This window comes from Phragmites australis, chromosome 14 (assembly GCF_958298935.1).
Source record: "Phragmites australis chromosome 14, lpPhrAust1.1, whole genome shotgun sequence".
In the NCBI taxonomy this organism is placed as follows: Eukaryota; Viridiplantae; Streptophyta; class Magnoliopsida; order Poales; family Poaceae; genus Phragmites; species Phragmites australis.
In genome coordinates, this window is record NC_084934.1 from 24087060 (window position 1) to 24157156 (window position 70097).

Below are 70097 nucleotides of genomic sequence, written 5' to 3' on the forward strand. Positions count from 1 at the left end.
CCAGAAACGTCAAACGTCCCGCCGAGCCACTGGTATCCGAGGGAAGCTTTTGTCCGGCCTTCCGCCTCGCGCCCTGTCTCGCTCGCCGTCGCCCCCCATCGAATGATCACAAGCTTTACCAATCAATCGACCCCCGTCCGCGCCACGCCGGCCTCGCACCACACGCACGCACCCTGCCGTCGGTCGCACGGTCTCACCCCTGCAATTTCTTTAAAACACCTCCCCTTTTCAGCCCGCCCCTGTCCGGGATGGAGATGGAGACAACCGGTCGCCTTGTCGCGGCCCCCGTCCTTTGATTCCCCCTGCCTGGCCGCGCCAGCAACTAGCAGCAACCCGACGAACAGACGGCCGCCCTGGCGCCCTCCTCAGTCTCACTCACTCGCAGCCACCGGACCCGCGAAAGCCAACGGCGCACGGCGGGTGAGACCCGTGCGCTCCCCAGTCACCAGCGTTATCAATAGCCAGCCGTCCCCTGTCTTGCCTGCCACGGATGGGATGACCGAGTGACTCGGCCTTGCCCGAAACGAGTTATTGGCCGACGCGATGCTTCAGGGCGTCATGTCGCGCCCGCCCGCCAACGACGCGGCGGCGGCTGCAGCTGCGGCAGCGATGAAGGCCAAGAGGGCGCCCGCGCCCGTGTCCCCTGGGGAGGAGGACGAAGGGGACGGGCGAGCGCGGGGGAAGCGGCAGCAGCTGCATGGCTCCGGCGCGGTGCAGGGGCTGGTGGCTGCCGTGGAGGGCGAGGGGGCTGAGGGGCGGGGGCTGCGGCTGCTGAGCCTGCTGCTGCGGTGCGCGGAGGCGGTGGCCATGGACCAGCTGACGGAGGCGCGGGAGCTGCTGCCGGAGATCGCCGAGCTGGCGTCGCCGTTCGGGTCGTCGCCGGAGCGCGTCGCGGCCTACTTCGGGGACGCGCTGTGCGCGCGCGTGCTGAGCTCGTACCTGGGCGCCTACTCGCCGCTCGCGTTCCGCCCGCTGGCGGCGGTGCAGAGCCGCCGCATCTCGGGGGCGTTCCAGGCGTACAACGCGCTGTCGCCGCTCGTCAAATTCTCGCACTTCACGGCTAACCAGGCCATCCTGCAGGCGCTCGACGGCGAGGACCGGCTCCACGTGATCGACCTCGACATCATGCAGGGGATGCAGTGGCCGGGGCTCTTCCACATCCTCGCCTCCCGCCCCCGCAAGCCGCGCTCGCTCCGGATCACTGGGCTCGGCGCGTCGCTCGACGTCCTCGAGGCCACCGGCCGTCGCCTCGCCGACTTCGCCGCGCCTCTCGGGCTGCCCTTCGAATTCCACCCCATCGAGGGGAAGATCGGGCACGTCGCCGACGCCGCGGCCCTCCTCGGCCCGCACCACCACCACGACCACGGGGACGAGGCCACCGTCGTGCACTGGATGCACCATTGCCTCTACGACGTGACGGGGTCGGACGCCGGCACGGTGCGGCTGCTCAAGAGCCTGCGGCCGAAGCTGATCACCATCGTGGAGCAGGACCTCCGCCACAGCGGCGACTTCCTGGGCCGGTTCGTCGAGGCGCTGCACTACTATTCGGCGCTGTTCGACGCGCTGGGCGACGGCGCCGGTGCAGCCGAGGAGTCGGCCGAACGGCACGCGGTGGAGCGTCAGCTCCTGGGCGCGGAGATACGGAACATCGTGGCCGTCGGGGGGCCCAAGCGGACGGGGGAGGTGCGGGTGGAGCGGTGGGGCGACGAGCTGCGTCGCGCCGGGTTCCGGCCGGTGTCCCTGGCCGGGAGCCCCGCCACGCAGGCAAGGTTGCTCCTTGGCATGTACCCGTGGAAGGGCTACACGCTGGTGGAGGAGGACTGGTGCCTCAAGCTCGGCTGGAAGGACCTCTCCCTGCTCACCGCGTCGGCATGGGAGCCCACGGACGACGCTGCCGCCTTCTGCCGCCGCGAAAGCCAGGAAACGTAATTACAAGACAAGATTTTGCAGCAGCTCGCGATCGGGGAGTTCATGCCAGCTTCTAAACTTGCTGCTCCTTCGTGGCCATCTTTTCTTCTTGCTATCCTCCCTGATCGTCTTCTTCTTGTGAGTACCATCTTGGCACGTAAATTATGTTTGTAGTATAACCATATAGGATTCAGCATCCGTTCCCTCTTCAGGCTCCATTGTTCAAAGCAACATTCAGTTTTAGAGATCTGAGGGAATGCCCACATGCAGCTGCAGGCTGACGATCAGAGATTTGGAGCTAGTGATGGAGTTCGGAGAGGGAGTGATAATAGAAGTGCTTGCACGGCCTGTTTCTGTCAATTTACTGGTTCGTGTCTACATCATCACCTTCTACAGTCACACGCGTCCAGGCCGCCGAACTGCAAAATAGACAGCTTGCCCGTCGACCGTCTGTCTGCAATAAACTGAACGAGTCTGTCTACATCAGTCGTCCCGTTATACGATAACACTCTTTTAAGAGCGTGTACAATTGGGGGGGGGGGGGGGGGGTTGATTTGAGGAGAGGCTTACGGAAGAAATTAGGTATTTTTTCCTCAACTGCATTGGTACAAAATATGCTTACTTAAATATTGTTATTTATATTAGTGTCAACATTTGAAATTACAATTTTTATATAAGTATTTAATATTCTTTTTCCTTAAACACCTAGTATTGTTCATGCCCTGAAGATGACAAGTTACTGATATGAAAGTGACTGCTTGCACGTACGCATGCTCGACTGTTTTCTGGTCTGTGCATTTCACGGATGAATAGGCTGGACTTGGTACATTTGGTTGGAGGATAAAATTAAATGGATATATCCAACCATATTTTGCTGGACGAGGCGATTTAATTTCTGATTTGGTAGTATAGATAAAGTGATCTAATTTCTTGTTTGGTTGAATGGATAGAACTTGGATGGGTTAGCAAAAATTTTGTGGGATTTGCTTATCATATATTTAATTTTTCATCAAAATATAATCATACGAGATCTTGTTTTGTTGATTTAATTACAATGTTACAATTGGATCGTAAATTAGATAAATGGCTTGTGAGATGATATCATTTAAAATATGTTAAAAAATATATATATTTACTCTAACCAACCAGAATATACTACATCAGTATGGATAAAACTCATCAATGATCTAAAAAGAATATTCCTTTTAGATAATCTACATCCAACTTGCCCTTCAAACAAACACATGCAAATGGCGACGGGCGTCGACTGTCATGACATGTCTTGCACAGGTGCGGATCTCAAAGGCAGGAGCAAGACTGGAGAGAAACAGACCAATGGGCGCAACCGAAGGCCCAATTGGCTATACCTGGCGGCCTTATGGTCCAAGTGATGTGGTAGCATGACCGTTAAATAGAACATGAGATAGTGAGAAGAGGTGTGTAAGTTGTAAACACTTAAACGAACTCCTCTCAATCTCAATTCCTCTTCTCGACCTTCGTTTTACTTCGTCTCTCCCTACCTATGATTTCCCTTGTCCCTACCAAAATTCCTCACACAACAGAGCGTACATGAAACCAATGACCAGAGAGGGAGCTTACAGACGTTGCTAGTACCTTATACGATTCTACAACTATTTTTCCCTGATCTCGTTTGGCGTGCCTTGGATTGGCATGGATAGAGGCCCGATCTAGGCCACCAGTGGAACCACGCCCATGTGTGGGGGAAACCCATGTGGTGGGTTGAAATCGTATTTGGTTGGGTTGTGGATTGGAGCAACCCACTCCTGCTCTATGTCGATCCAAGGGAAAATAAAAAATCTCCTACCAAAGCTGGGAATGGGCCATCCTCACATGCACCGAGGTCTTGTGTGCTCCAAGCCCTGGGCCCTAGCTGTGCGTCGCCTGATGTTTGCCTCCATGATCTGGCGGCATCATTCTTGGCTCCGACGTCTAGGCATGCTCGACCACTCGTGCCTCTCGTCGCTCTGATCTGACTGCTCGTCCACATGCTGCATGCACTACTCCTCTCCAACCAGCAACTAGCCTCCTGATCTGATGGCTCATAGCTCAACTTCGGCAGCTGCTGCTCGACCACGCGTGCCCCTCGTTCACCTGGCTGTTGCTTCTTGGCCACTTCGCGCCCCTTGCTAATATGGCGGCTACTCCTCTCCTGCACCGACGGCTGGTACTTGCTGCTCCTCTTCCTCTTCACGTCCTCCTCTTCCCATCTTCACTTGCTCAGTGTTGTATTAGTGGACTGTTGTGCTATCTTGAGTGCATTGCTGCTCGGAGAGCTCGTATGGTGAGGATAGAGAAAGGGATTTATTGTTATTTGTACCTTTTCAGTTTTGTTCATGATTGCTACTACCTCCGTTCTCAAATAGATATCGTTCTAGAATACATGTAGTTAAACTTTAGAAACGTTTATTACTAATATACATACAAACTATTAGGATTTGGTATATAAAAATGATAGTAATGAATTTGTCATGAAAAATACTTTGACATCACCTAATTTTTATCAACTTTTACTAAGAGGTAGTTATCATAAGAAGCACCACATCTCTCACAGCAGAAGATCTTACATGATTTTCTAAACAAATTGCAGTTCAATACCAGAAAACCATGTGGTTCTGAACTTCTAAACTCTAAGCAGGCAAACAAATCAGACAAAAGACAGCATGTAAATTAGTAACACAAAAATTAGGGCATACTTTTATCAAGTATTTGCAGCAGTTTGCTGTTTGACCCCGGTGATGAAGAGTTTGCGGAGCATGAAATTTACAAGATTGAAATGATACTGCACTTTTCTAATTTTCACTAACAAAAACCATGCATCTGTAATTAAAGGAATGCCCACCGGGTTAAGAGAGTACATGGAAATTAAGCAAACTGTAGCATAGAAATGAAGTGGAAGCCACAAGATTAAGATATCAATCAAGAAAGTGGTAGCCCTCAGCTAAGCCATCCACAACCAGAGATACTACGAAGAAGTGTGTCCTTCGTTTCAACAAATCGGTAGGACAACAGATGATGGAATCATCTAGCTACCTGCTAACAACCTATTGATAATTGAACTTTAAAACTACCAGAATTCAGCCAAGAAACGAAGTGAAAACTACATGATTGAGAAATCGATCAAGAAAGTAGCAACCCTCAGACCTCAGGTAAGCAATCCATCTACAACTAGAAAAAAATCCAATATTTGAGGAGCGGAGAGAGAGAGACTTACAAGAGATTGGACTAAGGAAGCATGTGCGCGCCGTCGACACCGCGAGGCAGGCGACACGGGTGATACCCGAGGACAGGGGGAGGCGCCCGCTGGTTCCTGCGGTGGTTCGCATCAACCAACACGCACGCTCCGTAGGCACGGAGCTACCTCCACCGCTGCTCCAATGGCCGGCCTCGTGAGCCTGGTCGCCCGCTTCCGGCCGCTGTCGTCGTCCAAGCGCCGCAGAAGAGGAAGAGGAAGGGCTCCGCCACCCTCCCCTTCCCACTTCCGACCGTCGTTGTCGTCGTCGTCGTCGCCGCAGAAGAAGAAGAGGAAGAGACCCGCTACCTCCCCTTCCTCGCTGCCGCTGCCGCCGTCTCCGCAGAGGAAGAGACAGGCCCGTGGTTGCTGCAGTCGCCAGTCGGTGGCGCGTGCTCGGCCATGGCCGTGTCCCCCCGCGAGTACAGCGCCTGCCTCCACTCCACGACGTCTTTCCAGCGACCTTCTGCCTCTTCGGCCGGATCGAATTCCGACATCAGAAGAAGAGGGGCCGAGAGAGAGGGGAAGAAATGGGGGCAGAGGCGGCGGTGGGTTTCATCTCCGGACAAAAGTGATGGGGAGTGCTCTTCCTAAAATGGAAGGTTCACTGGGTGTTATTGCCAATCGCTATCGCCTTGGGTGTGAGGGGTGGGGGGAATTTGAATTTTTCGGCCGTTGCCAGGAGCAAGTGGCAAATTTGAGCCGTTGAGGAGTGGTTCAATTTAGAATTTGCACTCTTGTAGAGTGCTATTATGGAAAGTTTTGTGCTCGGTGAGTATGAGGACGGTGACCGGTGGTGCCAAGGTGTAATTTAACGGATAAGTGTACGGTAGTTAAAAGTATCATGAGTAGATTGAATCATCGTGCATTAAAATTGTCAAACTTAAAAGTCTTTAAATTATCTTTGAAGATTCACGTAGATAAACGGACTCAAAACCTAAAGTTGGTTTTCAAACTTTGAAGGAGTGTCGCACAAGTGAAATCGATCATTGGCTGTGTGTTTTGGCACTTGTACAATAGTGTATTCCTTTTTTATTTATCTATGTAATGGCTATAGTGGTTTGGTGCACAATTTATACATAGTCTAGAATAAAAATATTCCTTCATCTAAAATAATAGATTTGGATCAAAAGTGCTTTCATAATATTATGGTTATATTGGGCTTTCCGAATATACTATGGTAGAAATTAGTGGTCAATATTATATTTTATATACCATGGCAATATCTCAAACGACAAATATTTGTGATTAGATATAGTACTAATTTTAATGTTTGTAAAGTCAAGTTAAACATAGACTATTAGTTTAGAACAACTAAAGTTATTTTCATCTCATCCCATGCATCTTTATCATACCGTCTAATATATTTAGATGTGTTTGGTTGTCTAAATTTATCCCAGTCTAATTTGTTACATCCGTATAATCTCATAATGAAATGTGTTTGATTGTCTATATCCACTATTTTAATCTGGCTTGATGGATACAGATATACATTTTCAGTCTAGCCTCGAAGTGAAGCTTGAAAAGCTCGATTCGAGCTTCACTCTGCAACCTGCTTTAATAAATACAGACTCCTACATCCACTCATTTAAACAGACTCACTTATCAATATCATAAAATCATCTTAATACAAACAATCAATCACACTCACAGCTATTTACATGCATCATGTCCGAGGAACAAACACACCTGGGCAGGAACTCTGTTTCAGTTGCCAAGCAAAGGTCGGCTCGGCCCATTAACCCCCCCCCCCCCCCCCAGCACGAGCGGTCTCCCACCAGACTTGTTCATCGGCTTAGTTCGCACGCATGGACCAGGCCCAGTTCTGTTCTCCGAATTACAGCGCGCCCTGTCGTCGATCTCCATCAAGAAAAATATTTAGGAGATGAAAGAAAATCTCGATTACACAGGAAATCATATACGAAATTAAAGATAAAATCACATAGTCCGTTGAGTACCTAGAAAAATCCTTAAATGAAACATGAGTTTAAAACGAGAGACCTCAGCGTTCCATAAACTATAAAAATCAAAGAAAAATGTAATTATAGAGAAAAAAGGACGATGGCTTGTGCATATTTTGGTAGTGCTTTGCGTATTAATTAGATTTGTTACAATTTTGTATAACGTACAACTGCAGATTTAACTATAGACATTAGATCGTCTACTAGTTGTAATACACTTTTAATCACAGAAGCTGTTTTTTAGAATCTTTTAATCACAGAAGTTAGAACTGTATATCGAAACGAGCATATACTTGCCACGCACTTTTTTAGAATCTTTTAATCACAGAAGTTAGAACTGTATATTGAAACGAGCATATCCTTGCCACGCAATTGAGCTTTACTACAGTTTTAGCAACACACGTGCTACATTATCAGTGGTGCTGCTTTTTCTATTTTTTAAAACGAATTGACAGGAGAACTGTCTATTATTATTAAAAAGAAGTTTAGGCCGTTTCCATTTTCAGCTCTCCCTCACACACAGATGCTCTCCAATGTACACCGCTCAATGAATATGTCATCAAGAAGCTAGCAACAACTGATGATAAAGTTGCAGCCACAGCTGATCAAAGCCTAATTTACTTGGTCCATAATGCACACATGCAAATTACTTGCACAATTATTTCGCGCAAGGTAAAGGGTGGCGAACTGGCGATCGGTTGATGAAGTATAGCTAGGCGAATGAACAGTGCTGCACGGAATGCATGACAACAAACCCTAAACTGGTTAACTAATTAATTTATTAAGTTGATCAATCGAGCTCTCTGCTCTCCTAGATCAACTGATGATCTACGCTTCCCTCCCTCCATGAATCGATCAGCAATGAAGGTAGCAGTAGCTAGCTACTCTGCTCCCCAGACGACGCCGAGGAAGCCGAGCAGGACGCCCACCCTGACGACCGTGCAAAGGAAGGCCTACACGACGACGACGGTGCCGTGACTCGTGACTGAGGCACCCTCCCGAGATGGTCCAAAAAAATTTATACAGCGGTGCTACATACATCTTATAAAATCATCTAGACAACTGTCATATATCCCTAATGTAAATCTCAAAACGATAGATGAGTTTCATTCAACGCTAATCATATATATATGTAGGAATTTCTTCTAAGACAACTAAATATTAAAGTATATGTGAATTATTAATCTATTTTCATTAACTTAGGTTTTTAGACAAGCTGGTTTGGTACATATAGCTTAATATTGTATTAGGACCAAATATCTCAAGAGTCTTGAAGAACATAATTAAAAAAAAATACATCAGACTTATATGAGTGGATAATTGGCCTGAGCTTGTAGTAGCTGTTAATGACAAGCTTGGTAAAGATAAGTACCAAAAATATGTCTGTAGATAAGTCGTTGCACATTAAGAAGATTTGTAGTGTGGAGGCTTACCATCAAAAACTTGAAGAATCACAATGGTTCCTATGATGAAACCTTTTTTGTCAGTAGAACAGTAAACGCGCACTGATCGAGACCTCAGACGCAGACCTCGCAGCAGATGACTGGGTGGTGACTACCCGGCCAAAGATGGCGCGCCTGCTAATTCCTCTTCTCCGTGCTAGCTGCGTGTGAGAGTCTGCCGATTTCTTGTTTACAACCCTATTTGCAACCAATCGCAGCTAACAACTGACGTGACCGGCCGGCCGGCCACCGGTTCCTATCGCATCGATGTAAACCGAAGCCCTTGTCCGTTTCAATCCATCCTCCTCCCGTGCGTGCATATTTTCTTATATAAACACTAAAAATCTACTTAGGTTATACAGATGTATTACTTATTAGAACTTATGTTAAAATTCATATTAAAAATATATAAAAAATCATAAAATATGATAAAAAAAATATAAACGATGGAGATAGACCATACTTACGTAAGCATCCATAGTTATATTTTCCTTTCCTATATATATACACGACACTAGCATTGCCCGGTCCGTCGCCTGTATCAGATCACTCGTCTAGCCATCCCACGAACTCTACCATTTCATCCTTCGTTCGCTGTGCACGATCGCACGAGCATGAGCTACTACAATCAGCAACAGGCTCCCGTGACCCACGATCGATCTCGAAAACTTCTTTCATGTCCTGTCACTTCTGCTTGATCGCTGACTCTTGGTGTTTTTGCCGCCTTGACAAGCAGCGTACCCACCGCCGGCCGACTACTCGGCGACCGCGCCCTCGCTGCCGCCGGGGCAGGCGCACGTGCTGCAGCCACTGCCGCCGCCGCAGCCGAACTACGTGCAGCAGCGCCGCCGCCGCGGCGCCGCCGGGCTACCCTGGCAACTTCAACGTGGCCATGATAAATCCTCCGCCGCCTCAGGTGGTGGCGCCCAGACGCAGAGCCGCGGCGACAAGCCCTTCTGGAAAGGATGGTAAGCTTGACATCTTCATTTGCACGATCAAGCACCGTTGGCAGATTTGTTCATAGTAGAGCAACAACAAAAATCAATTTCTCTGTGAGTAAACCAGCAAAACTGATAGTACCACCTTTGACAGCCAAATTCTTTGTTTAATTGCATCTGTGCTGTTGAAGAGTCATCGTCGTCTGTTAGAGATGAACGCCATGAGTTCTTTAAACCCGTTTAACAAACCTTTATTGCCATCTTCCTATGGCCCTATTCGGATATGGTCCCTCGTTTATGTGTTTCTTTTGCAGCTGTGCAGCCCTTTGCTGTTGCTGCATCCTGGACATGCGCTACTAATGCCGGCGAAAGCAAAGGAAATTATCGAACCATGTCTACTCTGCATTTGTAACACAGTCCGTTTGTACCTTAAGAATAATTAGGGGCTGTTTGGAAGCCTAGTTTTGAGTCCAAAACCCTCGTATAGCCCGCCAAAGTTACACCTGGTTTGGGCTGAAAAATTGTACAGGTTGGGCTGGAAAATCCTGCTTGGATGACCGGTATAGCCCGCCAAAGTTACACCTGGTTTGGGCTGTTTCAACCATAGTTATTTGGGAATTTTTTATTTTTATATTTCAAAAATCAAAAATTGCAAAACCAAACGTCCATTTGAAAAAGTTCTAAAAATAGGCTACTATCGTGTCTCCCTTCTAATGAGCGACATGTTAGAAAACATTACGAGCCACCCACATTTGCTTCCCTCGCTGCTTACCTTCGCACTTGCCTCCTCCCTTCATCGTCGCTGCTCCTTGCCTCCCGGTTGTATCCTTCCTCACTCAAGACAAAACTAGTTATGCTATTTTCAAAAGTTCAATCAAAACATTAAAGAGATATTGATGGTAAAATTTTAAATATGTTTATTGCACAATCCAAAATGATACTCTTTTGTGATTGGAGGAAGTAGTTTAGTTTTTTCCAGTTTAGGGCTCATGTAGTTTCTGATTTCAGATATGTGCACATAAATTATGTTATTGAAATTTTGCATATTGTTTTTTTTTTGTCTATTTAGGTTTTGAATGAAGTGTCCCAAATCTACTTGAAGCATGCTATTAGGGCCACTGAAAATCCAGCAGAAAATGTTCAAAGTATTATTATCGATGTAGTGAAGTATTTTCATGACATATCCCGAGCTGATGCTGATCCAAATGGGAACTATAGTGTTTCAAGAAATCATGAAGCTGATATGGGTACAAGCAATAATGTTCACGTCAGGGAGCAGTTAGAGTTGATGGAAATGTTAACTTGGCAGACATACAGTGTGGTAATGATGAGAGGCCAGACAATTTCGATACTTGCCCTGATCTTTTTTTTTTTTATGTTAACATGTCTGTTCGAACGGGCGACATGCGTATAGATATGTAAAATTTCAAAACAAACGTACATATTTACAAATTCCGAAAATAAAAAATATATAAACAAATAACCCCTGCTCGATGTGCTGGGGACTTGTCCTTACTCGATACGGCGTTCTTCCTGTCCGGAGCCGTGGCCGCGCAGCCCGGGCGGCGGCGAGGTTATGTCAGGGCTTTGCGGCCGGGCGGCGAGCCCGCGGTTGCTCTGGTTCGTGGCCTGATACTGCTAGTTCTACGGGTTTTTTTTTCTTTTGCAGCTCAATCGTTGTAGAGGAATTCCAAACAGCATTTCACTCCACAGTGTTTTATTGTGCGCAAAAAAATACAACCGGAGAGACCATTTACAGATGAATAAGGGTCTATTTATTTGTACTTCTGTTTTTAGGTTTTTTGAAAAATTATGTTTCTAGTTTTTTTAAAAGTTACTTTTAAATTTTAGTTGTTGTTTTTTATAATAAATTTTTAATTTCTCAACACACCAGTTTTTAAAAAAACTACTCTCAGTTAGCTTCTCAGATTCTAATTTATTTTCTCGAAAGAAAACTTCTAGTTTCTCTGGAAGCTATTTTTCAGTATCCCGTTTGATTAGTCTTCTAACTTTTGACAATAAAAAAAGCTAGAAGTAAAAGCCAAAACAAAAGGCCCTAATATTAAGAAACATTGAGATAGGGCCTTAGTGTGATGACACTTGTCACGTTATCGCACGTACCATCAGTTTTATTATGCTGGCATGAGATTTGTATTTCTGAATCGTGTATGAAGCAAACAAAGATTCATCGTGTTCACTTTTTAGTCTTAGGAAAAGAAACAATTCGACGAAAATAAAAAATAGGGGAAAAGTGTGATAACGACCTTTACTGGTGATATTTCTGGGGGTTTTTCTTTTGAGGGCAATGTTGTTCCAGGGTTCTGAGTTCTGACAACTATACCGGATAGTAAAATTGATAACAAAGATAAACACATCTACAAGGCCTGAGCAACTAAGTTTCAGGATCAGTGAAGTAAACAGGGCTTTCTAGATCATCATTGTTTGCAGAAGCAAATGAATCTTCAGACGCTATCGTTGATGGAGTAGAAGCGCTCTCTTCGGAATCAGAGATCTCATCATGCAGAGCAACATGTTCTTCAGGCTCGGACTCAGATCCAGAAGTCCCTAACATGAGCTTGTGAATTGCAGCCTTGGCAGTGTCAACAAACCACTCATCCTCAGGAAGAGCACTGAAATATTTTTTCAGTGGAAGGAGAAAGGTTAAGAACAGGGCAAACAGATAACCTAAAGTATTACGAGAAGAATTACAAAATTACTAAAAAAATTGTGATTACAGACCTTTGTGGATCAACACCCCTTGCTGAGAAAGCTGCAATTGCTCTGGTTATGATTGCCGACACAAGCTGCTGAACTGGTCTGTGTGGAAATCGTCCACAGACAGCAATCTCCACAATGAAGTGCATATCAAGAATAAGCTGCAAGGAGCAAAATATTGTTAACTTCAGTATTTGCATCAAAGTAACATGAACATTCAAGAAAATGTACCTGCTGCAGTCCCGAAGGCTGGAGTTGGGTGGACTGGTCCTCAAAGACATCCCAGAATTCTTGCTCATTGGAGAGCCACATGATAACCGTTTCAGTTAGCCTTGAGAGCAAGACCTTTTGTATCTTCTCTTTTCCCAGAAGAACATCACCAGCGACACTAGCTAGCTGTTGTAATCTTCCAAACAATGCCTGAAAGAACAAAAACGAATTGGTGAGACAACTTTGTTTAGTAGATCAACTTTCAAATTTGTTGGTATTTTGATAATTGCTTTTGTCTAAACCAAAGTTGCAATGGAAGTATTGTTGCATTTCAAATAATAGAATAAATGACTCGAGTGTGAGAAGAATAGCCATTGGGTAACATAATTCTTCTAACTTTAATCTGATTTACCAAACAGAATGTTAGATTTTTCACACAGGCTTTTCCACAGCAGAACAAGCACTGCACAGCAAATCAACCACAAATTGACACATGCTCAATGATAATGCAAACATCATTGCATGTTCCCTCTTAAGTTACAAACTTTATACCCGTGGGACTCAAATGCAATACTCTGAATAAAGATGTGTAATACATTTAACTGGCATAATTTTTCTTATACTTAACATGTGTATATCACCGGGATGGTCATTCTGAAATGAGGACTGGGACTCACATTCATTGATTTAATAACAGTTACTGGCCAACTAATGAACACACAAATAAACACTATGTGCTTATGATGCATAGTACACCTTCTAATAAAAAATATAAGTTGTTTTACTTTTAGGATCCGCGTTAATCAAACATTTTTAGTTTCTATCATCAATTTATAGATAATTATGCAGAATGAAACATAAGATGAATGTTACTAGATCCATCACGAAAAATACCTTCACGATACATATTTTCATAGAAATTGGTAGTCAAAGCATCATCTTGGAGACCATGTCAATGTCCTAAACTGACTTATATTTTGGGCCAAAGGGAGTATAAACATATGTGATGAAGCATCTATGTCATGAACATACAAACAGTTCTCCAGAGACAAGAAAAAAGTTGCACCTTCAATAAGGATCGTATGCAAACATTTGATATCAAATCATTGAAATACGAATATACAATCACCTGGAAGGGCAGTGAAGGCAAGGGATCAGGATCAAACAAAAGATCATCGCTCTTCCACTCCAAGTACATTCTAGCATCCAATCGTGACTTCCCTTCCAAGTAAATAAATGATAACACATATTGCCGGCAGAAGTGATCCCTCAGTTTGTCCAATGAATGTTGCAGATGACGTTTCCACTCTTTGTATTCAATGGAGTACATGGACCCAGAGCCAAGGCCTTCACTTGATCCACCAGTTCCTTTCTTCTCAGTTTGCAAATCAAAGAACTTGGATACAGCAGCTGGCAATAACTCATCTGCTACAGTATATGTCGTTCCAATTAATGTAAGCTGCTGCGCATCACTTTCAACTTTAAATTCAACAGGCTCTTTTGACTCCACTAGATTATCATCTTCAGAAGGTCCAGGCAAGACTTTGATCAGTGTTTCTACATATCTATCAAAAAGCTGGAGAAATTTATTCAAAATTGTTCCACCAAAGTGAACTATAGTCATTGGGGTAACTTGATCCAAAATATCCTGTAAGGAGGACATGCATATATATCAGCTGCTTCAAATTATCATAGAGCAGGTGAAGTACAGAAATTCGTGAAATAAGTAAACGAACTGTGCAGTATTGCAATCCATTTGTTCCAGTGAAAAAATTATTCCATTGAAAATCCCAAAATTGGCAAACAAGTGCACAACTAGTAAACAGACTACAGTAGCTTGGTGTCTACGGGCGTGTTTGGTGCCTAACCTCGCTGAGCAAGGCAAGGCAAAGACAGCCAAGCTATTAGGTTCTCCATTGCTCGTTATCCTCGTCGCTTCTTGCCCCTTAGCAGCAGAAGAAGAACCGGTCCCCATACAAACGAACAACGGAATCTATCAAAGCAAAGCTAGAACTACTTATCCACAAAAGAAGAAATCAATCCATGTACTGATGCACTCCACTGCCTCCACGATTTGAAGCCGCACCACAGGGTTTGGATGGGCATTTGCTCAGTTTGGCATCGATTAGTGTCCAGGAGCTAGATTCGGGGACAATGGAACTCGATTTCGTGGCAGTGAGCTCGATTTGGTAGTGGGGTGGCCGATTTGAGCTCGATTGGTAGCGAGGAGTTCGATTGGAGCCCAATTGGGCAACCGCGAGCTCATCTGTGGCCAAAGCCGATGCGAATGGGGACGGGCTCGCCGTTGCCTAGAGCAAGTAGTGACATGCTTGTCTTTGTCCAGAGCCCGACTGGCTTGGCGTATAACTGAGCAAGCGAACCTTGCCCATGTGGGAGATCAAAATCGGCTCTCTTGCGTGGGCAAGGAAATCCTTGCCGAGCCAAGCAAGTGTGCCAGGCAAAGCTAGCTTTTTCTGAGCTACCAAACGCATATCCTCACTTGGCAAGGAGAGGCAAGAGTCAGCAAAGGAACCAAGCGCGCCCTACATGAACTCATCGCTGCATTAAGTCAAGCAAATGCATTGCATCTACTTAACTTAGATATGTGTATGCAGGAAATTATTGCTCTTGTGTACGGTTGTCTGTGTCAAGTAACTAGCATATGTGGAGAATGTGCTGACTGCTAGGCGTCAAAAGGTTTGGTCACTGTTTGTATTCTGCAAAGTTTCCACAACAATTTGAAAGTCTGTTAGAAACAGAGTGATTTATAGCAATGCCCAAATGTTCACTGAGGCGCAAATTGTTAAACTCACAGTAAGAATTCATTGGGTGTAATACATCTAAAGAAAACACTGGCAGGACAAATCACATGAATCAAGTTACGCAATCCAACATGATAAGAAGCTGAATTTCCAGACATGTTAAAACAAGAGATTGGATTAAGGCAAGTTCACTTAAAAGAATACCAAAATATAAGAATCAATAAAAGGAGAACTCACATTGACAATGGACATGAACTTCTTTCCGCTGCTTGTAAGCATAATGTTTGGTGCAACTGCACCAGAGAGCGGTGATCCTTCTTGAGGGGTGAGAAGCAGAATATCATCACTCCTTGCTGAATCTATAATCTTTCTTCTCACCCTTCTAAAATTCAGATCAAGAACTTCTTCGATATAAGGGCGCAATAGTACCATAAGTAACTTTGAGAATTTCAGCCCATGTGATTCAAGATAAGAGCAGTGAGTGAGACTAGTTTGGATGCATATGCAGGCAGAGCGAAGGGCAGAAACACTCTCAGGTAAAGGGGAATTTTCTCTAACCAAACGTGCAAAGGTTTCAATTTCATATTCAGCCCATTGGATAATCCGGTTCGTATTCATCGGGCTATCTCCAAATAGTGTAGTAGTTTCTTTTGATGCCTTTGAGATAGCTGAGAAAACAAGTTGTGACAACATTGCAGAGTAAGTCTCTGTGTAGATTGAACAGGTGGGAAGAAATGCCTCGACACTTTTCTGAAGGCGCAAACCGTAAGATTTCAGAAGTACTTGATGGGCTAAAGAACTTTTGCCTATCTTAATTAAACCAGACAGCGATTTCCTCAGTTCTGTAATAGATAAAGATGGCTGTTCAGAATACCTAAGAAGCTGATCCTCAAGAATAGATTTCCTTTTAAACAATGCTGTCTTAATGGCAGAAATCTCTGCATTTGATTCTTTGCCAGATTCATCTGTAATCAAATATTTCTTCTCTTCAGCTTCCAGAGCAAGCAAAGCCTCCTCTATTTTATGCTCTGCAAGTAAAACGTCTATTTTATCAAGAAAAATAACTCTGGGATCCTGGGTATCATCAGACAAGATCTCATCCAGTTCAGTTTGAAAATCCTTTTCTGTCACATCTTCATCCTTGCAAGATTTATGCCAAATGTCCAGCTCACGGCACACACCACTCATTAGATCCTGCACAAGAATACCCTGGGCAGCCACATGCTTTTGTAGCTCAATTAACTCTTGTTCCGCTTCAACAACCTCCTCAGATATTCTGTGTGAATAGCGAAAAGGAGAAAAACATTGAATAAGCAAATGATTTAAACAGCGAAAATGAGTGTGTGGACCGGAAGTATTCAAGTATATTAGTAAAAGAAACATAATATATTCTGAATTGCAATTTGATTCGTTTATTTTCAGAGCAGAAAGAATCAGCCATTAAATTTGTAATTACCTGAGAAAAGCCAAGTATTTTGACTGCATATTCCCACACAGGTTTTCAATAGCATCCTTCAACTCCAGCAGCTCAGAACAAATTTTCCTGATGCCCTGTAAGCACAAACAATCATGTCGTTACCATCAGCACACCAATGAGAACGTTTTGGCAACCACTGGAGTCTTTACCGGTCCCAACAGACAAGGATGCAGGCGACACTAAACCCTTCATTCAATCCCATCAAAATAATGTCAAGTTAGGCCACATTTCACTTGCAATTTTCATTGCAGCAAGGTAAAGTTATGCAATTTTGTTTGGCTGTATTTCTCAATTTTGTTGCAACAAGGTCCAGTGAGAACCTATTGTGTTACAGTAATGAGAACACAGTGTTCAAGAATCACAGATCGGAACAAACAAGGCCAGTTCTTTCCCCCAAAACAAAAGGGGAGGAATTTCTAAGGCTAAATGCTACACAGGTTCATCTCCCTACGCGGCATTACCCCTCGGAACACCATCACATCAGCTCTAGATCCAAAAATTGCAAAAACTCTAGCACAAACAGGCTGGACCGGCAGACAACAGCGGAAGAAGCAAGAGCTAGCCAAACGAAGCGGGGAAGAGGCAGAGGCAACGGAGGGAGAAATCGGTTCTGGCGTGTGGGAAGGAGGAGGAAAGCACAACACCTTCTCTGTCTGGGACTGGTAGGCGGCGCGGATGGAGGACTGCGGGGTGATCCACTCGTGGCCCGGGAAGTTCTCCTCCAGCTCCTCCCCGCTGCTGCTCTCCATCCCCGACCTCCGCGCAATCTTGGAAGCCTCGCGCTCGCCTCGCTCGCTCTCCTGGAGCAAGGAAGAGCTTTTCTTGGCGTGCGGCGAGCGAGTGATGAGGGGAGGAAGGGGCGGCGGTGGAGTGGAAGTGGAGAGAAGCAGTGTGCAGTGCCGTTACGGGCAGCCACCCACCGGCACCGACCGGAGAGTCTAGGGGTTTTTTCTGCCTTGCATCTTTTGCGATAGGTGAGAAAATGAAGGCCGTCGGCGACTCCCCGTGAAATTTAGTAGTCTCCTATTCTTCTTGACATCTACAGTTTTACTGCCTTTTGCCACTGTAGTTCAATCTATGTGTTAAAATATGGGCGATTTTTATTGGTATTTACAAATAACTCTCTGGTTTTTTATTTTTTTAAGGATGGTATTTGTATGATAGTTTTAATTGCATTTTTATAATTTTTTATGATAAACTTACAATAACCTTAGGAGTAGTGATTTCTTTGCAATTATCTTATTTTTTATATGAATTTGGACGTGACAGGCTATAGCAATTTTCTTAGGTTATATATATGAGAAATTTATTTGATTGGTACATCTTTAATTTTGGAGTTACAGTATAATACTTAGAATTCACGTGAAAGGTTTTATTAAAATATGATGATTTAAGATGGAGCATGATTCTCAACAATATCAGCTGTCACCATAAGTGTTGCTGCTCTGTCTTAAGGGAGTAACTTTGTTTCCTTCCGATATCTATTTTGAAACTTCGCCAAAGTGGTTAATCCATAAAATTATCAACTCAATGTAGCTTACTTCCTTCCATCACCATCTTCGCACAATCCTAATATTTCCTGCTTTCGTGGATGCTACATCCTATCTAAGTTGATGGCTCCATGCTTTGCTGTGACGAGCACACTGGCCACCGTTGCCATTTAAAATTTCCATGGATAACAAAAAATTTGGAACTTTCAATCAAAACTTGTTTTCTAATCCATTGATTGAGATTTTGAGTTTCACCTTAAAAAAAATCAAATATTGTCGCTGATTGGTAAAATAGATTATGCAGATACTTCTTTAAAATAGGGACATTTGTCATCAACTATGCATATTGAAGAGTATGACATAAGATTTTATATAGGTTCAGACATCTCTTAAAATAATAGCCATATGTCATATTCTGTCTTGATTATTCTCAGGAAAAGATAATTACAATAAGAATATGTCTAGATTTAATTCTAAGGATCTCGATGAATTTTCTCATGTTGTAAATCCTACATACCTTATCGGATAAGTATAATTGTAGCATAACTCATTTATAGATCTCAATAGTTTGTTTACGCTATTATCCGACTAGACTTACTTCGTATTGCTTGTGTGACTTCTCGCTTCTCCTCCTCTTCTTCTTTCAGCTTTCGCCCTCCGCCTCCTCTGCATGTCCCATCTACTCCTTATATAGTTGGGTCGGGAAGATATTTCGTACTCAAAATTTCTGGTTATAACATTCTCGGATCGTATTACTTCTGAATATCTGGAGAACTCTTTCTTAGTCCAGGGATGGCTATCGTGTAGAGCACGATAAACTACCTATGTCTTATTTATCTCATGGTGATTATAAACACATATCATATGAAACTAATGACACTTGTATGGTAGATATCCCTATATAGGATATGCTGTATTTCTAGTATCCTTAAATAATAATTATCAAATCCTCATCAAATATTCAGCTTGGTTTTTTAATTTGAGCCTTGAAAATATGAATTTCAACTTAAAAACTCCAACATTCTGACTACCCGTTTGGAGAACTCACCCTGAGATTTTGAATTTTTCACACGATTCACAGGCGTGGTATTAGATGACACACAACAACAGTGGAGATAGCATCGTGGAGGCCATAAACTTAAAATCCCTAAATTGTATATGCCAAGTTGAGAAATTCACCTAAGGATCGGTGGATTTTCACGCAATCCGTGGCTACGATATTAGATGATGCGCCGCAAGAGTGGAGCTTGAAACGTTCGGAGCGTGGAGTCAGCTGACTTTAAATTGACATAACTGTTGGATTTAAGGTAGATGGATCAGATTCAAGGGAGCGAGGAGCAATCGGTCGACACTGATCAAGCCTGTACCGTAGCGCTCATCCCCCGGAGCCGAAAGTGTACATGGTCTAAGAATATCCGAAGCTCGATCGGTGACGGAAACGGATCCGGACAACTGCAGAGAGCTACAGTGGAGTGCATTAGGAGCACTCCACAGCCCTTGATTTGGAGGTGGATAGATTGGATCAATCGCTACAGTACCTGCCGCTACAGTACAGATGTGTGCTACAGTGGAATCAAACACTGCAGCTGCAGTAATCCGCAATAAACAGTAATTAATGCAGAGAGCTGTAGCAGCAGACTCATATTACTGTACAAACAGTAATCCTTGCATTAATCATCATTAATACAGAGGATCTGTGTCCATCGGTGACGCACCGAAACAGTGCAGAGAAAGAAAAGCGCGCCGTCGCTGTCTGACGGCCGTGCCGAGCGCCAGGAGACAAGCGGCAACGCTACAAAACAACGCACCAACCAACCGCCCCACTGCCGACCCTTTCCACCCCCAGCTCCCTCCCTTCCGCCGGCCGGCAGCGGCCACTCCCTTCCATTGCCCGCATGGTATGGCCGCCCCTTCCCTCCTCCTATCCTTAACGCTGCCGCTCCTCGCCACCGCCGCGCCGCCCCACGGCCTCACCCAAGGTAGAGTCCTCGTGAGCCGTGAACGAATCTTCTTTTGTCAGTTCTTGATTATTTGCTCGCCCTGAGTGCCGCTGGTTTCGTCCATGGACCGGATTTCGTGGACAAAGCAGGGTGCTTTTGCGTGACTTACTGTTGTTTCCGTCCAAATTTGGTGCTTGTGTTGTGCTTTTTTCTGATGTGGTGGAAAAAAATTTCGGCTGACTTTGACACAGCGGATGTGGCGAAGCAACTGAAGGAGGAGCTCTGGGAGAGGAACCGGGGACATTGGATGCTCAAGTCGTGGAATGGGAACCCGTGTTCTCCGACCTGGGAAGGGTTCACTTGCCGATCGAAGGAAGGCTCCCTTGTCATCTTTAAGCTGTGAGTGCCCGCCAGATTGTGGACGCGTGATTAACAGACATATATAGCTTTGAGAACACACCAACGGCCCTGACTTATTTTTCTCGCTGCTATTTTGGACTTGGTTCTTCATGCACCGTTAATTAAGATCCCTTTTTATGTCATTCCTATAGCACTTGCACCTTCATGTTGTTGAATTGGTGTTTTCCATGAGAAAAAAAAGTGATTGAATTGGGACGAATGTCATGAATGGTATTTGCGCAGGAACTTTTCTTCGAAGAAATTGCAAGGGCCGATTCCTGCCGCGATTGGTGACTTAACGGAGCTAAATGAACTGTATGTTTCACTGTCTGTTTTCCATAGTGAATTCATGCTTTGCTTGGTTTTGGCTTTATGTTGTTACTACTGTGGCTGGTTGCAGTGATCTGCAGGACAATAACTTCACTGGATATATTCCGGCATCTTTGTCTGCTCTCAAACACCTGCTGAAGCTGAGCATATACTGTCTTGCTCCTCTTCCTTCTCCTTATGATACAAAGATGACTGCTTGCATCAAATCCATGAGTAATTCTGGATTTTGCCATCCGATTCAGATCGTTCTGGTTCCATTCAATCTTGTATGCTTCTCACATCATGTGGACAGTTTGAGCGAATTCCTACCTAAAAGATCTGATCGGACACTGTCATTTTATCCAGGTCAGTGAATTGCAACCCATTCCTGAACAATCAGACACCTGATAGTTTATCTACTGGGGTGGATTTCAGGTGAGATCCCTATTACGATGTTCAACTTATCTTGCCATGTGTGGCAGCAACATAATTTAACTACCCTTTCTTTCTGAAAATTAAAAAGCCATGGAGGATGTGCTGCTGAAGAGCACTATAGCTCACCTGCTGAAGAGTACCAAAGCCCACCTGCAGTTGCCAGTCAGAGAATATTTGTTGGTGGTGGTTTTGCCGGAGGATCTTTGGCGTGTACGTTTGCACTTGGATTGTTCTTTGTTTGTTTTAACAAACGTGAACGACGTCCTCCGAAAACAGATTGCTCTTCTACAACAAGTATGTCTCCTGCTGCTACAGTCAGATAGTATATGTCTTGCACCGTGCATGTTTAGATCATGTTGCGGATGTCTTTCTATGTAGTCCACCATGCATAGATAAGTTCCTCTGTGCATGTGGATATGTTTGCGATTGGAAGCCTTTTTTTGGTGGATGAAACACTGGGCCATGTATAACCTCTTAGATGAACATGCACAATTACCAACCATCATATGACAGGGGGAAAAAAGAAAGGCCAGCAATGGTAGTAGACCTTGGAAACCACATAAACGGAATTATCCAATTTTGAGGCTAATAAACAGAAAGTAGTGCAGATGTTGTCAGAGTATCCGCCGGGGGGGGGGGGTCAGCAATGGTAGGTAGGCCATGAAAACCACGTAAACGGAATTATCCAATTTTGATTTCAGTGAGAGGCCAATAAACAGAAAGTGGAGCAAATATTGTCAGAGTATGCATGGCTTAAATACTTGATAAATAAATGAATGCTTGTGTTACGCTGGTCTATGCAGATCCTGTTTTTCAAGAATGCAGGATCCATAAAAATACAAACCCTGCAGTACAACAGTTGCCCCTCAAATCAATCCAGAATGCAACGGGCAACTTCAAAACGTTGATAGGAGAGGGTGGGTTTGGAGCAGTTTACCGAGGTACATTAGCACATGGACAAGAAGTTGCAGTAAAGGTTCGCTCAACATCATCAACACAGGGAGCACGTGAGTTTAACAATGAGGTACAGACCAAGTATACCCATTATAGCATTTTTTTTTCAAAAGAAAACAATGCCAGAATAAAGGAATCTTGTGGGGGAGAGTTCGTTCTTAATCATTGATGTGGTAATTGACCATGTCACAATCTTGTCTGAGCAGATTTCCATTGTCATATCTTGCAAAATATTCCATAATAACCCTATTATACAATTTTGTCAAATTTTACATCAATGCTCAACTGTTCCAGTTAGTTTTAGTTTTATTTTTTCAGTATATATCCATTGAATAATTTTTTCAAGCAACATTCCTCTAATCACTGATCATCCAATTGACACAGTTAAGGCTTCTTTCTACTGCGTGGCATGAGAATTTGGTCCCACTTATTGGTTATTGCTGTGAAAAGGATCAACAGATATTGGTCTATCCGTTCATGTCCAATGGCTCACTACAGGATCGCCTCTACGGTACCAAGCTTCATGAACCTTATTTACTTTTCAGTTGTAAGCCTCTTGTATAATCATTGTTTTTTGTTTTGTAGGTGAGGCATCAAAAAGGAAAGTTCTTGATTGGCCCACCAGACTATCTGTTTGCATTGGTGCTGCTAGAGGTAAGCAACAAGTTTTTCTTTTAATAACCAGTCCACTTGTTTTTTTCTCTATAGCGGGATTGAACTAAATAATTTTTTTGTGCAATTCAGGGACATGTCATGTTGCTTTATGCTCACTTTTGCTCTGTAAATATTTGAACAGCGTAAATGCTCCCTTTTATTTGTACAGTTACATAATTCATTGCTTGTTCAGGGCTGGTATATCTGCACAATTTTGCTGGGCGATGTATCATACACAGAGATGTTAAATCAAGCAACATACTTCTGGATCACAGTATGTGTGGCAAGGTAGCCGACTTTGGGTTTTCTAAGTATGCACCTCAAGAAGATGACAGTAATGCATCGATGGAAGTGAGAGGAACTGCTGGATATTTGGACCCAGAGTAAGTTTTCGCATCGCTTTCACTTTGGTAACAATGTTAGAAGATCGAAAGATTGTAAGTTCGTAGTGGCGATTATTTAAATAGATAGGACAACATGTTGTTTGAAAAACAAAGTCGAGAAAATTTTATGGGTTCTAAATGTTTCCATTAACTTGAACATAGCATTTTGGGAGTAAGTTGTCCCAATGACGAACTTTCTGTTAGAGATATGGTCATTATTTCCTGCCATATATAGTGCTGATAGTCTGCCTAGTATAGTGCCTTTTTAGTTGTCTTGTATGCTCCTGATTATCTACCTTTTGTGGCACTCTGTACATGTATATATTCGGGTCTAGAGCCCTCATGATGAATACAAGTGCTATTCATAACACTTTCCACCCATTAGTGTAAGTAGACCATGTTCACTTGGATATTTCTATTGTCATACCGGCATCATTATTGCAATATAGCAGTATGCAATTTTTAATAAATAAATGCATTTAAACTAATCAGAAAATTAGACTGAAAAGTCAACTCTAGAAAGTTAAATGCAGATTAATGTGTAAGTGAAGAGTTGTTGCATCCTTAGTTCTAGTTGTATATTTCCTAAACAGTTTATAAAATGTTATCTAACCGATTCCCCCCCCCCCCCGCCCCTTTAGAATCAACCACCATTCCACAGATTATATTATATGCTAGTTGCACAATATTATATGTCAGTTGAAATGCCAAATCATCATTTATCAAAACTTTCAGAATATGCTCTTCGTGATTTGGTGATGCTCCCTTTTGTTTTAGATACTATTCCACTCAGGTGTTATCAACCAGAAGCGATGTCTTCAGTTTTGGAGTAGTTCAGTTAGAAATTGTAACTGGAAGAGAACCTCTTGATGTTCAAAGGCCTCGTGATGGATGGAGCTTAGTTGAGTGGGTAAGTTCCTTGCACCCTGATCATACATTGTTCTTAACAATCAAATGTAGCTTCTTTTGTTTGGAAGCTTTCACTACTTTATTTACATCTTTTAGGTTGTGATTGGCAAAACAATTTCTATGTATTCATCATGGCTGTTCTGAAAAAATATGATTTTTTTTTTCACACCAAATCTTAGGTCGATCCATGTCATGCAGGCAAAACCTTACATAAGGGAGTACAAGATTGAAGAGATCGTGGACCCTGGCATAAAAGGGCAATACTGTTCAGAGGCCATGTGGAGGGTGCTTGAGGTTGCATCAGTCTGCACCGAGCCCTTCTCAACCTTCCGGCCAAGCATGGAGGATGTCCTCAGGGAGCTGGAGGACGCTCTGATCATCGAGAATAATGCGTCCGAGTACATGAGGTCCAAAGAAAGCACCGGGACGCTGGGCTCCAATCGCTATCTGTCTATGGACAGGAAAATATTTGCATCAGGTTCAGCGCGAATCGACGCGACGAAGGGGCAGTTGCCAACAATGCCGTCGCTTCCGAGGTGACTAGCTGCGCATTGTGATCTTGCAATGGGTGTCCTCAAAGATGTGATCCTTGTTGAAGACACATCCGAGTTCCATGAGCACCTGAGAAGGGCATGGTGTGGTCATGTTACCCATCTCTGCAGTCTGTTCTATACTACTATGTACAGAGCCCATCCAGTGATGAGAGCACAGAGCAGTGACACCTGCACTGGGAAATGCTTCCTGAAATCTGAAGCCAGAAGGAGGCTAGTTTTCCCGGTAGAATTTACCTTGATTCTTCACCTAAATGCTGGTGAATGTGCGTGCACAACTATTGTTTGGACATTGTTTGGACATCGAACATAGGATATGTTGAGGTAGCATCATTTCAATATGGCCCAAAGCTGCTCGCTTGTAGCGAGCTGATCCAACGCCTTAACTACATTTCCTTACCACAAAGTCATGACGAGTTATGGTGGAATCTCTCGCAAGATGAAAATTCCACGTCTTAATTTATCATACGTGCCAACTATGAATATGCAGTTATAGAAATTAAAGTTTCCCCTAAAAATTAAAGTATTTCTTTGGTGCTGTGTAAAGGAGCTCTCTTAACTAGGGATAATATTTCTAAAAGATAATGGCAAGTAGACAAAAGTGTTGTTTTTGTCACAAGAATGAGATGATTAAGCACATCCTTTTTTACTGTCGTTTTGCCCGATCAACATGGTTCATAGTTCAAATGGTCTTCAATATTTACCCATCACGTAGCACTACTAATATATTTGATAATTAGCTCTGTGATCTAAGTAAACGGTGGAAAGCCGATCTAATGACTATTATTGCCGCTTTTTGTTAGTCTATCTAGCTATGCAGAAATAATTTTTTCTTTAACAAAACGTAGTCTTCCTCTCCTTCGCATGTTATCTTCTCTTGTACGCGATGGCTCCGTTCGTGGTCTATTTTGCAGCGATAGGAGCGACGACTTTTAGGGTGCTCTTTACCCATTTTGGGTGGCAGTCTAGACTACGCATTCACCATCTTAGTCCCGCTTTGATGTGTTTCCCTTTTTAGAGTCGTGTGGTTTGTCTTGTTTCTGCTTTTCCCTTTTGGTTGTATGCATCTTAGTTATGCAAAGATTGGGAGAACTCTATTTTACGGTTGTATTATCTTGATGTGATGATAAGAGATAATAAAGCTTCTGTTATCGAAAAAAACATCACTTCATTATTTGAACTATTGAGAGAAAAATAGTACTCTTGTTGTAACTCAATTCACGGTGTGTAATTGCTATTGCTTCTTGTTGTCATATTTGTTTTTTATTGCTTTTTGCTCTCATTGTGGCAAAATAAAAAAAAATAGTACTATATGATCAACAATGGAGATGAATTTTCTCCTGAATTAGTATTGATGAGCAGGTACCATTGAAACCAAGACAGATATTAAGATATTTTGTCTAAAGAATTAGTAGGTCATAATTCGAGAAACAAAAGGAGCAACTATAATCTGTAGGTCGCAAGAAAGCAGCACTACGACCATCAGAAGAAAGCTTTACGGTCAAACAAATGCAATCAATGTCTATTTGTACCAAATGTTTCGAAGGAGCAATTTCTTTTAGGAGCCAAACAAAGGCGTGTCAAATAACCCAAAAAGTTACCCACTCGAAGATGTATCTTGTAGCATACAACAAACTTTAGTTCACGGATCAAATAATGACCTAAGCTTAGAACATATGCTGTCCTGTACGAACTTTGAACCTCGGAACAGATCATGAGAATAAAGATTTTCACAAGTAAGCTTAGAACATATGCCTTCTGGGTTTGTTGCGCAGGGCGAGTTCCAAATTTAGTTCAGGTATGGTTCTTATACGGGCACACTATCACACGCTTGTCCAGCTACCCCACATAGTACATGTAATAAAAAGCAAGAGTATAACTCCAGGAAAAGTTTTATCGGAAAACCTCAAAGAAAAAGGTAAAAGCTTCATCATAGGCTTCCGAACAAGAAGCGCATGATTCTATCACAAGAGACTTGATAAGCCACTGGGGGCTGAACTGCTGATGCGAAGGTAACCATCTCATTGGTCTCATCTGTTCTTGATAAGTATCGAGATTGAATATTTAGGCAATACGCATGCACAAAACTGTAGATGAAAATGAAAACTGAGCTGTTGAAGCTTCCTGCATTCATTTCTCAACCAAAAACCTAAGTTTGAACAAGCAGTACCCATCACTTACTGCAGGTTGCATTCTGACCATAAGACCACTTCATTCTCTTAACCAGCAGCCAATCCATCAAATAAAGGTTCAAGAATCCAAATATATTGCTGGATATGGGACGATATTACTCGTTTCCATGTGATCTAAGGCATGCCAAACAATTCATGAGCTCCTTTATCAGTAGACTTGTCTGCCACAAACAAGTCAGGACTCCCCTTATCAGTGGATTTATCCGAGGGGCTGCTGTGAATCATTTGGTACGGAGGATTACTCATGTGCCATTCATTGACATCCATGGGCGGGTCAGTACAATGAGAAATATGTCCTTCGCCGTCAGAAGGAAATGGCAGTGCGACATCAGTTGATCTTCGTGGTCGCCGAACAGGTCTTCTGCTCCTGCTTGAAGATGGGAAGTTTGCCTCCCTGCCCTTCTGTTTGGTCCCGAGAAAACCACAGGCAAGAGCTTCCAGAGCTCGGGCTGTTGGTGGTCGGCTTCTGCTACCCTGCCTTCTTGAGTTGAAAGAAAGCTCCCCGTAGAGCACATTACTAGAGGCATCCATGTCTGGAAGGCAGTCAGTCATCTCCTTCGTTTCTGAAGAACATAGAGGTATGTCCATGGTTTGTGTATTCTTGTCTGATGGAGGGACAATGTAGCTCACAGTTGACTCATAATCAAAAGGCATCTGTGGGATATTGAGATCAATGACATGCCTATTTTGGCGCTTTTCCTTGTAAACCATTGTTTCATCGTTAGGGGGCACATTGTGAAGCTGTCTGCAATATGCCTGCTTGCTATTCACATCGAAGGTTATGTTAGTTGATGAGTTCGGAATAGCACCCCATACACAAGGGTTAGCCTCTCCGCTTGCTCCATTTGTTCCAGACACATCATGTTGCAACAACTTGTCAGCTTGCTTCCAGTAATGGTTTTCATTGCCTTCAGTATTTTTGCGACTAGTTCTTTCAGTCTTACAGGAAACTAGCCTTCTTCTCTTTGACAAAGGTGCTAAGAAAACTTGGGACTCAGCATTTATCTTTTGATCAAACTGAAAGCTTATTTCGGTGGAAGCAGTAGCAGCATGGACCCTTTGAACATCAACAGGAAGAATAGTTGCAGTTGAAGAGCATGCATTATCCAATATGTTGAAACCTTGATCAGTTGAAACATGGCCATTGTTTGATGTTGATGTGCTTGAAAAAGAAGACTTCTGAAGTACACTAGAATCCATCTTATCAATTGAGGGGGCGTTTTTCTCCTCACTAACATACTTTACATCAGTTGTGCTTTGATCAGTATTTATATGTTCATAAGGCCGAGAGCTGTCTTCAGAATCTGAGTGTTCCTGTGAGCTGTCACTCCCGGAATCTCCTGACTGTGGTGAAGACATGTAACCATGATTGGCATCTGTTGGTAGATTTCTTAGTGACCTTACCTTAGAAGGTTCTTCCCCTTGAACAAGACTAGTATCCACCACAGTAAATTTCATTAGCTCTGGAGAACACCCAGGCTCACTGGGCCGGCTATAGCAAGGAGGTTTCTTGTCCGGAAGTGTGTTTTTGTCAGGTTTAGAATCATGGATCCATCCATTTTCAGGCTTAACCCCACCTTCATTATTACTACCCTCAACTCCAAACTCAAGCAACCTTGGTTCAGATGCAACTTTGCTCAGGACATCGCTAACAGAATCAAAATAATGATTTCCTTTGACAAGCTTCTTTCTAGAAAATTTCTTTACACCTGGAATGAGAAAGACTAAAGCATGCTTTCCAACCGGTGAAGAGTCCTTAGACTGCTCCGAGTGCCAGCCTCTTGAAAGCAAGCGAGGCCAAACAGCCTCCCAGAATAGATCGTTGGATCTTGCCTTGCTTAGTCTGAAATCACCAGTCAAAAACTTTATGATATCTCCAGACGAAAGTGCTGAGCAAGCCTTGCCAATAGGGATTTCTGGGCGGGTCAAGATACCATGATTTTTACTAGGATCTAATGCAAATCCAGTCAAGTCATATTTTCCCTTGCCAATTCCAACTGCTTCTACAAGAACTTGAGCACCAACTGTGGACTTTAAGGCCAAAATAAACTGCTCAAAAGTAGATGTTCCCTCATTGAATACCTTAAAGACCTGCAGAAGACCATAGATAACTGTCATCCTCTTGAGAAAACTGATGGAAACATGAATGCAATGACATGGTAGGCAAAAATTCAGGAGCTTCTTAGAGCAAAAATTTGAGATACCAGAATAATGGCGTAAGACTTTTAGGTTTAAATAATAAAATAAGAATCAGTACACTCAAAATGCTAGGTATTTTTCAAAAGCAGAGAAGCATGGTTTTAATGGTCGTACAATGTAATAAAATACTGTAGCAATGCTGGTGAATGGCACTGCCTGAAGTGTTGTTAAGATATTAGAAAATGCAGGGATGTAGTTATCGAATTGATTGTACACGTCGGTTTTCAAGGTCTTGATGTTCAGCAGTAAAAAGGATCTGGTGGTTCAGTCCCCCCACCCCACACCACCACCACCCTGGAAAACAAAAAGAGGAAAAGGAAGTCGGCACACCTCCAGCAAAGGGTCTTCAACTTCCCTTGCTACGCCAGCAAGCAAACGTGACAACAATTCCTGCTGCCTTGGACCAGAAAATATACGCAACCCAAGTATACATCTCCTGCTTCTTGCTTTTCTACATGCAGCCCATCGTCTGTATGCATCAGACCTGAAAAATTCTCCATAGTAGTAGGATAGAACCTCTCCCACTGTCTTACTTTCAGTAAATTTCGTCACCTGAACAAGATTTTTGCCAAAAATGTAGAGACCAAGAAGAAAAGTCTGTGCCTCTTCATCAGTCCAGGAGTATCTTGGCATCCCAGGCAATGGTATATAATCCTTTAATTTCCTCTTTACACAAGAACAGCCTAAAAACTTCCCTTTCTGTAAGCAGTGCATATCTTGTCCAATAGATCCTGATAATTTCTCACCTTGCTCAAAATATTCAACTTTACAGCCCAGACACTCTTGACAAATGCTGTGCTGATATAAATTTCTCAGAATATTTCCACTGCTGTGGATAGTAACTTCATCTTGTGAAGGACATGAACTGCGTCCTGAAAATCCCATCTGCTCTTCTTTTATATGAATGCTTGTATTTTGGGTCCATGTGACTGGAATAGCTAATCCTACTCCCACAGGGTACTCAAAACCAAACATTATGCTGTCATGAACTGACAATGATCTTAGTTCCACGAGTTCCTCTTCTGTTAATAAACCTGGAACTTCCACCTGGTACTCATCCCCTACACGAGGGTACACTCGTGTGTCTTCATTGACCTCCTCTGGATATAAAGGTTCTAGAAAACGAGGCTGGTCAACAAGCATCTCTATTGGATGCTCTTCATCATCCTTGATTTCAATGGGATCCATCTGCACAAAAGCAATGGGCTACAAGATTTGGATCCATGATGGCTGAACGCATAGCTGAGCAATAGAATATAAATATGTGAACAATCATATGTACCTGATAATCATCTTCTTTCTTGATTTCAAGAGAATCCATCTGTAAAAAAAGTACAGGATATGGATCATATTAGATCATCATTCTACATGCACATCATATGAACAGGAAAATGTAACACTAGGACAGTAGCCATACTGTGGGGGTCTGCGTGTGTATAGAATTGGCTTTTTTCAGACTCAAATTCCACTGGACAATTTGTGGCTTGTGCCTCGATATACTCAGATATACTAATTACTAACCAAGAAACGGTGCAGAATAACTCAGAGCACTTAAAATTAACTTATTTCAAAAAAAAAATCTACTGCTTTAGGTCATAAAGAAAGCATATAACCAAAAAAAAAGGAATTAGGCAAAGAGAGTTTAGACATCCAACAAATAATGTGCACAAAATTATAAACTATTTCTTCATTCCAACAATTCTTACACTAAATCTACACCGTATACCAGGTTGAGGGAGAAAAACAGTCTGTCAACGAAGGTTGCATTTTCCCTCCCAAGAAAAAGAGAGAGAAAAAACAAAAGTGACTGCATTTTGCTGTCATCTCCCTACCAAACCATTTGCATTAGCACTAACAGCAATTGCAGGCTAAACTTGACACACCGATCAGGATAAAAAAGTTAAAGAAAAAATGCACTTTATCAATCTCACACGAGCCAGGTGCAGACTTAACGTGGGGCATGGGATTCAGTTGATCCCCCAATTCCTTTTCAAGTTGCAAAATGAACTGCACCTTGGGTACCGAGTCACACGTGGTCAACTGAGATCGATCTTGCGCGCAGAAGAAGAAGAACCCAATCGAACCATCAGTGGATGGATTAGACTAGCAGGCTGCCACGAAGCAAACAAATCCGATGCTAACCGATGGAGAGAGACAACGAAAGATGTGGATTTGATAGCTCACAGCACAGAAGAGATCCCCCGTTACACAATTCCTGGAACGATCCATCGAAGCAAGATGAGGTGCCTTACCAGCAAATGGAATCAGCCGCAAGTCCGGACGGATCTCCAGTCCACGCCAGTCCAGTAGAGAGGACGACGACGACGACGACGATGAAGAAGAACAAGGCGAGTTCACTCGAAGCGGATGTCGTGCTCTTACGGAAGGACGCCGGAGACACAGCCGCTGGCGAGGTGGACCGGCAGCGGCGCTGGCGCCTGGCCTGGCGCGGGCGCTGGCGAAGTGGCGAGGAGGACGATGGTGCGTGAGAGATGCTTTGAGAGAAAAAACGAGGCAGCCGGGTGGAGGTGGACCCCGCACCCGGCGTTTAGCGGGCCAGGCCGGGCCGGTGGAAAGCCCGGTTAGCTTTGGTCCTGAAGAGGCTACCAGGCTCGGCCCGTGAAGAGGCACCGGGCCTACTCTGTCAGTCCGGGCTTTTTCTTACTGATTCTTTTTTTATTTTTTTTATTTTTTCCAAATTCAAATTTAGACCCTCCTAGAGATTCTGTGTCAAAAAGCGTTTTTCTTTTTTTATATGGGAAATTATCCCTACTACCGAACTTTCCAGCGGATTAGCTTCCAATTTTAGCGTCCATTTCAAATAATTATATGAATAGGTGTTTGTCACCCATTGAATTTTGAAAGTATAAGAATTAAAAAAATCCTGATTTTTGAAGTTTTTTCGCTGTCCAAAGCCTGGTCAGTCGGGCTTCTGTAGTTGGAGAGGATATCCACTTCATCTCTTTTTTTTCTCTCCTCCAATTATATTTTTATCAGTGTAGTGATGTGGCGACTGAAGGTGATAGCATTGTATACGGTTTTAGGTCACCTCCAGTAGATATTTTAAAAATTCATTCCTTATAATACTATTACAGCATCCCCTAACACTATTGCAGGATTCCCTATTTTTTTCATCTCCAACAGACACCCTATTTCCTACCTTTCATTCATTTCCTTCTTTTCTCGGACCCACGTGCATACACTCATCTACAGTGATGCAGTGCTCTTTTCCCCCGCAAAGAAGCGGCCAACATCCGGCAAAATAGCAGCTCCCGCATCGCTGTTCAACCGGATAGAGTAGCTGCTGGAGTTCGACAATTGGCAAAAAAGCTCGGTAATCGGCTTCTGACGCACGGCACAGGGATAGAGATCGGCAAAAGCTGATTCTCATGGAGATGGCCTTAATGCACTCTTCCTGATGGTTCCTGTGTAGACCGGTTGGCTAAAGTTCACGTAATAACAGGCTTGGATTGTTTTCCCCAGTACAGGAGGGTGTTTGTTAGAGGATAAGTTTGGATAGTACAGAGTCATCTTTATTTTTTAAGATGAGGATCTAATTTTTTGTTTGGTTGATATGAATGGGATGAATCAATTTTTTTTTCGGTCGGTGAAATTAGAGTTGATATGATGAATTGGTTTTTTTGGATGGATAGATTGGATGAGTTAGGTTGTTTGTGATGATCTTTTGGTGAACTTATCCCTTGATTGTGCATCATTTGGATGAATTTGTGTATATTTAAATTTATTTAAATTCAAATTGAATTAAAAAGATAATATCACCTAAAATAATAAAAATACATATAAATGAAGCATTATAAAGGAACTCACTTTTTTCCAAGTAACCTAGGGTTGGACATATTTTTGAAAATTAGTACATCACATGAGAATAATATTAGTGAAATTTTCCTGGTTTTTGGGAATTTATTTGAGCATTAAAAATTGCTAAAAGTTACAAAATTAGGTTTCTTTGGAGAATTTTAATTAAATATTGGCTCATGCTTTTTTGGATCAAACCAATTAAAACGGGTTGCTAGTGAGCTCTAGTTTACTCATGAATATGTTTAAAATTTTTGGACCACTGGTATCCAACATCTCCATGGTATATTCCTTTTTGCTGACCACCCCTATTGACCCATACATCCAATCAAACACCCTAAAAAGTGATATAACCATCTCCCATCCACCCCCATCTAATCATACCAAACACACCCTAAGTGGATGCAGAGTAGAGGTGGGCCAATAAAAAGGTTGTGCTTACCCGTCAAATTATATGCCAGACATAGGTTTAATGTTCTTGATTCTTAGGTAGTGTTTGAATGGTTGAACAAAGTTAAATGAGATGTGATAGTACAAGTAGAATGTTTGGCTAGATATATGGTATGGTACGAGAATATGTTTGATTGGATGTATGTGAACGTGTTTAGTTGCTTAAAAGCCATATATTATATCCATATATAACTTAATTATTTTACAAAAATAATAATTTTTATATTTCTTATAATCAACAAACTAAGCTAATTAGTACTAATCATTACTAATTCTAGTTAATCATAACTTAAGTTATTAATAATTATCAATAAATAGCCATAATAATAGTTAGTTATGGTTAATAACATCTAATTGTAACTAATGCTTAACTAAAAATCTTTAATAATCACTGATAGTCACTAATCATCACTAACCACAAATAATAAAAATACATATAAATGATGCATTACAAAGGAACTTACTTTTTCACCGTATAACCTAGTGTTGAAAATAATTTTAAAAGTTAGTCCATCACATAAGAAGAATATTAATGGATTTTTTCAGATTTTTGAGAATTTATTTGAGGCCCTAACAATTATTAGAAGTTATAAAAGTAGCCTTTTTAAGAATATTAGTTTAAATTCTACACATGATTTTTTAGTGAATCTAATTAAAATGGGTTGCACAAAAAGTTCTAAGATTTTTAAAGCAATAAAAGACCACTATTTTAAATAGAGGAAAATTGGAGCTACAGTTTATACGGGAGTACTCGTCCTGGACAACATGTGGTATGATCGAATTTGGCGTACTGGTTGGTTCAACATATGAGGAGATATGCTTGGAATATGTACGAGGCTCATCCTGGATGATGGATGATTCACGCATCCAAACGCGCGGAAGAGCCCTTATTGTGCACGATATCATCCTGAACGATCCTCGTACGTCCAACTAAACAAACCCTTAATCTAGTTCTTGTATTGGTTTGTTTTTTAGTACTCTTAGACCACTCCTAATGCATATTTTTTAAGTAGCATCTATCTCATTCTAGTTTACCTAGATATTAGTGTAGAAATTATCTTTCCAATACAAAATTTCTTCCATTAAGATCATGTTAAGTTTTATATAATTTCTTATTTCTTCTCCCAATCTATGGACATGGACATTCATCATTCCAATGCGTTTCTTAGTTGGTTACTTGTGTTTGAATGTCATGTCCAATTTATATCTTTAGGAAGACTACTAACTTCCTCTCTCTCTTCTTTAGGAAGACACTAGATCCCTCATTAAAAATCATATGTGGCATGATCATTTAATGCCTAATACATCAGTCATAGTGAAGCATTATGAGTAACTTTAGTCTATCTATGCCCTTGTATTAAATGTCCTCGGATCAATAGGCAACAACTTGACTTCGAATACTCTTAGTCTACGTAGGCCTTTGTACTAAATGTTCTCGGATAAATGGGCAATTGGTTCTATGACTAGGCACAGCCCTATGTTGACTTAGGTCTCGTTTGGATGGGCGAGGATCAGGGAGATTGTGTCCTGATCCGCGTATAAGTTCCCGTCGTGTGAGATTTTTTCGGTCTGGGCATGGGTGGGGGGAAATTCCAGGCCTGATCCAACCCAACCCACGGGGAAAACGAGCAACTCCTCCCCAGCCCATAAATCGTTCCCCACAAACACGCCACATGGGCTCCCCCTCCTCTTTGGCGTCCCTGCCTCCGCCCGCGGCACCAACATGCTAATCTCACTCATAGTTTGAATGGTAATTCTAGGCAAAGCACCAACAGATAAGTAAGCCATATACATTTGTTGCAAATAAAAGGGGGAAGAAATGAGTATACGCATCCAAGACAAAACAGGCACCCAAGTAAAGAGAGACACAACTTAGAAGTCTGGTGTGGTGAAGTGTCACGTCCCAAATTCCATAATCGCGTGATTAAGCTTAATCATGCATCATTAGCGTCATAATTATTTTTGAGGTAAATTATTTTGGCGCACTAGAGCACTTTATTTAAAATCAATTGGATGAGAGAAAGAAATTCGGGAGAGAAAAGAATGAAATTCGTAATCAAAACGACCACTTTTCTCTAAAACATGGGTCCCACATGTGGGCCAACCACTCCCTTCACTTGGGCAGCAGCTCCACCTGCCCTATCTCTCCTCCTCCTCACTCCCACCCATGCTCCCCACCAGCCAAGGCGAAGGGAGCAAGAGCCCTCTCTCCTCTCTGAAGCACTCTCTCCCTTTCTCCCTCAAATCCGCGCTCTAAGAGCCGAATCAAGGTACGCATGCGGTACCATTGCGATCACAAGCTCACAAGCATTCCATTCCTTCAATTTGTTTGCTCATTCCCGAAGAATTTGAGCCGATTTAGATGTCTTTTGGTGTTAGGGTTGAAAAGTGAAGAATACCGGAGTTCTTCGATTTCCCACCGTTTTCTCCTTCTCTCGGCGGTCCCCAACCTCGGCAAAGCACCTTAGGTAAGTCCTCTAGGCTTCCCATGGCTTGGATACGCATTTAGTTGGTCGAAATCCGAATTTGGAGCTAGTGGTGAAATTTGGGTATTTTTGGATGTTTTAGACCTAATTTGAGGAATTGGATGAATTTGAGTTAGGAATGGAGTTGCTAGGTTGTTAAGTGAGTTCTAGAACCCTTGAACTAGCTCAAACATGTTCATTTTTGGATTGGAGAAGATCGCAAATCAAACTGGGCATTTTTCGGCTCAAAACAGGTATTTCTGGGCCGAAACCAGAGTTTCCGGACTAGTCTGGAGTCTCCGGGCAAGTTCCAGCCGGAAAAAAATAGAGAGACACTGTCTGAGGGTCATTCGGAGACTCCGGTACCCCAGAGTATCCGGTCTAGACCGGAGTATCCTGGTGCATTGTTCATCAGAGGATTTTTCTCCTCTGTTGATAACTTGTAAAATTCATAATTAATTCATACTAACTTCAAAAATCATGAAACCAATTTTGTTGGTTTCATTGTAATATTCTATGCCTGTTAAAAATATCTCTATCCTGAATATAATTAATTAACTTTTTGAGGCTAATGAATTAGGCTTAAGCTTTATTAATTCACCATTAATTCTATGCAAGTCCAAAATAGATGAAACCAATTTTGCTAGTCTTCTTATGACTTGTTCTAGCTGGTAAAAATATTTTCCTACACTTTAGAGCATATTTTCATGGTATTCCATCGTTTGCACCTTGTGACATGCATTGTTGCATTTCATCCATATTCATGGCATTGTACGCGTTATTCTTTTTAGAGAACGTCGAGCCGGTGTTCTAGGAGATCGAAGGAAATTTTGGGCAGCCACCTGAATAGCAAGGCAAGTAACTAAGCATATTGATCCCTTTTGTGTAATTGGATAAGTCTAAAATTGATGAAATGTGCTTATGTATGTATGCAAGTTTAGGGAGTTGGTGTCGGGTACCAATGGGTAGAACCTATGCCGGTTGCATTTTTCTACTTTGAATACTTGTGTATTTACATTCCTTGTAGCCTTGAGGTGTTGTTAATATCTATGTATGAGTTCGACTTATATACTTAGCCATGCTTAGGTCATTCGGTAGAAGTCGAACGACGGCACGTTCCATTGTTCGCGAGCATAGGACCTTCTTATGGTTATACACACTTGTTGAGGTTGAGGTGGTTGTATGAGTGGTGAGTATGAGACAAGATGTGGGCGGTCCTAAGATGATGTTTTGTCCTGCCCGGATGTGGAATTCCCCTGGGTAGGCCGGTAGAGCGGACACCATAGACGACTTGCATCGTTTAAGGCCGATCGTCGGGGTAGTTGGTTTTAGCACTTACCTTACTCATCACATACCGATCTAATGGTAAGGCGAGCTGAATACCTTCGCAGTTGTGGCTTTGTGAGGCCTGAACAACGACGGTGTGAGCGGGCGGGCTTGTAAGTGGTACTAGTTTGCTCCTGGAGTAGTTCTAGTACCGCCACGTTGAGCGTTGTATGTCGCATACGGTTAGGACTGGTTGGAAAAGGTTGTCACGGGTACCCCTTGTGTGCACTTTAGCGGGTGGCACAAGCCGTATGGTCCTCGTGTCGTGTGGGTCCAGAAGTATCCTCTTGCAGGGTGTATAAACAGTTTGAACTGCCGCGCTCTCGGTCATGAGTATGCTATTGTTTCATTTGCACCCGATCATAGAGTTTCGAGTATGGTTTGTGGTTCGGTATGTGGGAGATGGTGTTGTGGGCACTTGTTACTTATTGATATACATGTTGTTACAGTTACACTTGTTCAATTGTTAGATGCAGGGTAGTTTTCATATGTTTTGGTAAAGTTTCAGTCGCTCACACATATGTCTAGGATGCTTAGTGCATATGTTTTACTTAACATGTGGTTCATCCTTGCTAATGATCAATGCATAATCCTTGGAGTCGAGCTATGTATATGTGCTCTATATGGTTTAAGTCTTGCGAGTACTTTCGTACTCATGCCTGTGCTTCCTGTTACTCCTGTTGCTGAGGGAGAGGCGGTGTTTTGCTACTTTGTGCCTGCCGATACAGGTGGTGGGCAAGAGTAGTGCATCATACTCTAGGTAGTCGTGTTTTTGTGATGGAGCCTAAGGGCATATGGCTCCATCCCCTTTTATTGTATAGCTTGTAGTCTTCCGCTGCTTAGTTCTTTTGCTGGTTAGGAGTTGAACAGGTTTTAGTCTCCTCCTAACTCTCTTTTGTTGTAAATTGTGATAACTTGTTGCAGGCTTAAAAACTTGTAATATAATGTTAATTACTCGCTCTTTCTTAAGCTTTGTTGTGATGTACATGTTGGAAAGGCATGTGTTTCGATTTTGGGCATAAAACACGTGCCGAGACTACCAGGATAATATTCTAAGTTAATCATCGAGGTTGTGATTATGAATAATAATCATCCTGGTGATTAATTAGAATATTATTTGAACGATTTCTCACATAAAGCTTTTAGGAAAAAAAGCTTAACCAAAATTTAGAATGAGATCCTGAGAAATGTGTATTCGGTAAATACATATTACAATGGATACAAGACCCCCTATATGTTGCAAATCACCATGATAAATACTAAAATAGCAAAGCATTGCATATGGCACAATAAAACAACTACAATATCAGTTGCGAACATCCTCATCGGGGATTATTGGCACCGGAGACACATATAAGTGGCGAGCAAGCGTAATAAGGATATTTTAGAGCCTCAATTATACTTATAGATTTAAGTCATGTCTAAGATCCTTCTAACGACCTCTCTCGTCTTAGCCCCAGAGGTTGAAGTTAGTTGAATCTTATATTTCTTGCACTTTCACTTGGATCCATCGATCTTGAATTCGGATAGAAATCCTCCGATTTTATTCCGATGAAGTTAGAGAGGAACAATGATATATGGGGTGATTAACAGTGCCATGACGTCGAATCCTGCAGAGAAAAGCATGGTAGCAACAGCACTATAGTGATTCCTAGCTTACTGTGCCAGCTGTGCTGTTCATGAAACACTGTAGCACAAAATCATGACCATTCCAATGCGATCCAACGGTTCACAGTAAAGTGAAGTAAAAGGATACCAGTCGTTTGAATTCGCCTTTCCAAATCAGGCCGACGGCTCAATGATGATGATTGTGATCGATGGTGCTAGTGAGTAGCCCGAATGCAGGCATGTACATGCCGATTTTTTTCATATTAATTTTTATGGGCATTTTAAAAATATTGCATGAATTCAAAAAATTAAAAAAGAACCCATGGTCCCGGGAAAACTAGTTTCGTGTACCATCCTAGGAAAACTACTTTTTTATTTCGGTCCTGCAACAAATTTTTATTTTCGCGCTCTCAAGATGCAAAAATATTTTTGCACTTTCAAACTGCAAAAGTTAATTTTTTGTTAAACCAATCCACAAATATATATATATTCGTTACTCCAACTCACGAAAATTGATTTTTTGAACCATCTCGCGACAATAGATTATTTTTGTAATTTTAAATTCATACAATATTTTTGAAATTCCTATAAAAATAATATTAAAAAATCATGTACATGCCCATCATGACGTCATCCTCCACACAGAAGGGTAGTGATGGCATCTAATATTGCTGGAGATCTACCATAGAGAAGACGCTTCAAAGTCCCAAACAAAAGATTTGAAATTCTCTTCACCTTGATCGGATCTAGTCTTGAGTAGCCGACATCTCCTGTGATGCTATCAATGGTTTGTAAGGCCAAACCAAAAGGAGAAAGGTTTGAGATCTACCAGAGAAAAGGAGATATAGGAAGATCAAAACCTCAATTAAGGACACCCCATCGATCTTCTTCAGTGGAGATGGTGACAAGGAAGCCGATTGCCACAACCAAGGGGAATGCAACAAGGAGCCGCAGACGCTGATGGAACATCAAAATCCTCATAAACCTGCCCATGAAGGGATTATTCAAAAGGACTGCCGAGACTGCCCTGCCCCTCTTCCTCTAGCAAAGAAGGCCTCGAGGAAAGAGGGATTATTTTTTCTGTTGGGTCTGATGCATTTAGTATGCCCATTAAAAGTCGTAGCCAACAACATTCCAAGATAATTTTAGAAGCTAATAATGAGATCCGTATGTCATGGTGCATCCGTTACAATGATGCAAGTTTCTAAATTTCAGTGCGAAGATAATTATTACTAGTGTGTATACATCAGAGCATAATTTATTCTGCGCCTTAGTGATCTTGACGTAATTTAAAACTTCATTGCGTTACATACACTAATAAGTGTACATTGTTCTTGAGATTTTTTGTTACTGTACAAAAGTCACCCATTGTATCACCGTATAAACTACCACTGCGCATTTTGTTCAAGACTAGGGGAAATTCTTGAGATACGAATCCAAGACAGCCAAAGGCATCAGAAAGGATTTCGATTCTTCCGAGCATCTGGGTTGCCTTCTCGAAAAATTTGAATCTGGGTTCGACCGTAACGGCGAACCGTAAACCGTAAGCCGTCCCGTCCTCCACATGCCACGGTTGATGGTTTCCGTTCCTCCCGTTTCGTCCCCTTCTTCTCACCGACAGGTGGACCCAATCCGACAAAACGAGATTTGACCGCTGTCCTGGCTTAGCCGTGGGCCCACTTCACCCTTTCCACCGCTCGCGGACCTTACCAACCCTGCATCCAATCCACCTCTGCGGCCCACTCGACCGCTCGACGCGTCCGCTCGCTACCTGGACCGTGCGCACCGCGCCGGGGGGCCACGCCCACGCTTCTCACGTTCGTGAGCATCAGAGGTGGGCTCATGCACCGGGTCCAGGCCACGCCACCGACGACCTTTCCGCGCGCCGACCTCCCTGTACTGCGACGGATGATGCGACCGAGGCTTTTCGGCGCCGAATCTCCCGTCCACCGCCTCCCAGCCGATCAGAGCCGCCGTGAATCGCCAGCGGACGGCCGGATGGGCAGCCAGCGGGGCATGGTGGAGGGCAGCCACCCCCACCGCGACGCGAGCGGTCAGCACCACGCACCGCGCACCGGCACCCGACTGTTTTGAATCCCCGCGGGCCCCACCTGCAGTACATTCTCCTACATAAATCCCGAACCAAGCCGCCCCCTTACACTCCTGAGCTACCCGCATGACAAGGGGCCCCACAAATTTTATGGGCCACATGTCTGTGACTGTATAGGACAAGAGGCCAGACGGAGCAGGAAGCTGTGCCCGAGGAAGAAGACAAGTTTAACTCCACCTCGCCACCACCAGTAAACTGCGAGTCCTCCTCCTGCTCGCTGCGTCGCGCTCTCTCTCTCTCTTTCTCTCCTCTCTTATCTCTCACTGCCGTTCGCTCCCCAAAGCAGTTTCGGCTATTCTTCTTCGGCGAGGGCCGGCGCTGGCGACCGTCGCGAGGAAGGAAAGCGAAGGAGCCCGTTGGATCCGGCTGGATTGGATTGGGTTAGGACTGGATCATCGCCCCGAGGCAGGTTGATACTGCTCATTTATTGTTTTCCTTTGTCGCGTCGATCCGCTCTTCGGATCGGGGCTTGCTTCCGGGGCTGTCCGGATAGGATTATCTGATTTCTTTCCAAGAAGAGGTGCTCCGATTCGTGGAGTTGGTTTCTTCTTCCCATTTCCATTTCATGCCTTCCTTATTCGACGATTTCTTGATCTCGTTTCGTAGTTAACTCCGCTCCCGTCTTGCTGAATCTATATAAACCCTCGACGTCTTTGCCGTTGTTGCAGATGCGCTGAGCTCTCAATCGGGTTGAGTGAGCGATGGGTGACCTTGCTGATCTCGCGTGCGCGGCGGAGGCGGCGCGTTCGCATCAAGCCGGCGGCAGCCGGCGGGACAGGCTGGCGGCGCTGCTGGAGCTCGCGGCGGCTGACGACGCCGCGGGGTTCCGGGAGGCGCTCGCCGGGGGAGGCGATGAGGAGGCGGCGGAGCTGGCGGACGGGGTGGGTCTGTGGTACGGCCGGAGCAAGGCGTATGAGCCGCGCACGCCGCTGATGGTGGCGGCGACGTACGGCAGCGCAACGGTGGTGTCGCTGCTGCTTGGCCTGGGCTGCGTCGACGTCAACCGTCGCCCCGGCGTCGACGGCGCCACCGCGCTGCACTGCGCCGCGTCTGGTGGCTCTCGGAACGCCGTCGCCATTGTCAAGTCGCTCTTGGCTGCCGGCGCCGACCTGGTCACCCCCGACTCCGCCGGCCGCTTCCCTGCCGACGTCATCCTGGCTCCTCCTGGTTTGCCGGACTCTTGGGGGGATCTGGAGATGCTCCTTGGCCGCCGCCGAGGGCTCGCTGTCGCGACCTCGGTGCCATCGGGCTCGTCGTCCCCGCCTCTGTCGTCCTCTCCGGATGAGGGCAACAGGTCGCCATCTTCGCGGTCTTCTTCGTTGTCTCCGATCACGGTGGACCGTGGCAAGAAGGAGTACCCGGTGGATCCGACCCTGCCAGACATCAAGAGCAGCGTGTATGCCTCTGATGAGTTCCGCATGTTCGCGTTCAAGGTGCGGCCCTGCTCCAGGGCCTATTCACATGACTGGACCGAGTGCCCTTTCGTGCACCCCGGCGAGAACGCCCGCCGCCGTGACCCCCGCAAGCACCCGTACACTGCTGTGCCTTGCCCCAACTTCCGCCGCCCTGGTGGTTGCCCCAGCGGTGATAGCTGCGAGTTCTCCCATGGTGTGTTCGAGAGCTGGCTCCACCCGTCGCAGTACCGCACCAGGCTGTGCAAGGAGAGCGCAGCTTGCGCCCGCCGCATCTGCTTCTTCGCCCATGATGAAGATGAGCTCCGCCATGTGCCTCACAATAGCAGCGCAGGTCTGCTGTCTCCCCGTGCCTCTTCATCTATTGATATGACTGCCGCAGCTGCTCTTGGGCTTCTTCCTGGATCTCCTACCAGGCACTTCGTGCCGCCACCTGTGTCACCATCTTCTGCTAACTATGGTGGAGGTGCTGCTGCTCACTGGCTCCAAGGTAGCAGGCTGCGTTCTTCTTTCAATGCAAGGGATGCACAGGTTGATGATCTTGGCGCACTCCTGGAATGGGAATCACAGTACCTTGGGGCGCTCAGCCTCCCACAAAGCAGCCGATCCCAGACCCGTCTTTCTACTGGTCTGAGCATTCGCCCAACAGCGATTGTTCCAACTAGCCTTGAAGAAATGTATGCTTCTGACATGGCAATGTCGCCAAGGTTCACTAATGACCAAGGTCAGTCAGTCTACTCACCAGCACACAAATCAGCCATCCTTAACAAGCTTCATCAACAAAAGGGTCTCCTGTCGCCTGTTAATACCAACAGGATGTACTCTCCAAGGGGCATTGATCCGTCGGCACTTATCCATTCTCCTTTTGGTGCCATGTCTCCTAGGTCCCCTCGGACCATGGAACCAACATCCCCCCTAAGTGCCCGTGTTGGACCTACTGTCACACAGCGTGAGATGTTTGATCAGTTCTCTTCCCTGAACAAGCATCAGGTGCCATCTGTAGGTTCACCACGGAATCTTAATGCTTCATGGGGCAACATTGGTGCCCAAAAGAGTAAGGTCGACTGGGGTGTTGACGATGAGGAGCTGGTCCGCTTGAGGCACCCTGCACAGTCAAGAGTTGCAGAAGAGGAGCCAGATGTGTCATGGGTGCAATCACTGGTGAACCATGCCGATCTGAATGGCAAGAGGGGCGAAATGGCAGGCATGGCTTCTCGATTCATGAATAGGCCTGACCTGAGCAATCAAGCTGAGTTATTGGATGAGACGGTAATTGCTTCTTGGCTTGAGCATATGCACTTGGAACCGAAGTGACTGTCAAGGGAGGCCTTTTACTCCGTGGATGAAACCATCGTTTTGCTGGGTTATAGCTACCGAAGAATAGTTATTGGTCCTAGTAAATAATAATATTCTTTTTTTATTCTTGAAATTTTTGTTCGCAAAATCAGAGATGGTGGTATTTGGTAAAGCATTCGGTCACAGATTGGTAGCTGAAAGCAGTTCTAGAGAATTGGTGAACAACAGCCTCTATACTATGGGGGTCCTAACTAGTATTCTTTTCATTAGTTCAGATGAGGTAAACATTCATATGATCCACCATGAGTCATTGTGTTCATGAATCATGATCTCTTGTAACAAGAAGGATTATAATTTTTCTTTTTTCCATTTATCAATGAATGATTTCGTGAAAACATTGTTCATTCCAGTTTATTGCTCCTCAATTGAATACAATTTTCCTTCTATTTTTGTATTTTATTGTCGTTTGATTTATCCTATGCCTATGGCTGTGAAAAAGGTCTACTATGGAAGAATTTTGTCTCCCTGTCGATGTTATTATCAGAGAGTTCCAAACTTTGTACAAATATTAGCCATGCAGAGCTGTTATGAAAACAAGAGGCCTTCAAAAAGTTATGGAAAATAACAGTACTGTTCATGGTATCTTATCTTAGAAAATCTATCTGCCCGGTCTGATTATCTGCTACACGGATTGGATAGAAATATATCTGGTACCAATCCCAAATTAAATTCTCTTTAACTATCGGAAATGTCTTCTGAATTTTTAGAAGAATTGCGTGATGATTCAAGTACGGTATGATGGTGTATGATATTTTTGTTCTTGGCTGAACAAAATTCGATTAAGAGATGAAGCAGTGAAAGGTGAGCGCGGTCTCGGTCAAAAGCAGCGCATCGTTTTGGTCCAAAGTTCAACAACCGTCACGTGGCAGTGTTGGAATTTGCTATGATCAGCAAATTCCGAATTTGTCTCCTGGTTGGAACAAATTGAGGATTTGCTGATCCATTATACCTACATCAGGCTATCTCATCTCTCTATATACATAATAGCGACTTATTCTTGTAGTTCGTAATAATACTAGATCGAATAATTCCAAACACGCCAAGTGGAAATACATCGATGGGACCTTTTTCCAGTCGGTTAGCAACATACCGAAGATGGCAATCCAGTGAACGTGAATTCATGCTTACAAAATATCGGAGCTAAAGAATTGCTGGAATGGAACTGAGCGCGCAAGATTCAAATGGCTCAGATAAGACTCGCAGATGGCACAGAACTTAGATAACGAAAAATGCAAACAGGCAAACTATATAACTGCATCTCATACCCCAGTCATTTTTATACACAAAAACTTTAGTGGCTATGGATGATAGTACCTACCTATGTAGCTAAAGCTAAAAACATAGTTTCTAGATTCAGCCTTTCAGGAACAGTCATGCACAACCCAAATTGGCTGGATGACCTGAAGGAACATTTTTGTAGCATATCCAACAAGATGGTATTTGCCGCGCCAGAGACATTGCAAGCGGAGGTAGCAACGTCAGCTTAAGTTTCAGCTCTTGACACACCAGCCTCTTCCGTTGCAGTTGAATTCGGACCTTCGATTATGTTTACTGCTTCTGACTGTCCAGGTCCGTCAAGACCATTTACTACATAGTTTGCTGTAAAAAAATTAAGCAGCATAAATTAATTTTCTTTGACATCAAGAGATTTTAAAGTCCATAGCAAGATTGCAGCTGAGGCAGAGGGATAGTAGATATGCCAAGTAACTCGGGATATGCAACATGTAAGATAAGCACATACTCCCTCCGTCCAAAACGCTAAGGCGTATTTCCCTTCAACGCCGGTACCAAGACGCCGCACGCAAGCCCGCACGAGGACAATTCTGCCCTCATTTAATATCACGCATTTCGCCGCGCCCTGATGCCTCGCTCGCCGTGCCTCGACCTCTCGCTCCTGCATGCGTCGCGCATTTGCAGGTATAGCTTGCTCTTGTGTTGCGCGTTTGCTTGCATGCTCGCTCAAATTTAGCTTACGTCTGCGCTTGCATGGATCGCAGGAAAATGCCTCGTGCGTCTGCAAATTTCAACAGATGCAAATTTCACTCAAAGTGTGGCGTGAGGAGATTTCGAAGTGTTTCTATTCTTGTCCTATAAATGACCATTGCCCATATGCAAGGTAGCCAAAGCCCATAGAGGTGCCAGTATTTACACGAACAAGCAAATTAGCCACCATATGCCAGTAGATATGCAAGGAAGTATTGACCAGAATGAGCCAGTAGATAGCGAGGGGGAGGAGCATGACAAAGATCTTCAATTTGATTTGAATGAAGGTGCCAATTGGGAGGAGTTGACATCTCGTGCTATCGATTTGAATGAGTTGCCGCCGAGTGTAGATGGTGAGTTTGTTTGGAAAATTTTCAAGAGGTTCAATTATTGTTTTGCTGTAACTATACGTACTGAGATGAATTTTAATGTTGTTTTTTTGCTGTCTTTTTTCATTTCCAGTTGATGATGGTAATGATGATTCAATATTGCAAATTTGGGTGTAGATGCTGGTGGCATCAACACAAGTAAGATTTGCTGGATAAGTAACAATCAATTTCCATATGTGGTAGAGTAATGCGATGAATCTCAATCTCGTTCTTTTCTGTCTTTTGTCATTTGCAGCAGACGATGGTAATGATGATTTAAATATTGCAAATGACAATGGTCTTACTTCTGTTGAAGATACAAATGGTACTGTGTTCTTCTTAACAATGTTTTGCGTTCTTTTTTATTTCTGTTGTGTTCTTTTTAAAAAAAAATTGACTTCTTTGGTTTTTAACTATGCTGTCATGATTGCTTAATAGATAGCGCAAACAAACGGAGAAGAAACCATTACAGTGATGACACTAAAAGAGCCACATGCGCGATGCTTTTAGAGAGAACATCTCGCGGCATATTGCATTATGGAATAACGAGTTCAATAGATGTGGATACAAGCGTTCCTAGGAGAGTCGTGCAGTATATGGGAGAAAGGGAAGATAGCAGGGGGAGTTCACGGTGTTGTTCATACAAGGACAGAAGTTGGCGGACGTAAGCGAGTAGAAATTTCCCCCGATGCCATTCGTGAGATCCCTCTTCAATCTCGCACAACTATACGAGATCTAGTAGGTGCATTGAACATGCCCAAGAGCACAATGTTCAAGCGTTTGAAGGAAGGTAAAATAAGGTGTCATACTAATGACATAAAACCCTCATTGACGGACGAAAACAAGAGAACTCGCGTTTTATTTTGCATTTCAATGCTAGAAGCCATAGCATACCCTACGAACCAACATTTAAAGAAAACTTTAACATTGTGCATCTAGATGAGAAATGGTTCTACGGAATGAAGAAAACTACAAAATATTACTTGGTGCCAGATGAAGATAGACCGCAATGTAGCATCAGAAACAAGAACTTCATTGAAAATGTCATGTTTCTTGGTGCAGTAAGTCAACCTAGTACGATGAGTATGGTGACGTCACATTCTCGGGGAAGATAGGCATTTTCCCTTTCATCCAAAAAGAGCCAACAAAGAGGTCAAGTGCTAACAGGCCTGCAAGGACCATGATTACAAAAGTGACGACATCGGTAACGAAGGACATAAGTAGAGAGTTTCTTGTTAACAAGGTCTTGCCGGTTATCAAAGAGAAATGACCAATTGAGGAAAGAGGCAGCCTGGTCTTTATCCAACAAGACAATGCTAAAACACACATTGCCATCGACGACGAAGAGTTTTCTAGAGTTGCAAAAAGAAGATGGTTTCAACATCCATTTGATGTGTCAACCGCCTAATTCTCCCGACGCAAATGTCTTAGACCTTGGTTTTTTTGCAGCTATTCAAGTATTGTTTCATAAGGGCTCTCTGTAGCGAAAATGACCCTATTAGATCATGATTGTGATTTTGGTGATTAATGATAACATAGTCAATGGGACTAATATGTTTGTCAAGAATATATGTTAGTAGGTCTCATAGATGCAATACATGAAGAAGCCATCGTAGCTGGGACAAAGTTTGATTGAATTAGAAAAAGTTCCAAAGAAATTGTTTTCACCAGAAGGTCTGGCACTGGAAGAATTGCACTCACCGGAGTATTATGTCCAGAGGCAGTTTGCCTCACCAAATGATCTGGTGATAAGAAATGTACACACCGGAGCAATTCTGTCAAAATGGGTTTGAGTGGATTGCACTCACCGAAAGGTTCGGTGATCAAGACAGTGCACACCGGAGGCTTCACCGGAGCATTTAACAGAGTGTGTAGAAAAACCAGAAAAGAAGAAGTTCTACACATCGGAAGGTTCGGTGATGAAGACAGTGCACACCGGAGGCTTCACTGAAGCATTTAACAGAGTGTGTGGAAAACCCAGAAAAGAAGAAGTTCTACACTCTGGAAGGTTCGGTGATGAAGACAGTACACACCGGAGGATTTTGTGCAGAGAAGAAGTTTGACGCGGTCTGGCTCAAGATAACACACCGGATAGTCCGGTGATGAAGAGGATGTATACACCAGAGTATCCGGTGTTCAGAAGAACTCCGAGTAGAGTTCCAATGACTAGTTTCTGATATTGTACACACCAGATGGTCCGGTGCTTGTACCTCTGTTAATGTTGGATTATCCGGTGTTCACAGAATATGTGAGCCGTTGGGATAATGGCTAGTCCGCGGAGTTGATGCTATAAATACCCCTCCACTCATTCATTTGGAGTAGCTGGAGTCCAGGGAAGTTCATATACACCTAAGAAGATATCCAAGCCATCCAAGAGCATAAAATGTTTATCAAAGATAATTAAGCACACTATTAGCAAGTGATTAGTGTTTATAGGCCTAAAGAGAAGAGTTGCTAAGTGCTGTAACTTAGAGTGTGGATCAAGAAGTGATCCAAGCTTGTACCTCTTGGTACGCCGACACCTTGGAGTTTTTGTGACTCGTCGGTAACTTGTTGACCCTCCGACTTGGTGTGGAGAGGCAGCAAGAGGATTGTACGGTGACATGAAGGCCCTTGTCTTTGTGACTAAAGCTCCGAAGTGAAAATGACGTACAAGTGACCGGAAGAGATGTTAGTGGTGAGATCTCGCCTTAGTGGCTTGGTGGCTCACGTGCTTGAGGTCTTGTCTTGGTGACTTGGTATCTCAAGATTTGTGACCTAAAGAGACTTAGCGACCAGGAGCATATCCTTTGTGGAGCTCCAACGTGGATTAGGGGTGGCTTGTGTGCCACCGATACCATAGGATAAAAATACCTCGTGCCGAGTTTGTCTCTCTACCTAATTTATGTTTTCGTATTTACTTACTTGCAATTTATCTTACAATTCTCGTAAGCAGTAGAGTAGATACAATAGATAAGCCTAGAGCACATTTAGATAGAAATTGAGATAGGGTTATCTTGTAAAAGTTTTGGAGCCAATAGTTTTAAGTGTCCTAATTCACCCCCCCCTCTTAGGACGTCATCGATCCCCTTCACTCTCCTAGCAATATTAAAGACATTGTGACTAAGGTTGTGAATGCATATAATGATTACTTGATTGATAAGTCTAACCGAGTATTTCTCACTCAACAAGGCTGCTTGATACAAATCATGAAAGGTAAAGGTGGCAATCATTATGGTATTCCTCATATGAAAAAGCAAACATTGGAGACACTCGGGGAGCTTCCAAGGACATTACATTGTGAGAAGGAGATCGTGCAAGAAGCCCTATATTTCCTAAATTAGATCCATTTGTATGCAATGATCATTCTGTAATTAGCTCTCTTTTTATCTAAACAGATGCATATCTTCATCGATCATGTTTCAAAGGACTACTAAACCAAAACATCCAAACCATAATTAACAATGAACTCAAAAGAACGAGGGAACATGATTTTTAACATCACGTCGCGGATCTCAACCTCTGCCATTTCAGCATCCCGTTCAGTGTCGACATTCACTACTACAGAACATCACATCACTGTCGACTCCAAAACCCCATTCACTGCCGGTTTTGGAGCCGACAGTGGATAACAGGCAACTCGGGGACCGATAGTGAAGGAGTTATCACTGTCTGTTGAAGGCTTTAGCTGATAGTGATTCCCAAGACATCACTGCCGGCTGTTGGTTTCAGCCAGCAGTATTTTGCCTCTCCTCCCTCCCTGTGCTCCCTCTCTATCTCCTCGATCTCTCTGTATCTCTCCCTCTCAATGCATACATACAATGAGACATATATTTAATGTAAATCAATAATAATGACACATTTATTAATACATAGTAATTCATGTCATATTTGAGTGAACACATATTACAAGTCATAGGTATTGACAAACACACATATATGCATAATAATTCTCATAGGTCACCACCCAAAAAGTCGGTCAAGTTGAGTCAGTCTAGTATCTCTCTACCTCTCCCGGGATGAGAACCGCATCTCCACATGGATGACTGATGGCGTGTGTACGTCCAGGGACACTGGGGTACCGATGGTGGTTGAGTGGAGGACCTGAACGCTGGCGTGTCACAGACATCGAAGTCTGATGCCTGAACGCCACTACGATTTGAGCCTTCGGTCTCCTCCGTAGCTCACTGATAGGCCACCCACTCGTGCTCATCCACAATGCACTAACGGACCATTCTCTCGCCCTCCTCCTCCTACGCACGCTTACAGGACGCTACTTCTTGCTCCTCTGCAACACACAGCTGACGAGCTAGCCTCTCATCCTCCTTTTCCTGCGTATGCTTACAGGCCGTTGCTTCTGGCTTCTCCTTCGCATCATCATTGAAAGGTCATTCTGTCGAAGAGTCGTCCTGTCGGAGGATTAACTCCTGTCGTAGGGATCCCAAGTGACCCCTTTTTAGAGATTCGGCCGGGGGGATGATTCTGAATATATTTGCTGGAGAAATAAATGGATGTAAATGCAATAGCTGGTGGGATGGAATGATCTGGTGCGGAATGAATTAAATGCACTGGGGGTTTAGACAGGTTCGAGCCGCACGGGGGCGTAACACCCTACTCCTGTGTGGATGCTATAAATGTCATGAGAATGTCTCTTAGGAATGTGCTAGTTACAAGAATATCTGTATATCCTAGAGCCTGGGGCTCCTTGTTCTTTGATCTGTGCGTATCTGTCGGCTTTGGGTGCTCTTGGACTTCTCGATCTTCTCTACTTCCTTAACTTCTTCAACCGTGCAGAGCTTGCCGAGCTTTTTTAACTTGAGCGCTTGGAGCTTTTTTTTGCGTGTCTTTGTCTGTGCTGCCGGCTGCTTTAAATACCCGCCGACGGTAGCGTGCCCCGAATGGGAGGGCACGAGTTCCAAGGCACCATAAATGGAAAGGGAGTCATCATAGCCTCTGTGCGAAGTGACGGGGGTTGAAAACACGCCCCGTGCCCGGTCATCAGTTGTCATGATGGCGCTGGCAACGGGCGCCGTGGAGAGGGCCCACCGGGCAGCCGCAGAGCGGCCCGGCGTGCCTGCCCTGTCTTGTTTGCCTGCCACAGCAGCGCGGTAGACGGAACGCCTCGGGCATTGCGACGTTATCCCGAGGCCCGCCGGATGGCACGGGATGGGACCCGTGCATTTAATGTCTCCACGCCCTTCTGCCAGAATATGGCAGGAACTGACACCGAGCGTGGTGGGAGCAGTTGGAGGTGACAGGCCACGCACGCTCTTAAATGCAGCCTCGGGCCTTTCACCGGCTGACACCTCATCGCTGGACCCCTGTGGGGGCCACTGACGGAGGGGCTTCCTGGGTTGTCGGGGAACCGAGTGCTCGGGTGTCACTATTCACCTCCCCTAGCACTCTCTCCCGAGAACGCCCTTCCTTGGTCCTTGGGGAACCGAGTGCTCGGGAGCCACTGTTCACCTCCCCGAGCACTCTCTCCCGGGCATGCTTGTACGGATCCTCGGGGAACCGAGTGCTCGGGGGCCGCGGCTCGCAGCCCTGAGCACTCTCTCCTGGAACTTCCTTCAGTCAGCCCTCGGGGTACTTAGGTGTCCGGGGGGCTACTGCTCGCAGCCGCGGGCACACCCCTCCCGATACTTGGTTCTCCTGGTCGTCGGGGGACTTGGGTGCTCGGGGGTCACTGTTTACCTCCCCGAGCACTTTTTCCCGTCACTTAGTCTTCGCAGATCATCAGGGAACCCGGGTACTCGGGGACCACTGACTGTGGCCCCGACGCCCTCTCCCGGGACTTAGTCTTTTTTACCTTGCGGAGGTGACCCCGCGGGATGGCGCCACGTGGCGGATTGCTAGCCTGGCCTCGGGATTCGGGGACCCCTGATTCCTGATTCACCGACACGTCCAATGGTACCAACTCCAAAAGCAGGTCGAAGGGCACAACAGGATCCTTGTATGGCCAATAAGCTAAGTCATAAAAAATGGATTTTTTTTCAACATAGGAGATATAAGATTAGATTTCAGAACCGGTGTACTCCCACGTCCCTTTCCAAGGATAACCCTAAGTCCCTTTACCATCTCATATATGTCTCCCAGTGCGATACTTAGGAGGTGATTGAGTCTCAACTTTAAGATGATCTTGGTACACCATTATTCGATTGTTCATCAGCCACAACCTCTCTGTTTCATCCAAGCAATGCACGCATGCATAGTAGCATTTTACAGTCTGGCTTGATAGGCTGCCAAGAGCTGGCCAATCCTGGATTAGCAATCCTAGATTGTAACGAACAACATTACGCGTAAGGTGAAGTTATCTCTTTTGTATACATCCAATACTTACACACCATCGTCCCACATCATTACTAGATCTTCTATTAATGGTTTCAGGTAGACATCGATATCGTTGCCAGGTTGCCTCAGCCCTAGTATTAGCACTAGCATCATAATGTACTTCCGCTTCATACACAACTAAGGAGGAAGGTTGTAGATTCATAAAGTCACAGGCCAAGTGCTATGACTACTGCTCATGTTGCCGAATGATTCATCCCATCTGTACTTAACCTAAATCTTATATTTCTCACATTTTCTGTTAATGGCTCCTTGTATTTCTTATCGATGTTTCTCCACTGCATAAAATCAGTGGGGTGTCTTAGCATTCCATCATCCTTGCGCTCCATGACGTGCCATCACATCAGTTTAACATGCCTTTTTTTCATGAATAAATGCTCCAAACAGTGGACTATAGGAAAATACCACATCACCTTGACGGGAGGTCTTTTCTTCTTTCCTTCACCATCGATATCATCACCGTCACGCTTGTACTGTGCTACACCACAAACGAGATACGCTTCCAAGTTTGCATGCTCTCCGCAATACAACATGCAATCATTTGGACGTGCATGTATTTTTTACACTTTCAACTTTAATGGGCACACAACCTGCTTGGCCTGGTACGTGTTTTCTTACAGCACATTTTTCTTTGGAAGCAATTTCTTCAAGAACAGTAAGAACTCTCTGAAGCTTGTATCAGACCACCCGTTACTTGCCTTCAATTATAGCAACGAAAGTACAATATGCAACTTTGTGTCCTCCTTCTCGCAGCCCGAGAACAACGGTGTTTTAGAGTCCTCTACCATACCCTGGAACTTTGGAAACTCTCTTTCATTGGTGAAGTTTTCCTCCCCATCGCGCAACATCTGCTCTTGATCATCGGTTTTGGCGTCGGCCAACATCTCATCTAGATCATCATCGACCAACGTATCTTTGATAGATAGCATATCAGTGTATTCATTAGCCGGCATATCGATGTACAAGTCTTCGTCTTCTCTGCCAATGTATTGCCCTTCTTGTATGATCTCAGCTTCAACATGTCGATCTAACGAGTATAGAGAGGCATAAAGCCCCTTGCCATCAAGTGAGAATGTATCTGTTGGGTGATAGAAAATTGCTTCTTATTCTCGCAATCGACGCATGTACAACACATGTATTGAGACTGTATATTTGACTTGTGTGTCACAGTTGCTACCAGGAAATACTCCACTCTGTTCTAGTACTCTGCGCTCGCACAGCTAGCATCGTACATCCATCTTATGTCAATCTACAGTTATATCATTATTTTAAATCCAAATTCATAACATCTAGAAGATTTTGCAATCACCAATAAATAAATTACCTTGCCATCTCCTACCGGCAATTGGCCCTGGTTGGAGGAGCCGTCTTTTGTATGCTTTCGCGTCTGATTCCAATGAGTGTTTGTTGGTGTCATCCCTAGAAATTTTCGTTATTATTCAACCCTTACATGCATGACATACATATAGCTATAACTTATCAAAATTAAACAGCACATTCACTCTCGGGATCAACCTCATCACACTCTGCGACGTCATTCTCTAAATAGCAGTAAAGTGCATCGAAATGACAATGAATGAAATGTCATGAGATGTGATCCAAACAACATGAAATTTGGTAAAGATGTAGTGCATGAGGTTATGAATGCATTAGAGGAAGAATCATATGAATTGGAGTTCATTTGTCCACTTAATTAACCAAATTATATGCTTGCTATTTTTAAATCAAAATTAATTAAGGTAGTTCAAACAAATTCACATGAGGAAAGTACTCAATATGGCAAAAGTTACTTTTACTATGTAAGGTATACATAGAGAAGACCTAAACAAATTAATTTCACATTTTATGATTTTTATTAATTTATGTAGAAATTAATCAAGTTTAAAAGGCTTAATCAAGATTAACAAAGAATTAGTGCTAAACAAGCATTTCATGCTTGAAATATATTTTTACTGTATAGAGCATGACAAAAGAAGATTAACAAAGTTTGATTGACCAATTTTGGATATTTTAAGATTTAATTATAGATTAACAAGTTACAAACATATTTAATGAAATAGAGTATTTCAGTGAACATTTCATTCATGCATGTATTTTTCTCATGTATATCATGACAAGACAAACATAGCAAACTTTTTTTCATATTTTTCTAAGCTCTAGATATTATTCTGCAAATTATAGATTATTTCATTTGATTTATCAATAGAACTAATTTTTTTGGATTTTTCTATCGCTGTTGACCAACTTTGACTGGTTGCTGGTAGTGAACGGTGGTGGAGCTTGGCTAGTGAGGGGTACCAAAATGCTCAACGCCGCGTGACGAACTCGTTTGAGGGTCGGCGGTAGCATGTACGGTGGCAAGCACTGCCAGCGGTGACTATGGCGGGTGGTGGAGCTGGGCCAATGGCGGTGGCACGCTGCAGAGGGAGAGAGTGGAAGGGAAGCAGGTGGCGAGGTCCTTGTACCACGATGAAGCTCACCGTGCGTTCGGCTCGGGTAGAGGCAGCTCGCAGCCCAGAATTCGTTGGGGAGGTGGGCAAGCTCGCGGCCGGCCGGCTTACGTGAGCACTGGGTGATGACGGGCTACGATTGAACTAGAGTTTGCAAAAGATTGGGTGTGGCATTGTGAAGCTCAACGAGCAATGAAATTGGACGGAGAGGGCTCAGAAGTGGTGGTACGTTGGTGAGGGTGAGGAAGGTCGCTGAGGCCAAAAAGACGATGCTGTGCTCGGGCTTAGGGGAGGAAGGGCCACTATTTTATACTGTACACATCACTGCCAGCTCATACCGCCAGCCGGTAGTGATGTTCTAGTATCACTGTCGGTCGGTGGTTTTAGCTGGCAATGATGATGGAGCTGGGCATCGGTGCCGATTCAAGCCATCGGCTGGCAGTGATGACCTTTATTACTACTAGTTCATCAGCCACGATGACATATTCTTCCCACATGGCTTATGAACCAGCAATGATGCCACATCACTGTCGGCCCATTAGTATCCGCCAGTGATGGACCGACTTATAAGCCCATTTCTGTAGTAGTGGTTGCAATCAAATGATCCATTAACCACCATGTTGTCTGCAAGAGTGTAAGGGATACAAGTTTCACCTACGAGAGAATCCAACACATACGCCATGTCATCGGAGTTAGGAATGATGTCGCCAGCTTGATCTACACAGTCGACGAAGTCCGGCATGTATGCATGCTGTCATCATTGTTTGACTTACGAAGAGTTCCGCGCCCACGCCCGCCCGGCGAGCTCTGTGCCCACCGCGAGATCGTCGTCCATGTCAGCCTCATTGTTGCTTCCATCCTTGAAGTCTGGCACAATCATGTTGTAGCCCACTGTTGTTGATCCTCGCCCACTGCGACATCTGTGCCCGGCGAGCTCCGTGACATCCATGACCGGCGAGCTCCGCGCCCTCTGTTATGGGAGACGGGAGAGAAGGAAGGGATACAAAACAGATGTGTCTTCTATGCGTCTGCTTATTTTCCATAGCGCATTGCTATATTGATGAGGAAGGTGCATTCAATGAGGGGTACGACGTGAAAGAGATGTAGACGCGCCTTGTAGTTCTGGACAAATCGAAAAAACAAACATGCCTTAGCGATTTGGACGGAGGGAGTAGAAAGTTTATGTTGAGGGCTCAAGACATATACGTTTACTGCAGTAGAGATCTAACTGCATGCCATGCAAGCATATGATAAAAGACCAACGTTAACAAGTTGAGGTCCCATTTGTCTCCGGATATGTAATTATTGTTGAGAATTGCATAAAATCTAATGTTTTTCGGGCTTTTTTCCAGGTTCTCTTGTTGGCCCATTTGCGTTTGTGCGGCCCAAGCCCACATGGTGGTGGTCTTATGAGAGGCATCAGGGCTGCTAGGGTTAGCTGGAAAAAACTCGTGAGAAGCAGAGAGAGGGGCAAGCAGCGGCAGATGGGTGACGGCGGTGTAACCGTCCTCTGCTTTTCGGGTGCGTGGGGCTCGAAGGCGTTGTCGTCACGTATATCTTGGAGGTTCGCTCCTTCTCCCTGGAGGGTGCACAAAAAACTGCTTTCTCCTTTGGTTCCTCTTGGTTCCCCATGGATTTCTCACTAATCTTGGTTGCCATCTCTAAGCCGGAGCCTTGAGGTGCTCGTGCTTTGGCTCTGGTGCTTCGGTGTGTGGAGGGATTATGTGGAGGAGCTTCAAAGTTGTGGTTAGTTGAAGCTGTGATTGTCGAGGCTCGCCCGCACGCGTCGACACGGTGCGGTGAGGCTTTGTATCTCCGTCTTTCTCTCGTCGACGGCAATTGGAGGGTGATTGGATTTCTAGGACATTGGCTATATAGTCGTGCCTTGCCTCGGTCTTCTATGCTTTTCAGTATATTACTTTGTGAGTATTTTCTCCTTCTTTTGTTCTTGATAGCACAGGTATATTCATGTTAATACTCGATGATGAATAATGGTGCTGAGATTGAGCACGATTTTTTGGGCTTTTTCTAGGTTCTCTTGCTAGCCCATTTGCCTTTGTGCGGCCCAAGCCCACGTGGTGGTGGTCTTAGACTATCCCCAACCATATTCCCTTCATTTTGTTCCCTTCCCGATTCCCTTCCCCGTTCCTATTTCCTTTATTTCCTCTCATCTCCAACAGCTTCCCTTCGAGGGGAATCGCGAGGGAACGGAGAGAGAATCCCATCCTGAAGGGAATGACCCTGGGAATCCCGTCGTGAAGGGAACCGTGAAGGGAAACCGTTGGAAGCGCTGAAGGGAACGGGAATCCCTTCACGACGGGAATCTGCCCGTGAAGAGACTCCCTTGGGCTTGGTCTTATGGGAGGCATCAGGACTGCTAGGGTTAGCTTCTGGGAAAAACACGTGAGAAGCAGAGAGAGGGGCGAGGGGCGGCAGATGGGTGAGGACGGCACAACAGTCCTCCGCTTCCTTCAGGTGTGTGGGGTTGGAAGGCGTCGTCGTCATGTATATCTTGGAGGTCAGCTCCTTCTCCCTGGAGGGCGCACAGAAAACTACTTTCTCCTTTGGTTCCCCTCGGTTCCCCATGGATTTCTCACTGATCTTGGTTGCCATCTCTGAACCAGAGCCTTGAGGTGCTCGTGCTTTGGCTCTAGTGCTTCGATGTGTGGAGGAGTTTCGAAGTTGGGGTTAGTCGAAGCTGTGATTGAGACTAGCCCGCACACGCCGATGCGGTGCGGTGAGGCTTTGTATTTTTGTCTTCCTCTCATCGACGACAACTGGCGGGTGATTGGATTTCTAGGACAGCGGCTGTATAGTCATGCCTTGCCTCGGTCTTCTATTCTTTTCAGCGTATTACTTTGCGAGTATTTTCCCTTCTTCTGTTCTTGACAGCATAGGTAGATTCATGTTAATAATCGATGATGAATAATGGTGCTGAGACTGGGCATGATTTTGAGTTCAGCTAGTTAGACATGTACATTCTAGTCTCTCGGTGATATTTGGCAACCCCTAGATGTTTTAGTTGGTGTATATATATTTGATCTGGTCTTATAGTTTGGAAATCATGTTTTGATTTGGTTCTCCAAAGAGCTGCCTGTTTGGTGTCTCCCGGGACAGTGTGGTTGTTAGTACACAGCATGCTTACTTTTGATTCTAGATATGATAGCTGATTTAGCTATTAAGTTTTGTCTCTGTTTATGCTATACTTTGCTTCCTCTGGTCAGAATAATTACTCTCTGTTTGGGACAGCGGCACTGTTCTTCAATCTTGATGATGGTTTAAATCTAGAGAATCCGTTCAGGTTTTAGATCTAGCTGATGTCTTAGTAAGCTGTCCAGTCAGTGATATTTCAATAGAAGCAGGATTTGAATGTCTTACGACCAACTGTTATATTATTTCTGAGAGCATTTTCATAATTATTGTCTACCTGCTGTCTATTTCAAGATGAACACATGATAATTGGTACTGTTTCTAATGACTTGCTGTCTTTTGTTCTAAGGTCATATGTTTTGAATACCTACTGCTTTACTCTTGTATTTCGATATGTGGTATAAAATCCATGCTCATATTATCGCACTGCTATTTACAACAATTATTTATGGCCCAATATTAAGCAAATTTTACTTCTTTTTCCTGAACTAGAATTGTCTGTACAAGCATGCTGTTTTCCTTAGTCTCTGAGCATACATGGTCTGCTTCCAGTTCTGTGCCTGTTGTAGCACCTCTGATGGCCATGTTCTCTATAAAACGAATTTCATCTTCGTGGCTGCTGACAAACTTCATCTGGTTTTGAACAATATTACTTTCATTAGTACTATATCGATGACAGAAAATGTCTATAGAGTGTATAGAGATGCATAGTAAAAACACACTTACAAGTTCCTTGGACAGACTATTCAGAAATCTATCTATTTTTGCTTGATGCTTCAGGAAAAATGGACGCAGGTATCTTCGGTATACATGCTTTGATCCCTGAACCGAAAAGAACATAGCTATCGGTACAACAAAAGCAACAAATTCTATCGAAACATTCATTATTGAAGATACAGTAAGCACCAAAAAATAGTGACACTTGTAGTAAAATATGATGACATTATATGTCCAAAAGGCAGCACAAATCTTGTCACAAAAAGCATGGACATGATTTTTAAAAGAGGCCAAAAGTATATATTTTTCCTAAGCACTAGAAAGGAAAACAACATATATAGAGCTTTGATCTCAAGTTCACAACAAACTCCTAATAAGAGAGGACTGGAATGGGCTTCAGCTATATAATCACAACAGCAATGTTCTTGAAAGTTGAAAGGGGAAAAAGATTGTGCTGAGCAATGCAAAGAAAGCAGTGCTATTTGAGATACAGGTCATATCACAGAGAGGCAAACAGCACTAGTCAAACCTATAAGAAATTTGGAGGGAGGAAGGGCAAGGGAAAAGGGTGAGGGAGTTTTGACAACTTACACCATTTGAAGGGTTCTGGAGCCACGCAAGGATAGCAAACTTCGTATGATAATAGAGAGGAACACTGCAGAACAGCAACGGAACAATGTTCAAATAGTTTCTAAGGCAGGTAGAATTGAAAACAACACACTAATGTCAAATGTATAGCAAAATTACAAGACATGTTACTTATGTCAAATGGAAATCATAATAAAATGCACAGACAATGTTACGAAATGAGAATGCGGTAGTGGGAAATGCGAACTGAGAATGATACTTATGCCAAATGTATAGCACAATTACAAATTGCAGCAAGTTGCTGAAGGCTTTTTAACTCAAATGAAATGACTCTGAATGCACCATTTTCTGTAAGTCACTGTATCATTCCCATATATCAGTCAGTGTGCGCCTTCAGGCAACCCTCTCTTTTACATAATTATGTCCTTTCTGTTTGTAGCTATGGCAGCAACAATGAATTTACTGTTTAGGCCCTTGTCATGACACTCCACTCGGGCATTCTAACTTTCTAAGAGCAACCAGCAAGGACTGCAGTGCAACCTGCGTGAGGGCTTTAACCAGAAGTTTTTTCTTAAAGGTGGCAAGAGTACATGGAGTTTAATACAAGGTTGCAAGGAGTAGAATGAAAAGGTTACAAACAAATGCCCATGACTAGAGTAGTAGTAGTAGTAGTGTCATTGCTATTCATGGTTATGCTAACAAACAAGAAATAATTCTTTAATCATAAACATTTCAAACACCTCAATAACATCAGACATTCATACCTTGAAAGAAGCTTATCTACAAAGACTTCCACAATGCTAAAAGATCCACATGCTGCAAAACAATTCGAACAGGAGTTAATGTTGAGATAACAATTTTACAAGCAACAAGCAATGAACAAAAATCTTGACTGCAGATTTGGGACCAAAATAAGTGAATACATAGACAACTGCATTTTTATATTTGTTTAATTGATTCCATCTAAACTAAATTTTCTCACTCTTCTTATTTTTCTAGGAACATTCACATAAATTGTTATAACAGCAATCACATCACTTAAGTCTCTACACTAAAACCCAATAAGTCATACTGGCATTTCATCAGCTAAGGAATCATGAAAAGAGTGGGTCCTTTTGCAATTGCTACTTCACTGACATGAACATCATTTTTACTAAAACTAGTTGAGAAAGGTCAGCTGGATTTAAAAGAAAATTGATTGAATATACGATGAATGATTCCAGAAAGTACTGTGACATATCAATATAGTAAAAGAAGCTGCTTGAGGTAATGATGACAATTTTACTTAAAGTATCATCTTAATACAGACATGCCCAACACAAGAGCAACCACTCTTTCTCCTTTTCATCCTTCTATAGCTCTCAAAGTGGAGTACACAGGTAGACCAATCCCCACTGCACAACTGCATCAGCATGAAGTGAACGATGGATGAATTCCTTGCTAATAACTACGATACTACACACTATTGAAAAGATTGCCGGAATAAAATATTATTTTTATTTTATTCATTCCATTAGACCACCATGTAATTTAACATTATAATGTTGCCTAATAGCCAATAAGAATGTTGTAGCACAGATGATGCTCAGCTCAAAGAAATAATTATTTTCAACATAACAACTGATTGTAGAAAATTATAAACTGAAAACAATACAATGACAAAGTATAAACATCTGTGTAACCAGTTCATTAACATACAATATGGCACTATGGTACAGACATACAATAAGCTGTCAATCTTTTCTCACCAAAAAGTGTCAAACAACTTCCAACTTCCAATAAGCACAAGACGAAAATAAACAATATGGTAACGCAATGCTGGTAAATTTACTATGTTTAACAAGTACCTGGCTGTACGGATGACTATATTAGAGCTTAGTGGCGCCAGTAAGAGCCGCAAACCCACCTATGACAGCAAATACAGTTTTAACACGAAGCGTCAATAACTTTTGAGTTGCAAGTGCACAATCTGGAGGTCATGAAAGTAGCCAAGAATCTATCCCGAGAACTTATAGATAAGTTGTAAAATAGTATGCCAACTTATACATCCTTAAGTTTCTGGATTTCCTCCACGGTATTGCTTCATGCAAAATTAGGGATGACAAAACAGTGCTCTTATGGAATGATATGTGGAACAACTCTTGCCATAGAAAAGTCTTCCTAGACTCTTTTCTTTGGCAAAGAATGAAAACATATCAGTGGCACAGTTTAGAGAGGATATGTCGATTGAGAGTCACTTTCTTGTTCAGGCCATCTGCAAGATTCCATCAATCATCTGGACAAATGGCATTACCTGTGGGGATCCAATGTTTTTTCTGCTAGAAAATTCTATTACCTCTCTTACAAAGACACTTCTGTTCCGCTTCCTATCACTTGGATTTGGAAATCCAAATGCAGCAAGAAACTCAAAATCTTCACTTGGCTTCTCTTCATGGATCAGTTGAACACCAGAAACATTCTAAAAAGAAAAAAAATGCAAGATTGATGGAAATGATTACAACTACGTTCTCTGCAATCTCAGGGTGGAGACTGCCCTCCATCTGTTCTTCACCTGCTCTTTGCTGCTACATGTTGGAATCACCTCCTCTATAGCTGGGATCTTCAGGCTCAATTCTTTCTTATGATTAACAAAGCCAAGATGGTCTTTCCTCATGATTTCTTCATGGAAGCTTTTATCATCGCCGCTTGGAGCATATGGAAAAGGAGAAATGACCTCATCTTCAGGAATATTAACCCTTCGTTTGCTGGATGGAAAAGGGAATTCACAAATGAAGCTCACTTGCAACTTAGTAGGATGCGCGCTCCTCGGCATGATTCCTTTCGGACTTGGTTATCCTCTACTGCATAGCCCAATCCTGGTGGCTGCTGTTTTTGTTGGCTTTCTTTTCTTTCCTTTTTCCTTGGGCCTCTTCTTAAGGGCCTCGATGTACAATGGGATCTTTTTTCCTTTTGTTACATCCCTTATATTTATATATACATAGCATAGTAGGGGATTCCCTTACTGTTTTCGAAAAAAAAAACTTATTCATACAATCCATGGCTCAGCTTGCAAGCAATGTATCAGATTATCACCCTAACTCTCAGGAATTTGAATATTTACGTGCTGCATTCAGAGACACTGAAAACACTAGAGTTCCATGGTTCAAAAATTTGATTCCGGACCATTGGGAAACGGCATTTTTTCATTATTTTGGCACTGCTGACGTGGATTATCACGGCAAATAACCACTCTACCCCTCTCTCGTTTCTCCCTCATCTTCTCTCCTGGTGGTGTTTGGCGAGTCGGCCAGAGGCGCGAGTGGGAACTGTGTTGGCGCGGAGACTTTGGGAGCGAGGGCCACCGCTGGCACATCCGCCGGCGCGGGGATGGCGCGTCGCCGAAGAGCTCAGGCAGGAGCACCACTCCGTCCACCAATCGAGAGTTCCTGTGCGCGTCGACGGCGACGGCTCCTCCCTTGCTCCTCGTCTGCCACCCGTGCGCGCCACCGCCGCTGGCTCCTCCCCATACCTTCTCTACCACCCACGTGCGCCACTACAGGTTCCCCCGCAAGCATCGCCGCCCATCATGGCCGAGCCCCTTGCTCCGCCACATATCTCTGCCGCGCCCGTCACCGATAGCTCCGACCCGCCGTCGCCCGCCTCGTCAACCACTACCACCGAGCACCTGTGTGCTCCTCGCTCCCTCCATGGCTCCCAAGAATACGCCTCCTCCCACAGCCACCATGATCGACGACATGATGGGGCTGAGGCCGCGGTGCACGCCAAAGATGCTGTCACGCTCCACTTCCATGGGGCTCGTCGTCGACAGGAGGACGACGAGGGCGATGCACCACCACCAGCAGCGCACGTGAGGGAGGAGTTGGCGGTGGCGGTGTGTGTGAGAGGAGCCGGCGGCGACACGCGTGTGCGATATAGGAGGTGCGGGGTAGAGTGATCATTTCCCATGGATTACCACATCAGCCGGTGCAAAGAAAGAAAAAATACCACATGACGGTGAAAAATTGCTCAAAATAGCAAATGAGTAAGTTTCTATGGTCCAGTGATATTTTAGCAAATCATCTCGAGAGAGTTGCTTTTAGGAGTGTGTCATTGGTCAGTGGCAAACAAATAATTATAAACTCATGACCGCCTTGGGTCATTACAATTTGGTCCCCGGTTAGTTGATGATTTATACCGCTTCTTTGGAGTAGTCTTGAAACAGGAAATTCGAGTCTAAATCAACCTCATCCAAACTCCAAACAAGACACGGGAATAGTTCGAATCCCCACCAAATTCCCTAAAACCCCCTCTATTTCAAACAAGTGTGGTTTTCACACCTACCCAAAATGTCATGCACTAGAGGTATTTGCTCTTGTAACTACTAGAGCATGTACAATAAGGTGCTTAGAAAAAATTGATTTTTTTCTCAACTGTAATAGCATAAGTATTTAGATAGAGGGCAAGATGCTTACTTAAGCATTGCTGCTTATATTAATACTAACAAGATAGTTAACAATATTTAAGCACATATAGTCTTTGTTAAGATTGAAAATTATAATTTTTATATAGATGTTTAACACTCTTTTTCTTTAAACACCTAGCTATAAATATTTAGTATTGTTCATGCCATTAGAAGTTACAATGTATTACTCATTCTAATCACAAATGCCCATGTTTTGGACAAGATTTGATCAAAATGTTAGCACTTTGACTATCAATAACAATTAAAATATTTAGTTTTAAACATAAAAATCATATGTGTGGATTTGTCTTAAAAATTCTTTCATAATCTTATAAATTTATTATATTTTAATAGAAAACAATGATCAAGGTATATTCAGAGATAATGCCATGTCTAAAACATCAAATATTTTTGTCTAGGGAGTAGCTCTTTTAAACATTTGTGCTGACAGGTGGGTTCGGTTGCGAGAATTGGTTTTGTATCAATTAAACCACCTTGGGCGTGTTTGATTACCTGCATAAGGTTTTATAGAGCTGTAGTGTATATCCTGGATGAGGGAAAGCAGACTAAAGAGGTTTGTATTCTAGAAAAGAAGAGTGTTTGGTTGACTGCAGCTGCTAATGCAGGCTAAGCTGAGTTTGTAATTGGTAGATCGAATATGAGACTGTATAAAGGTTCGATGTGCTAAAAAGGTGATTGGTTGGTCACGTTTGGCAAATATTTAACATTTTTTAAGGTACCGAAACATGAACCTATCATCTTTTTTCACACGGAACATACCATTTCTTGACGACAAAAAAAACTCATGAACTAATGAGCAACACTGTCTTTACACAGATCTGACTACACGAACAAAAAAAAAGACCCTTACACTCGAACAGATATTAAATTAATCGGCATTTGCCTTCTCCACCACTGTCTACTGATCCTTCATCGATCTCTCTGACTCGCTGCCTACCCCAAATTTCAGCCACAAGCTGTACAGAGTGAGAAATTGAACAGAAATTTCAGCATCTCAGGCTTCAGGCCACGAGGGAACATGAATTTGGAAAGGCATGCAGTAACCCAACGAAGCATGACTCAGATATGAAGCACAAGAGGAACACACGAATTCACATATTTCCCGGGGAAAAAACTGCATGAAACCGAAACACAAACAATTCAACATCTGAGTTAATCGATCGTATCAGTAATCAAATTCTGTTGTAACAGCATGCCATAAAACAACTTTTGTCCCAATCAAGTCGTGGTAGGTTAGAGATAAAACTCACAAGATCCGACTAAAAAGATAATGAGAAAACAATAATGATAAATGCACGCAATACTGGTAGCAATTACATATGAGACTTCAATGTGAACAAAACATAGCCTAGAGAACAAAAAACCACACTTCTGAAATCCTAGACCTGATACTGTAAGCAGTTGGCTACCTGAATAAATTAAGATCAGAGTGTATAAATGCTGTGTGCGATATGAACGGGACATTTGGGTACATTCCAGCAAGAGCACACCGCATGCACTCGAGCACTGAGAAGATCTGTATAAACGCGATCGACATCCAGAAGTACTGCATGGGCTTCCCCTGATACACGATGCCTGGCATCCAGGTGCACATGGTGGCCACTGCTTGGGAGCCGGTGTCCAGGAGGATAGCCAGGATTACGTGGAACCTTAGGAAGTGTGGCGACCATTTTCGTCTCACAACGAAGAAGTAGACTGTCATAAATATCACCAGGAAGAGCCACCCAGGAAGTAGTGTCATGGTGTCGATGAAGGTGTACAATAGCGAAAACCCCTGCAAGTATGTGTGCAGCTGGTAGATGGCGTCAGCATAAGACCACATGTTGTGGAGTGGCAGCAAGTATGGCACACAAGCTAGAGTTCTCCACCACCATCTGGGTTTGGAAGTCAGCTCGGGGTAGCTGAATGATGCCAGAGAGGATGCTCGACAACCAACTTCAGGCCTTAGATGCTGATTGTGCCATGTTGATAGTGATGGAATGCTCTTGATAGAGTTCACACTTGGGAATGACGTACGCATACAATGATGGAAGGAATCAACAACAACTACAAAACATAGGTGATGATTAGAGTCAAATTCATTCTAGTAATTAGGCGCCAGAATAAAATAATGTGACAATTGAATTTATGGAGAAACTCCTGAATAGTACACAAATTGGGATTTATAACACTGGCAAAATGCTTTCACTTCCAATATTTATCGGCAACATCAAACCAATGGAGATAGCTAAAGCAAGGTCCTCGATTTAGATACCAGGACGATCACCTCCACCGGCTGAAACTGGATTCCAGCAGGTTGTCAGTGGGATTCAGTGACAAAATAAAAAATATTGTTTTGAAAAATAAAAATAAAATCTAAAAAAAGGACAGTCTTCTTCTCACCCATAACAGCATGACTCCAAGAATCTCTCACTAAGCTTGTGTATCAAACTGGGACAGTATTCTTGTCGGAGGATAAACTTCACAAGTAGGGATTCGGAGGGACCCCTTTGAGATTCGGTCGGAGGATGAATCTGAATCTACCTCGTATGTGAAATAAATGGGAGTAAATGAGATGCAGGTGGGAAATAAATGCTCAGAGGATTTTAGATAGGTTCGGTCCGCACGGAGCGTAATACCTTACTCCTGTATGTATGCTATAAATGCTCTATAAATGCCTCTCTGAGGATCTCTTGTGTTACAAAGATGTTTGTCTAAGTCTAGAGCATTGTGCTTCTTGTTCTTCGTCCTGAAGAAGTCGTTGTCTTCTGTGCGGTCTGCAGTGAGCTTGATTGTACTACTCTCTTGGTCTCCCCTCTCCGGGGAGCCCACCCTCCTTTTATACCCGCCGGGGCGGTTAGCGCGCACAGAAAGGATGACGCGAGTTCCAAGACGTCATAAATGGAAAGCAACCATCATGGGCTGCAGTTTAATGTGATGGGGGGTTGAAAACGCGCCCCGTCCGGTCCTGTCGTCATCATCCCTCTTTTCAACGGGTGCCGCGGGGATGGCCCACCGGGCAGCCACCGAGCACCCCGCGTGCCCGCCCGGTCAGAGCGAACCTGACACAGCAGAGCGGCAGGCGATATGCCTCGAGCCTTGCGACGATATCCCGAAGCGCGCCGGATGATGTGCGATGGAACCCGCCGTATTAAATGCCCCCACGCCTCCCTACCAGGCTGTGGCAGGGACTGACAGCAGGCGTGGGGGAGTGGTTGGAAGTGACAGGCCACGCGCCCTCTTAAATGCAGCATCGGGCCTCTCGCCAATTGACACCTCACCGCCGAGCCCATGCGGGGACCACCGGCGAAGGACTTCTCAGATCCTTGGGGAACTGTGAGTGCTCGAGGACTACTGTTCATAGCCCCGAGCACTCTCTCCCGGATATGCCCTTTCTTGATCCTCGGGGAACTCGGGTGCTCGGGGACCACTGTTCATGACCCCGAGCGCCCTCTCCCGGAACTGTATATGCTCGGGTCATCGGGGAACTCGGGTGCTCGGGGACCTCTGTTCATGGCCCCGAGCGCCCTCTCCCGGAACTTGATCTTCTCGGGTCCTCAGGGAACTTGGGTGCTCGGGGACCACTGTTCATGACCCCGAGTACCTTCTCCCGGAACTTGGTCTTCTCAGACCTCGGGGAGATAATCCCCGAGGGAGGGCGCCACGTGGCACTCTGCTGTCCTGGCCTCGGCACTCGGGAACCCCTGGTTCCCATGTCACCGACAATTCTTCTCACCCATAACAGCATGACTCCAAGAATCTCACTAAACTTGTGTATCAACATGCAACTAAAATTCGGTACTTATTCAGGTATATTTCAATGATTCCTACTCCCAATTTTTACGTAAGCAACTCTATCTGAATTTGTTACAAAGTGAAATCTTGTAATCCCTGCACACCTAATGCTGTTGGGTTGTTTGTGATTGAAAGAACTACGATTTACCAGAAAGGTGGTTCACTAGAGTAGCAGTATGGGATGCTATTAGGTATGCCATTTCTTCAAAATTCCATGGAGAACACATAACCTGTATCCCAGAATCGGTTTTGGTTAGATGAATCAGGTATGACGTTTCCAGGTGAGTATAGCATCAGACAACTTAGTAAAAAGCAAGAGATGCACAAGATTGTGTAGTGCACGAGCAGCAAATGTGGAGCACATGCAAGTGATACTCAGTTAGTTACAAAAGATAAGCTACATAAGATCACTCTGTCCACATCCTCAATTAGTTTGTTTCTGCTCCCACTCAGCTATACTACACTACACCCACCTTCTCCGTGTTCTACACTACCTTTGTGGCACCGCTTCTCGTCGTCTTTTCTTTCCTCGCTCCAGCTCACTCTAGCTTCATACGTATTCTGATACGACCTGTGCTAATGATCACTTAGATCGTCGTTCGCTCTCTGCCTACTGTATTTTCCTTAGATCCTCTTTGGTTGCCTGGAAAACCAAGAAGCAGATAGTCGTTTCCCGTTCGAGTGTTGAGGCTGAGTTGCGGGATATGACGGCGTTGACAGCTGAGGTCACCTAGCTACGGTGGCTCCTTGAGGATTTCGGTGTGACAGTTACTGCACCGACTCCTCTCTCCTCTGATAGCACCGGTGCGATCAGTATTGCTCGGGATCCCGTGAAGCACGAACTTACCAAACACATCAGAGTTTATGCTTCGTACATGAGATCGCAGGTGCAGGACGAGGTTGTCTCTCTTCACTGTGTGCCTTCAAAACTTCAGTTAGCAGATTTCTTCATGAAAGCACAGAAGAGGGCACAACACAGCTATTTCCTCTCCAAACCTAGTATTTTGTAGATCCACCATGAGTTTGAGAGGGGTGTTAGATACATGTATATGTAGCTTGGTTTTTCCGTCTAGTTGGAGGAGTTTTCTGCATATGTACCTTGTACATCTAGCCCCTTTGGGCATGGAATAGAGTTGAGTTGCATAATTCCAACATGAAGAAACCCATATTTTCAGTAAATAGTCCTCCCACCTTTTGTTCCAACAAAGAAACAGTAGAACTTTGCTTTGGGCACAATGATCTATGTTGAATGGGAAGATCTTTTGGGCGTCTGAAGATGCATGCAGTTTGTCAAAAGATTGAGCTCATATTTTATTGTCTAGAAAGTATTGAGACGAGTTTTAGACTAGTGAAGAAAGGCTTGCATTAAGAATTTTTTTTTAGAAAGAATGCCAGCGCTACACTATAAAAGTATGGGGGTAATTCACAATCACTGATAATAAAGAGGATATAACAGCAGAAAATCAAGAAAGCACTGTGGGCAATAAAAGAGGATTTGCAGCAAATTTGACCAAAAGAAAATAGATTTGGCATATTCCTACCTCTTACAGCTTGTGCAGAAAAATTCTTCCTCTTAACATGAAACTGAGTGCTCTTCAGACTTGATGATCTACAAGGAAAGGCTAGCAGCTGAGCATTTCCAGAAGATAAGCCCTGACAGAGAACCATCTTGCATGTGCGCGGCCTTGCACAATTACCTGTGCAGACATGTAAACGAATTTAGATTTTAGATAGTGTTTGGTTTGACACTAGTAACTGGAAATGCGAAGGGAATGGATGAACCAAATATAATGAGCTTCAGTCGTGTAACGGTATGAAAATTCAATGCAGCGTTTGGTTTACCCCAACTAACATTTTGAAATTGTTATGCAAACACAAAATTGAAGAGACAAAATAACTGAAGTCATCATCAGGCTGTCAGATTCTATAGGACTTAACGTTGGGCATGGGGGTTCAGTCGTTCAGATAAACCCCGCAAAAAAAATCAGAAAATAAACCAGGCCACCCAAACTAGTGCGTACTACAACAAACGAAATCGGCGACGAACTGGACAGGCTGGAGAGAAGGAAACAGCCCGCGCGATTCGTCCGAGCAAGCTAGGCATCCTATTATAACCAATAGCAGAATGAGTCGACTCCTCGCGTCCAGACGGATCTCCACCCAACGCCGGTGGCCTGCAGGGACGACGAGGACGCCGACGGGAGAAGGAAGAGGAGAGGAGTGTGGCTGCTGTCCAAGGAAGGATACCCGGATGTGGGTCGAGGAGTGCTCGATCGGCGCGGCGGACGGTGGTGACCCTTGGGACCGGAGTCAGGCTGGTGCGTTCCGGCGAACCGGAGGAGTAGGCCGGACGCCGGAGTGGCTGGGCAAGCGACGCCCAAGTCGGGATGGTGAAGTCCCCCGGTGCGTAGGAAAAGATAGGATTCTTCCGTTGCAGACCAGCCCCTGAAGTTTCTGGAATTCACTGTCGAAGACGAAGGTTCTCCATCAACAGAGTCGACCTTTTTATTTTTATTTTTTTAATCTAAAATTGTAAATATACATGTCTATTTTGAAATTTTGCAACTCTATACACAGACCTGTTGCCTTTCAACATACGAAAGGTTTAAAAAAATAAAAATGTAATGCAATGCTCTCAAATTTTAAAATACTATTAA

General features: G+C 43.8%; 6 protein-coding genes and 1 pseudogene across 9 annotated transcripts; 3 read left to right on the forward strand and 4 right to left on the reverse strand.

Annotated features, from left to right (window-relative positions):
- The first annotated feature begins 371 nt into the window (after nt 1–371).
- Nucleotides 372–2425, forward strand: LOC133891111 (scarecrow-like protein 23). Of its 2 annotated transcripts, none has more exons than XM_062331828.1 (2): nt 372–2046; nt 2121–2425. In XM_062331828.1, exon 1 carries the CDS (start codon nt 544–546, stop codon nt 1927–1929), a length of 1386 nt encoding a protein of 461 aa, XP_062187812.1. In that variant the 5' UTR covers nt 372–543; the 3' UTR covers nt 1930–2046; nt 2121–2425. The 2 variants fall into 2 exon arrangements, with proteins under 2 accessions (XP_062187812.1, XP_062187811.1); XM_062331827.1 differs by having other exon boundaries at nt 2179–2425.
- Nucleotides 2426–11741: 9316 nt separating this feature from the next.
- Nucleotides 11742–17626, reverse strand: LOC133891425 (exocyst complex component EXO84C-like). Its single transcript, XM_062332140.1, has 7 exons — nt 17308–17626; nt 16643–16737; nt 15424–16462; nt 13554–14072; nt 12446–12634; nt 12239–12375; nt 11742–12129 (listed from the first exon to the last, which is right to left on the reverse strand). The coding sequence occupies exons 1-7, from the start codon at nt 17410–17412 to the stop codon at nt 11892–11894; spliced, it is 2322 nt and encodes a 773-aa protein (XP_062188124.1). The 5' UTR covers nt 17413–17626; the 3' UTR covers nt 11742–11891.
- A 2260-nt stretch (nt 17627–19886) lies between these two features.
- On the forward strand, nt 19887–25103 carry LOC133889938 (nodulation receptor kinase-like). The gene is made up of 12 exons (XM_062330360.1): nt 19887–20132; nt 20345–20492; nt 20736–20807; nt 20893–20975; nt 21173–21236; nt 21325–21530; nt 22040–22260; nt 22575–22701; nt 22776–22844; nt 23038–23227; nt 24005–24137; nt 24335–25103. The coding sequence occupies exons 1-12, from the start codon at nt 20054–20056 to the stop codon at nt 24674–24676; spliced, it is 1734 nt and encodes a 577-aa protein (XP_062186344.1). The 5' UTR covers nt 19887–20053; the 3' UTR covers nt 24677–25103.
- A 1321-nt stretch (nt 25104–26424) lies between these two features.
- Nucleotides 26425–31564, reverse strand: LOC133890625 (uncharacterized). Its single transcript, XM_062331090.1, has 4 exons — nt 31331–31564; nt 30361–30399; nt 29409–30266; nt 26425–28970 (listed from the first exon to the last, which is right to left on the reverse strand). Exons 2-4 carry the CDS (start codon nt 30397–30399, stop codon nt 26994–26996), a joined length of 2874 nt encoding a protein of 957 aa, XP_062187074.1. The 5' UTR covers nt 31331–31564; the 3' UTR covers nt 26425–26993.
- A 9492-nt stretch (nt 31565–41056) lies between these two features.
- On the forward strand, nt 41057–44020 carry LOC133890686 (zinc finger CCCH domain-containing protein 50-like). 2 transcript variants are annotated; one of them, XM_062331180.1, is made up of 2 exons: nt 41057–41262; nt 41522–44020. In XM_062331180.1, the coding sequence occupies exon 2, from the start codon at nt 41555–41557 to the stop codon at nt 43577–43579; it is 2025 nt and encodes a 674-aa protein (XP_062187164.1). In that variant the 5' UTR covers nt 41057–41262; nt 41522–41554; the 3' UTR covers nt 43580–44020. The 2 variants fall into 2 exon arrangements, with proteins under 2 accessions (XP_062187164.1, XP_062187165.1); XM_062331181.1 differs by having other exon boundaries at nt 41057–41258.
- A 14160-nt stretch (nt 44021–58180) lies between these two features.
- LOC133890881 (HVA22-like protein k) lies at nt 58181–61104 on the reverse strand (annotated as a pseudogene).
- A 3830-nt stretch (nt 61105–64934) lies between these two features.
- Nucleotides 64935–69909, reverse strand: LOC133890880 (protein TIC 20-I, chloroplastic-like). 2 transcript variants are annotated; one of them, XM_062331502.1, is made up of 3 exons: nt 69688–69909; nt 68982–69137; nt 64935–65709 (listed from the first exon to the last, which is right to left on the reverse strand). In XM_062331502.1, exons 2-3 carry the CDS (start codon nt 69106–69108, stop codon nt 65072–65074), a joined length of 765 nt encoding a protein of 254 aa, XP_062187486.1. In that variant the 5' UTR covers nt 69109–69137; nt 69688–69909; the 3' UTR covers nt 64935–65071. The 2 variants fall into 2 exon arrangements, with proteins under 2 accessions (XP_062187486.1, XP_062187485.1); XM_062331501.1 differs by having other exon boundaries at nt 64935–65712; nt 69688–69908.
- Between the last annotated feature and the right edge of the window lie 188 nt (nt 69910–70097).

Bases quoted from the DNA above. Each gene is read 5' to 3' on its own strand.
- LOC133891111 (XM_062331828.1), top strand. From the start codon at position 544: ATGCTTCAGGGCGTCATGTCGCGCCCGCCCGCCAACGACGCGGCGGCG.
- LOC133889938 (XM_062330360.1), top strand. From the start codon at position 20,054: ATGGCCGCCCCTTCCCTCCTCCTATCCTTAACGCTGCCGCTCCTCGCC. The intron at 20,808-20,892 runs GTATGTTTCACT...GGCTGGTTGCAG, and splicing joins TTAACGGAGCTAAATGAACT to TGATCTGCAGGACAATAACT. The intron at 23,228-24,004 runs GTAAGTTTTCGC...CTTTTGTTTTAG, and splicing joins GCTGGATATTTGGACCCAGA to ATACTATTCCACTCAGGTGT.
- LOC133891425 (XM_062332140.1), bottom strand. From the start codon at position 17,412: ATGGAGAGCAGCAGCGGGGAGGAGCTGGAGGAGAACTTCCCGGGCCAC. The intron at 12,635-13,553 runs GTGATTGTATAT...TTGTTCTTTCAG, and splicing joins TGCCTTCACTGCCCTTCCAG to GCATTGTTTGGAAGATTACA. The intron at 12,130-12,238 runs GTCTGTAATCAC...AAAATATTTCAG, and splicing joins AGGGGTGTTGATCCACAAAG to TGCTCTTCCTGAGGATGAGT.
- LOC133890880 (XM_062331501.1), bottom strand. From the start codon at position 69,108: ATGGTTCTCTGTCAGGGCTTATCTTCTGGAAATGCTCAGCTGCTAGCC. The intron at 65,713-68,981 runs GTAGGAATATGC...TATGTTTTGTAG, and splicing joins TTCTGCACAAGCTGTAAGAG to TTGTTGTTGATTCCTTCCAT.
- LOC133890625 (XM_062331090.1), bottom strand. From the start codon at position 30,399: ATGGATTCTCTTGAAATCAAGAAAGAAGATGATTATCAG. The intron at 30,267-30,360 runs GTACATATGATT...GCTTTTGTGCAG, and splicing joins AGAAAGAAGATGATTATCAG to ATGGATCCCATTGAAATCAA. The intron at 28,971-29,408 runs GTGTGCCGACTT...GGTCTTCTGCAG, and splicing joins TTGAAGACCCTTTGCTGGAG to GTCTTTAAGGTATTCAATGA.
- LOC133890686 (XM_062331180.1), top strand. From the start codon at position 41,555: ATGGGTGACCTTGCTGATCTCGCGTGCGCGGCGGAGGCGGCGCGTTCG.